The 60,948-nt window shown below is 42.7% G+C and overlaps 3 protein-coding genes and 1 pseudogene across 4 annotated transcripts; all 4 read left to right on the plus strand.

Moving 5' to 3' along the window:
- The first annotated feature begins 7,787 nt into the window (after positions 1 to 7,787).
- On the plus strand, positions 7,788 to 8,966 carry LOC135550314 (serum amyloid A-5 protein-like). The gene is made up of 4 exons (XM_064980994.1): positions 7,788 to 7,898; positions 8,017 to 8,122; positions 8,330 to 8,468; positions 8,636 to 8,966. Exons 2-4 carry the CDS (start codon positions 8,035 to 8,037, stop codon positions 8,772 to 8,774), a joined length of 366 nt encoding a protein of 121 aa, XP_064837066.1. The 5' UTR covers positions 7,788 to 7,898; positions 8,017 to 8,034; the 3' UTR covers positions 8,775 to 8,966.
- Positions 8,967 to 33,836: 24,870 nt separating this feature from the next.
- LOC135550330 (serum amyloid A-5 protein-like) lies at positions 33,837 to 35,065 on the plus strand (annotated as a pseudogene).
- A 5,323-nt stretch (positions 35,066 to 40,388) lies between these two features.
- On the plus strand, positions 40,389 to 44,644 carry LOC135550322 (serum amyloid A-5 protein-like). Its single transcript, XM_064981007.1, has 4 exons — positions 40,389 to 40,493; positions 40,612 to 40,717; positions 40,925 to 41,063; positions 44,311 to 44,644. Exons 2-4 carry the CDS (start codon positions 40,630 to 40,632, stop codon positions 44,447 to 44,449), a joined length of 366 nt encoding a protein of 121 aa, XP_064837079.1. The 5' UTR covers positions 40,389 to 40,493; positions 40,612 to 40,629; the 3' UTR covers positions 44,450 to 44,644.
- Positions 44,645 to 46,917: 2,273 nt separating this feature from the next.
- On the plus strand, positions 46,918 to 59,762 carry LOC135550301 (mitochondrial glutamate carrier 1-like). 2 transcript variants are annotated; one of them, XM_064980983.1, is made up of 11 exons: positions 46,918 to 46,971; positions 47,091 to 47,263; positions 47,469 to 47,594; positions 47,741 to 47,796; positions 47,926 to 48,016; positions 49,350 to 49,407; positions 49,901 to 49,961; positions 50,205 to 50,358; positions 50,452 to 50,606; positions 53,298 to 53,373; positions 58,267 to 59,762. In XM_064980983.1, the coding sequence occupies exons 2-11, from the start codon at positions 47,244 to 47,246 to the stop codon at positions 58,418 to 58,420; spliced, it is 951 nt and encodes a 316-aa protein (XP_064837055.1). In that variant the 5' UTR covers positions 46,918 to 46,971; positions 47,091 to 47,243; the 3' UTR covers positions 58,421 to 59,762. The 2 variants fall into 2 exon arrangements, with proteins under 2 accessions (XP_064837055.1, XP_064837046.1); XM_064980974.1 differs by having other exon boundaries at positions 46,941 to 46,971; positions 47,187 to 47,263.
- The last annotated feature ends 1,186 nt before the right edge of the window (positions 59,763 to 60,948 follow it).

Here is a 60,948-nt window from a genome sequence, read left to right on the forward strand (position 1 = left end):
GCAACGAGTATGACACGAGGTATAAGATGACATATTAAAACTGATCTGTTGATCACACAAGTACTTTATACACCAAATTTTCATGCGTATGGATATCTTTCCAGTAAAATGTTACTGTTCGAAGGTTTCCAGAAACCTTTCAATACATGTGAAGTACATGTCGGATAAAAAAATACTCGACCGTCCTGATGGGAACACCAGATTTGTAAACTTTGCAAATATTGAATAAACTAACCACTAGACAAGGTGGCCTCCATTTGTAAAATATTATTTACCTTAACTAGGCAAGTCGGTTAAGAACAAATTATTTTAAATGATGGTGTAGGAAGTGGGTTAACTGCCTTGTTCAGGGGGCAGAGCAACACATTTTTACCTTGACAGCCCGGGGATTCAGTCTCGCAACTAGACCAACGCGCTAACCACTAGGCTACTGCCCCCCCCCCGGAGAGATGGTGTCGGAAAGGCTTTTAAAGTGACCGTATTGATTTAACCATATCGAAGTAATCTTGCAGTCAGATGTGTGGTCCTCCCCTCCGACTTTGGAAAGTGAACAGTTTAGGCTACAAACTATGAACTTCACAGCATGGTGAAATTGCAAAGTGTTGAGCTTGATGCTCCTTTCCCCAAAATATTGAGGGTCTTATTCTGGTGACAAAATTAAAGGTTAAAAGGTTTTGTGGCAAAACGCTATATATCCATTATTTAGCTGGAATGGAATGTTTGTCCTGCAGATTAGAACGATATATTACTTAACTTTATATGTATTTTTTATATTGATGTCGTAGACATCACTAGACAGGAATTCTAATGATATCTAGTTTATGTAAGCTAGTGCGGACGGCTGGAATGGAGTAAATGGAATGGTACCAAACGTGGTTTCCATTGACTCCATTCCAACCATTATTGTGAGTCCCCCCCTCAGCAGCCTCCAATGAGTGTACAAAACATTAAGAACACCCCCCCCCCTTTTGCCCTCAGAACAGCCTCAATTCGTCGGGGCACGGACTCTACAAGGTGTTACAGGGATGCCGGCCCATGTTGACACCAATGCTTCCCTCAGTTGTTTAAAGTTGGTTGGATGTCCTTTGGGTGGTGGAGCATTTGTGATACACATGGGAAAGGGTTAAGCTTGAAAAACCCAGCAGTGTTGTAGTTCTTGATACAAAACTGTGTGCCTGGCACCTTTTTCATACCCTGTTAAAAGGCACTTAAATCTTTTGTCTTGTTTCAATTGTCTCAAGGCTTAAAAATACTTGTTTAATTAACCGGTTTCCTCGTATTCATCTACACTGATTGAGGTGGATTTAACAAGTGATATCAATGAGGGTTCATGTATTTTACCTGGTCAGTCTATGTCACGGAAAGAGCAGGTATTAATTTAAGTGATAATGCCCTCAACGGGTGTGATAGATTACATGTAATCTGTTACTACCCAACCCTACCCTTAGTGTAGTGGGTCTATGACATCATCCTATCTAGGGTTCTATATCTATGATCACCAATGTGTCATTTGTACAGTTCATATATATATACATATATACATACACGACAGTTCAAAAGTTTGGGGTCACTTAGAAACGTCCTTGTTTTTGAAAGAAAAGCAAATTTTTTGTCCATTAAAATAACATCAAATTGATCAGAAATACAGTCTAGACATTGTTAATGTTGTAAATGACTATTCTAGCTGGAAACGGCTGATCTTATTATGGAATATCTAGATAGGTGTACAGAGGCCCATTATCAGCAACCATCACTCCGGTGTTCCAATGGCATGTTGTGTTAACTAATCTAAGTTTATCAATTTAAAAGGCTAATTGATCATTAGAAAAACCTTTTGCAATTATGTTAGCACAGCAGAAAACTACTGTTGTTCTGATAAAAGTAGCAATAAAACTGGCCTTTGGACTAGTTGAGTATCTGGAGCATCAGCATTTGTGAGTTTGATTACAGGCTCAAAATGGCCAGAAACAATTAACTTTCTTCTGAAACTCGTCAGTCTATTCTTGTTCTGAGAAATTAAGGCTTTCCATGCAAGAAATTGCCAAGAAACTGAAGATCTCATACAACGCTGTATACTACCTTCACAGAACAGCGCAAACTGGTTCTAACCAGAATAGAATGAGTGGGAGGCCCCAGTGCAAAACTGAGCAAGAGGACAAGTACATTAGAGTGTCTAGTTTGAGAAACAGACACCAAACAAGTCCTCAACTGGCAGCTTCATTAAATAGTACCCGCAAAAACACCAGTCTCAACTTCAACAGTGAAGAGGCGACTCCGGGATGTTGGCCTTCTAGGCAGAGTACCTCCATCCAGTGTCTGTGTTCTTTTGCACATCTTGATCCTTTCTTTTTATTGGCCAGTCTGAGAATATGGCTTTTTCTCTGCAGCTTTGCAAAAAATGTAAAATTGGAGTCATGAGAAGGGCAAACCTAGCCTATGACCTGACTCATCACCTTATATATTACTGCCCCTAGTTATGACAAGTTCAGGGAGTGAGTGTTTTAATAAATCAAACAATGAACACTTAACACACCAACATGAAAACAGTCAATAACACCCGAGGAAAGAACCAAGGGGAGTGACAGATACAGGGAAGATAATCAAGGAGGTGATGGAGTCCAGGTGAGTGTCATGAGGCGCAGGTGCGCGAGACGATGGTGACAGGTGTGCGGGACACTCAGCAGCCTGATGACCTAGAGGCCAGAGAGGGAGTATATGTGACACCAATGTAAAATTGGAGTCATGAGAAGGGCTAACCTATCACCTTATATATTACTGCCCCCCAGTTGTGACATCCCAAAAAACACAAAAACTCTACAACCCATTTAACACTAAAACTGAAACTAAATAATATAAAAATGAAATGTATATATTTTATGCAACTTAAACTAAATAGAAACTAATACGGATGTACAAAACAAACATAAATAAAAACAAATATAGAAACACATAACCTTGCTGTGCTGTCTCCATAATGACATGTCATTATGCAACCGACATGACGTCATCATGATGGCACTGGCCATAAAAGTTTAAAACTAGTTAAAAATGTATTTTTTCTTTTTTTTGTTACCTTTAGAATTTCTAGTATTTGTTAGCACTTTACACTAAGGTACTATTTGAAGTGTGTTTTATGTACAGGTAACTGCCAAAATAAAGGAAACACTTGAGATTTGATTTGATTTTAGTAAAGGAGGGATACAAAGTATTTTGAAAGCAGGTGCTTCCACACAGGTGGGGTTCCTGAGTTAATTAAGCAGTTAACGTCCCATCATGCTTAGGGTCATGTATAAAAATGCTGGGCAGGTCATTATTTTGGCTATCATGGCTTTGGCACGCAGGATGACAATGCCCCCGTCCACAGGGAAGGAGTGGTCACTGATCTGGTTGGCTGAGCATGAAAATGATGTAAACCATATGCCATGGCTGTTTCAGTGACTAGATCTCAACCCAATTGAACACCTATGGGAGATTCTGGAGCAGTGCCTGAGACAGTTTTTTTACACCAAAATACAATGATTTGCAATTGAGGACAAAAGCTAAATAGGTTAGTACAGTAAAGCATTAAAATCTATAATTTGTTTTCTGATGTGTTGTTGCTGACTAGAAGAGGCAGTGTCAGTTAGTCGTTCTCAAGACGCCAGACAGGGGTTATATCCAGAAACTGGTAGGCCTCACGAGATGCTAAGAGGCCTATGTACTTTAAACTATCCATATACATTTTTGTTGTTGTTGCAGTATGCCCCATAAAAGCTCACTAGGTTTTCTAATGCCTTCTTTGTGAGGCATTGGAAAACCTCCCTGGTCTTTGTTATTGAATCTTTGCTATATGTAGTTTACTGTAGTCTAGTCAATGCCATCCAATTCAACTATTGCTGTATATATACTATTCTATCCCGTGGATTTTTTATTTGATTCATTTTATTTCACCTTTATTTAACCAGGTAGGCCAGTTGAGAACAAGTTCTCATTTACAACTGCGACCTGGCCAAGATAAAGCAAAGCAGTGCGACACAAACATCAACACAAATAAACAAATAAACAAATGTACAGTCAATAATAGAAAAGAAAAATCAATGTGCAGTGTGTGCAAATGTAGAAAATTAGGGAGGTAAGGCAATAAATAGGCCACAGAGGCAAAATAATTACAATTTAGCATTAACACTGGAGTGATTGATGTGCAGATGATGATGTGCAAGTAGTGATATTGGGGTTCAAAAGAGCAAAAAGATAAATAACAATATGGGGATGAGGTAGTTGGGTGTGCTATTTACAGATTGGCTGTGTACAGGTACAGTGATCGGTAAGCTGATCTGACAGCTGATGCTTAAAGTTAGAGAGGGAGATATGTCTCCAGCTTCAGTGATTTTTGCAATTTGTTCCAGTCATTGGCAGCAGAGAACTGTAAGGAAAGGCGGCCAAAGGAAGTCTTAGCTTTGGGGATGAACAGTAAAATATACCTGCTGGAGAGTGTGCTACGGTTGGGTGTTGCTATGGTGACCAGTGAGCTAAGGCAGGGCTTTACCGAGCAAAGACTTATCGATGACCTGGAGCCAGTGGGCCAACGAGAGCATACAGGTCACAGTGGTGGGTAGTATATGGGGCTTTGGTGACAAAATGGATGGCACTGTGATAGACTACATCCAATTTGCTGAGTAGAGTGTTGGCTATTTTAGAAATTACACATCGTGTAGTCAAGGATTGGTGGGATAGTCAGTTTTACGAGGGTATGTTTGGCAGCATGAATGAAGGAGGCTTTGTTGCGAAATAGTAAGCCAATTCTAGATGTAATTTTGGATTGGAGATGTTTGATGTGAGTCTGGAAGGAGAGTGAACCAGGCGAGGCAGTCATTTGAGAAACCAAGGCTATTGAATCTGCCGATAAGAATGCGGAGATTGACAGAGTCAAAAGCCTTGGCCAGGTCGATGAAGACGGCTGCACAGTACTGTCTTTTATCAATGGTGGTTATGCTATTGTTTAGGACGTTGAGCGTGGCTGAGGTGCACCCATGACTAGCTCGGAAACCAGATTGCATAGTGGCAAAGGTACGGTGGGATTTGAAATGGTTGGTGATCTGTTTGTTAACTTGGCTTTTGCAGGGCAGGATGGATATAGGTTTATAACAGTTTGGGTCTAGAGGGTCTCCCCCTTTGAAGAGGGGGATGACCGGGGCAGCTTTCCAATCTTTGGGGATCTCAGACAATACGAAAGAGAGGTTGAACAGGCTAGTAATAGGGGTTGCAACATTTTCAGCTGATAATTTTAGAGGGAGAGAGTCCAGATTTTCTAGCCCAGCTGATTTTAGGGATCCAGACTTTGCAGCTCTTTCAGAACATCTGTATTCTACAGATTTTCAAAATATTCTATCCACATACCGTCCAAAATGTCAATACATCCCATCACACACACATATATATATTTACACTATGGACTCATTGCTTGTCGTATCATTTTTATATTTCTTAATTCCATTCTTTTACTTTTAGATCTGTGTGTATTGTTGGAAATTGTTAGATATTACTGCACTGCTGGAGCTATTAACACAAGCATTTCGCTACACACGCAAAACATCTGCTAAATATGTGTATGCAACCAATAAAAATAGATTTTATTTGTAAACAAGAGTAATTGTGACCAGTAGCAGGATGAATAATGTTGAAGTCAAAAGTTTACATACACCTTAGCCAAATACATTTAAACTCAGTTTTTCACAATTCCTGACATTTAAGCCTAGTAAAAATGTCCTGTTTTAGGTCAGTTAGGAACACCACTTTATTTTAATAATGTGAAATGTCAGAATAATAGTAGAATTAATTATTTCAGCTTTTATTTCTTTCATCACATTCCCAGTGGGTCAGAAGTTTACATACACTCAATTAGTTTTTGGTAGCATTGCCTTTAAATTGATTCACTTGGGTCAAACATTCCAGGTAGCCTTCCACAAGCTTCCCACAATAAGTTGTGTGAATTTTGGCCCATTCCTCCTGACAGAGCTGGTGTAACTGAGTCAGGTTTGCAGGCCTCCTTGCTCGTGCATGCTTTTTCAGTTCTGCCCACACATTTTCTATGGGATTGAGGTCAGGGCTTTGTGATGGCCACTCCAATACCTTGACTTTGTTGTCCTTAAGCCATTTTGCCACAACTTTGGAAGTATGCTTGGGGTCATTTTCCATTTGGAAGACCCATTTGCGACCAAGCTTTAACTTCCTGATTGATGTCTTGAGATCTTCAAAATACCCACATAATTTTCCATCCTCATGATGCCAACTATTTTGTGAAATGCACCGTCCCTCCTGCAACAAAGCATTCCCACATCATGATGCTGCCACCCCTGTGCTTCACGTTTGGGATGGTGTTCTTCGGGCTTGCAAACCTTCCCCTTTTACCTCCAAACATAACGATGGTCATTACTGCCAAACTGTTCTATTTTTGATTCATCAGACCAGAGGACGTTTCTTCAAAAAGTACGATCTTTGTCCCCATGTGCAGTTACAAACCGTAGTCTGGCTTTTCTATGGCGGTTTTGGAGCAGTGGCTTCTTCCTTGCTGAGTGGCCTTTCAGGTTAGGTCGATATATGACTCGTTTTACTGTGGATAGAGATACTTTTGTACCTGTTTCCTCCAGCATCTTCACAAGGTCCTTTGCTGTTGTTCTGGGATTGATTTTCACTTTTCACAACAAAGTACGTTCATCTAGGAGACAGAACGCGTCTCCTTCCTGAGCGGTATGACAGCTACGTGGTCCCATGGTGTGTATACTTGTGTACTATTGTTTGTACAGATGAATGTGGTACCTTCAGGCATTTGGACATTACTCCCAAGGATGAACAAGACTTGTGGAGGTCTACAATTTGTTTTCTGAGGTCATGGCTGATTTCTTTTCATTTTCCCACGATGTCAAGCAAACAGGCACTGAGTTTGAAGTTAGACCTTGAAATACATCCACAGGTACACCTCCAATTGACTCAAATTATGTCAATTAGCCTATCAGAAGCTTCTAAAGCCATGACATCATTTACTGGAATTTTCCAAGTTGTTTAAAAGACACAGTCAACTTAGTGTATGGAAACTTCTGACCCACTGGAATTGTGCTACAGTTAATTATAAGTGAAATAATCTGTCTGTAAACAATTGTTGGAAAATTATGTCCTAATCAACTTGTCAAAACTATAGTTTATTAACAAGAAATTTGTGGAGTGGTTGAAAAACAAGTTTTAATGACTCCAACCTAAGTGTATGTAAACTTCCTTCTTCAACTGCAAATAGATACTAATGGTAATGGCAAGCAATAATAAATGAACAGCAGCATAGGTGTGAGGGGGAGCAGTAATTGTGTAACCCTTAAGATAAAGGTGCCAACTGTAAGATGTGGACATGCAAATTGCTTTTCATGTCTATGTCTATTAAATACCTGTATTCTACCCTATTATAGTAGTCTATAATGAATCATATCATAAGGAATAATTCTCTCATATTAGGTGAGAGGCAAACTTTTGGAACCTCAACCATCAAGACAATTACTACATTAAAAGCAGAAAAACAAACTGCTCCCCCATTAGTCTTATTAATACAGACACATCACATTTTGATGCCTTGTTCTTTTAAGCTGTAGGCCTAGTTACACAATTGAGGAGTATCCTCCTTATTGCCCAAGGCTTCAGAGCACGTCCTCTAATTCATCTTGTCATGTCCTGGAAATTTCTCATCTTGTGTTCCCGGCATACACTTCTGATCGTAATAGCTTGGGAGGACGAAGTTAGGGAATTCCAGCTTTTGGAAAAACAGAACTCCTCCCTGGTCTGAGTGGAATATAAGAACAAGCTGCAGACCACAAACCAACACAAAACACAAGGGAGTTCAAACTGCCTGACTGACTAACTAACTAAGGAGCTAGAAGGTAAGCGATAACTCTCTTATATGAGGCAGTCTGAGTTTAAGTTGAATAAATGATCTGTAAATATGTTAGCAATTCATATAGGGGCCTATGCTCTCTCTCACCCTCGTGTTTCCTTCAGTTTGTCGCATCTGCAAGTATGAAGCTGCTTCTCGCTGGACTTGTTCTGACCCTCGTTGTAGGAGCTCAAGCTCAGTGGTACCGCTTCCCTGGTGAAGCTGCTCGAGGTCCGTTTATACACTTTAATCATTGTTTCTTCATTGTTGACAGAAATAGATACAGAAACCAGTAGCAACAAATCTATCAAGAGCGACATGTATTGTATTTGAGAACTCCTTTAAAGTCATTGTTATTTCTTGAGGCAAGTGGTTTGAAAAGTTGTAAAGTTCATTGAAAGTGTCAAACTCAACATCTGTGTCCTCCTGACCCTGCAGGTGCTAGAGACATGTGGCGTGCATATGGCGACATGAAGGACGCCAACTGGAAAAACTCAGACAAGTACTTTCACGCTCGGGGCAACTATGATGCTGCCAGGAGAGGACCAGGGGGCAGGTGGGCAGCAGCAGTCATCAGGTGGGTGATTCATCAAATTATCTCATAAAAACATTCTCCTTTCTCTAATTAGATCTTTATGCCACTTTTTGTAAAAAAAAAAAAAATGTCTGGTCAGAAAGACAATTTTACCATTATTGGTTTACTGTGGTTGGCGAGTTACTTATGTAGTATTTCTCCTCTCTCAGTAATGGCCGGGAGATGGTTCAGGGTTCCTTTGGTCGAGGACACGAGGACTCAGCAGCTGACCAGAAGGCTAACCACTGGGGACGTAATGGAGGGGACCCCAACCGATTCAGACCCCAAGGACTCCCCAAGAACTACTGAACCTACAAAAAGGAGGTTACTAGCCAAACTGAAGGACCAAATTCCAAACAAACATATTGCACTTAATCACTGTGCAAAAAAACGTCATATTCTCAAAAATTATTTCTGCTAATAGACAGGTACATGGTACTGAAACTTAGTATACAATGTATTTCAAAAGTGTTGCGAAAATAAAGTGATTACACAACCAGAGACCGAATGTCTTTCTGTATTCAGTATGATATGACTGGGAAGGCTGGAAAGAAATGTTGAAATCCTGAAATGTACACTCAAATGATCTGGTGTTGGCATTTTCCCAGCCTTCAACTGGCAACGGGTCAGCCCTTTACAACTAGAAAGAGGAACTTTTGGACAGTGGTGTAGCCGTACATAGTACATGTTTTTCATAGGGTAGACATAGAAGAAGCTGAGAAAAACATAGGAGACATAGAAGAAGCTGAGAAAAACATAGGAGACAAGAGGCTAAGATTAAGGCAGATGACGAGGTGATGTGAACTTTGAGGGTGCAACAACAATTATTTTTCTCTGCCCATCCCTATGCCCATCCCTAAGCTCCCTCTCTCCAACACAACACACACCGTGTCCTCCCCTTCTCACTAACCAATAGATGCTGGTTTAACTGACCACCGATCCACCGGGCCAATTTGTTGAGTGTAACGATATAACATCGAATCCTGTTACTAGTGGTGCAGGGGAAGGCAGGGTAGCCTAGTGGTTAGAGCGTTGGATTAGTAACCGAAAGGTTGCAAGTTCAAATCCCCGAGTTGACGAGGTACAAATTTGTCGTTCTGCTCCTGAACAGACAGTTAACCCACTGTTCCTAGGTCGTCATTTAAAATAAGATTTTTTTCTTAACTGACTTGCCTAGTTAAATAAAGGTACCATATAGGCTTGAACAGCTGGTCCAGGAGAATAAAAAGTGGTAGGTCAGTTCATGATAAATTATAATATTGGTTTCTGTCACATCCATTTCAGTGTATTTGTTAATCATTGAGGGTCACTGATGAAATCTTTGTGAAAATAGAAACATGCTCTGGAACAAAGCTGGTGCCAGGCTATCCTTGTTGTGACATCACAAGAGGAGCATACAATGAGTAGGCTATGTATAAGTTAACACAGATAGATAATATGCATACAGCGAGGATTTTGAACATAACCACTCATTATTACAGAATGCAGAATTACAGGTGTACTGTAAAATATGCACAGACATACAATGTTTTGTTGAGCCTGACCACACCTCCACACAAGCAACCAATGAGAGTATGGTTCAAAGTACTGTACCAGCTTCTTGGTACAGACTTTGAACAGAGTGAGTGAGTGAGTGAGTGAGTGAGTGAGAGAGAGGTCAATAGCAATAGATTTTGTAATTTCAAATATCATAGATTTTGCTATATCATTATTAACTTTACCTGATATGTGTAATGGGTAGCAACAGGGTTCTGCTTGACCAAGTGGAAATAAGTAGCCTCAGCAGTTGCACTCAGCATCGATGTGATGAGCCCTGAAATGCAGCAAGGAAAACATAAGCATCATTGAATACCTGATCAGTGTATACATTTATGTGGAAGGTTCACCGGGTGAGCAATGATGTGTAGTTAACGGGGGTGAATTATGTTAAGTCAGGTTTACCTGACAATCATAACACTCAAATCTGAATGTGCAAGGCAGGTAGGTGGTGGAATGGGTATAGTGTTACGTGGAAGTATTTATTCATGATGTATTAACAAACTAGATGTGGTAAGTCTCTCCATTACCACATGTAATCCATTCCTGGCAATGAAAAATACATGAGCTCATACTGTACATATAAATGAAAAGCAGACATTGAGTAGACAGACCACTCCTGTGCCTTCTCTTAGGTACTATTCTATGACCAAGGTCCCCCCCCCACACACACACACACACACACACACACACACACACACACACACACACACACAGTAGATCCTTTTATAAAGACAACAAAGTGAAATATTCGGTCAAAGATATATTGTTACATGCCTGCAAAGAGAGAAGGAGTGCTGTGAGCTGACATAATAGACCTCAAACAGAAAAACACCCATATTTCTAATCACAGTATTGGATGTCCCATCTCCCTCTCTCTTTCTCTGCTTTTTCTTGCTCCATTCAAATACAATGCACACACACAAATCAGGAGAGATCTGGGAGGAGTAGGAGTAGAGGAAATAGAAGAGTTTGGGATAGAATTAGGGTTGAGAGAGGAGTGGAGGGGAAGGATTGATGTGATTGGTCCAGAAGGAGGGTGGCTGTACAGTCATATTCTTCTGAAAGCATGGCTCAATGAATGAACACTCTACATTTCAGGTAGCCAGCCAACACAACACTGAGGTAAATGCTACTATGCCCAGGGATAAGCCAAGTACTTTCCACACACAGATGTTTCTCAAAGCTAATTCCTCCACCATTTTCCAGCTCTCTCGTTCTTGTTCTTATCTTTTTTTATTGATTGGTCATTGTCACCTTTTTGATCCCTTCTCACCCTTCTCTCTTTCTCTCCCTCTCAGTTTACCTGCCAAATTGATCAACGGGGGAATTGCTGGACTGATTGGTGTGACATGTGTATTTCCTATTGACCTAGCCAAGACCCGTCTCCAGAACCAGCAAAATGGTTCCCGTCTCTACACCAGCATGTATGTACAATGTTGTTCAACACACACATTTAACCATTCTCATTTAGAAATTATAAAACAAACTTGCAGTTTGCTTGTAGTATCTGCTTACCTCTGGTTGATTCTCTGAGGTCTTTTCACACTAATCCTTTGTGTTCACAACACAGGTCAGATTGCCTTATCAAGACCATCCAATCAGAGGGGTACTTTGGCATGTACAGAGGTAGGACAAAGTTGTGTGCGTGTGTGTGTGTGTGTGTGTGCGTGCGTGCGTGCGTGTGTGCACACAGGTTTGAGCATGTTCTTTGTTTATGACTCTGTGTATCTCTATTTCTTTAACCATTAGGTGCTGCTGTGAACCTGACTCTGGTCACTCCAGAGAAGACCATCTAATTAGCTGCCAATGACTTCTTTAGACAGCACCTGTCCAAGGATGGGTGAGTAGTGCTCAGAGGCGTCTTTCAAACACCTACCTGTCAAATACAATCCTACACCAGTCGTAACTGACTGGTACACCAACCTCTTGCCCACTCTGATCTCTTTGAATAGATGTACTTGAAAGATGTATTTTATACTATATCAGCTTTAACTAACTTCTTGGTTGGATTTGATATACACATCACAAATAGGTTTGTAATAATATCTCACTATGTGCTGGGATCTAGTGGTAATACGTTATAGGTATAAATATTTTGTAAACACACAGCATGGTTGATAGGACCAATCCCACAGGCCCCTGCAGCATTATCCGCATGACATACCTGGGCTATCTTTAGCATCCCTCAACATTTCCATGGGGACCAACAACATGGCTGATAAATTATTGAGTGACCTGCGCCAGTGAACTGGTGAATTATTAACATGTTTCTAAGACTGTGTGAGTGCGTGTGTGTGTGTGTCCGTGCTTGTTTATGCATGTTTCTTTATGTGTATCACTAATGGTATGTGTATTGTTTTATGTGTGTTTATGGTCATGGCCTATGTGCATAGAAACTGAGAGTTTTATGTTGTATGCCTTTTGTTTAATGTATGGAAATCACTTGAGATAACACCAGAACATCCAGGGAAATGAGCAAAGTCATTGAACCAAAATAATTATGACATTTGTTCTCTCTCTCAGTCAGAAGCTTAGCCTGCTGAGGGAGATGCTGGCGGGTTGTGGTGCTGGGACATGTCAGGTAAGATCAGTTTGGGTATCAGCCTCAGACAGCTTTCTACTACCATCTTGTGGCTCAACAGTAATTATGCACAATAGTTTTGTGTCTGCCTGGGTATTTGAACTGCTTCTCTGTCCCTGGTTAATGATGTCACACTGATGATATTGATGATGTTTCGTGTGTTATGACACATGTAGAGGATCAGAGGAAGCTGATGTCCCAGGCTGCAGTTAATATAATACATCAATAAAATCAATTTATCCTCAAATAAAATTAAACATGTTCAATTTGGTTTAGATAATGCAAAAACAAAGTGTTGGAGAAGAAAGTAAAAGTGCAATTATGTGCCATGAAAAAAGCTAATGTTTAAGTTCTTTGCTCAGAACATGAGAACATATGAAAGCTGGTGGTTCTTTTTAACAGGAGTCTTCAATATTATTCACAGGTAAGAAGTTTTAGGTTGTAGTTATTATAGGAATTATAGGACTATTTCTCTCTATACGATTTGTATTTCATATACCTTTGACTATTGGATGTTCTTATAGGCACTTTAGTATTGCCAGTGTAACAGTATAGCTTCCGTCCCTCTTCTCGCTCCTACCTGGGCTCAAACCAAGAACACATCGACAACAACCACCCTTGAAGCAGCGTTACCCATCGCACCACAAAAGCTGCGGCAGAGCAAGGGGAACAACCACTCCAAGTCTCAGAGGGAGTGACGTTTGAAACGCTATTAGCGCGCACCCCGCTACCTAGCTAGCCATTTCACATCGGTTACACCAGCCTAATCTTGGGAGTTGATAGGCTTGAAGTCATAAACAGCAGAGCTGCTGGCAAAACGCACGAAAGTGCTGTTTGAATGAATGCTTACGAGCCTGCTGCTGCCTACCATCGCTCAGTCAGACTGCTCTATCAAATCATAGACTTAGTTGTAACATGATATCACACAGAAATACGAGCCGTAGGTCATTAATATGGTCGAATCCGGAAACTATCATCTCGAAAAACAAGACGTTTATTCTTCAGGTGAAATACGGAACCGTTCTGTATTTTATGTAACGGGTGGCATTCATAAGTCTAAATATTCCTGTTACATTGCACAGGAATATGTTGCACGGTTTTTCTGATGACTGCCTTGCCTGGTTCACCAACTACTTTGCAGACAGAGTTCAGTGTGTCAAATCGGAGGGCATGCTGTCCGGTCCTCTGGCAGTCTCTATGGGGTTGCCACAGGGTTCAATTCTCGGGCCGACTCTTTTCTCTGTATATATCAATGATGTTGCTCTTGCTGCGTGCGATTCCCTGATCCACCTCTACGCAGATGACACCTTTCTGTATACTTCCGGCCCTGTCCTTGGACACTGTGCTATCTAACCTCCAAACGAGCTTCAATGCCATACAACACTCCTTCCGTGGCCTCTTAAACGCTAGTAAAACCAAATGCATGCTTTTCAACCGTTCGCTGCCTGCACCCACATGCCCGACTAGAATCACCACCATGGATGGTTCCGACCTATAATATGTGGACATCTATAAGTACCTAGGTGTCTGGCTAGACTGTAAACTCTCCTTCCAGACTCATATCAAACATATCCAATCTAAAATCAAATCTAGAGTCGGCTTTCTATTCCGCAACAAAGCCTCCTTCAATCACGCCGCCAAACTGACTCTAGTAAAACTGACTATCCTACCGATCCTCAACTTCGGCGATGTCATCTACAAAATAGCTTCCAACACTCTACTCAGCAAACTGGATGCAGTTTATCACAGTGCAATCCGTTTTGTTACTGAAGCACCTTATACCACCCACCACTGCGACCTGTATGCTCTAGTCGGCTGGCCCTCGCTACATATTCGTCGCCAGACCCACTGGCTCCAGGTCATCTACAAGTCCATGCTCGGTAAAGTTCCGCCTTATCTCAGTTCACTGGTCACGATGGAAACACCCACCTGTAGCACGCGCTCCAGCAGGTGTATTTCACTGATCATCCCTAAAGCCAACACCTCATTTGGCCGCCTTTCGTTCCAGTTCTCTGCTGCCTGTGACTGGAACGAATTGCAAAAATCGCTGAAGTTGGAGACTTTTATCTCCCTCACCAACTTCAAACATCTGCTATCTGAGCAGCTAACCGATCGCTGCAGCTGTACATAGTCTATCGGTAAATAGCCCACCCAATTTTACCTACCTCATCCCCATACTGTTTTTATTTATTTACTTTTCTGCTCTTTTGCACACCAATATCTCTACCTGTACATGACCATCTGATAATTTATCACTCCAGTGTTAATCTGCAAAATTGTAACTATTTGCCTACCTCCTCATGCCTTTTGCACACAATGTATATAGACTCTTTTTTTCTACTGTGTTATTGACTTGTTAATTGTTTACTCCATGTGTAACTCTGTGTTGTCTGTTCACACTGCTATGCTTTATCTTGGCCAGGTCGCAGTTGCAAATGAGAACTTGTTCTCAACTAGCCTACCTGGTTAAATAAAGGTGAAATATATATTTTCTTAAATAAACAACCTTCAATGTTTTGTCATAATTATGTAAAAGTCTGGCAAATTAGGCGGCCCAAACTGTTATGCAGTTTGCACTGACTCTGCGTGCAATGAACGCAAGAGAAGTGACACAAATTCACCTGGTTAATATTGCCTGCTAACCTGGATTTATTTGAGCTAATGCAGGTTTAAAAATATATACTTCTGTGTATTGATTTTAAGAAAGGCATTGATGTTTATGGTTAGGTACAGTTGTGCAATGATTGTGCTTTTTTCGCAAATGCGCTTTTGTTAAATCATCCCGTTTGGCGAAGTTGGCTGTCTTTGTTAGGAAATAGTCTTTACAGAGTTCACAACGAGTCAGGTTAGCAGGCAATATTAACTAAATATGCAGGTTTAAAAATATACTTGTCTATTGATTTTAAGAGAGGCATTGATGTTTATGGTTAGGTACACATTGGAGCAAGACAGTCCTTTTTCGCGAATACGCACCGCATCGATTATATGCAACGCGCTTGACACGCTAGATAAACTAGTAATATCATCAACCATGTGCAGTTAACTAGTGATTATGATTGATTGATTGTTTTTTATAAGATAAGTTTAATGCTAGCTAGCAACTTACCTTGGCTTCTTACTGCATTCGCGTAACAGGCAGTCTCCTCGTGGAGTGCAATGTAATCAGGTGGTTCGAGCGTTGGGCTAGTTAACTGTAAGGTTGCAAGATTGAATTCCTGAGCTGACAAGGTAGAAATCTGTTATTCTGCCCCTGAACAAGGCAGTTAACCCACCGTTCCTAGGCCGTCATTGAAAATAAGAATGTGTTCTTAAACTGGCTTGCCTAGTTAAATAAAGGATAAATAAAAAAGTTTAAAAAAAATGCCAAAATCGGCATCCATAAATACCGATTCCCGATTGTTATGAAAACTTGAAATCGGCCCTAATTAATCGGCCATTCCGATGAATCGGTCAACCTCTAACGCAGATGCTAAGATACAGGACTATTTTGCTAGCAAATACTGGAATATGTTCCGTGACTCATCCGATTTCATTGAGGAGTATACCACATCAGTCACCTGCTTCATCAATAAGTGCATCAATGACTTTGTCCCACAGTGACCGTACGTACATACCCCAACCAGAAGCCATGGAATGCAGGCAACATCCGCACTGAGCTAAGCTGTTCCAGTGTGTTATCACGCTCGCCGCAGTCGATATGAGTAAGACCTTTAAAAAAAATGTAACCACCTTTTTAATCTTGTCTCATCGCTGCAACTCCCCAACTGGATAGGGAGGCGAAGGTCAAGTCATGCATCCTCCGAAACATGACCCACCAAACCGTGCTTCTTAACACCCGCCCGCTTAACCCGGAAGCCATTCACACCAATGTATTGGAGGAAACAGCACCAATTGTGCGCTGCCCTATGGGACTCCTGATCACGACCAGTTCTGATACAGCCCGGGATTGAACCCAGGTCTGTAGTGACAAATCTAGCACTGCGATGCAGTGCCTTAGACCACTGCGCCACTCGGGAGGCCCATGGGTAAGATCTTTAAACAGGTAAACATTCACAAGGCCGCAGGGCCAGAGGAATTACCAGGACGTGTACTCCGAGCATGCACTGACCTGCTGGCAAGTGTCTTCACTGACATTTTCAACCTGTCCGTGGCCAAGTCTGTAATACCTACGTGTTTCAAGCAGACCACCATAGTCCCTGTGCCCAAGAACACTAAGATAACCTGCCTAAATGACTACTGACCCATAGCACTCACGTCTGTAGCCATGAAGTGCTTTGTAAGGCTGGTCATGGCTCACATCAACACCATCATCCCAGAAACCCTAGACCCACTCCAATTCGCATACTGCCCCAACAGATCCACAGATGACACAATCTCTACTGCACTCAACACTGCCCTTTCCATCCTGTACAAAATGAACAATTGCGTGAGAATGCTGTTCATTAACTACAGCTCAGCGTTCAAAACCATAGTGACCTAAAATCTCATCACTACACCTCCCTCTGAAACTGGATCCTGGACTTCCTCACCAGCCGCCCCCAGGTGGTATGGGTAGGCAGCAACACATCTGCCACGCTGATCCTTAACACGGGGGCCCTTAGGGGTGCGTGCTTAGTCCCCTCCTGTACTACCTGCTCACCCATGACTGCGTGGCCAAGCATGACTCCAACACCATCATTAAGTTTGCAGACGACACAGCGGTGGTAGGCCTGATCACCGACAACGATGAGACAGCCTATAGGGAGGAGGTCAGAGACCTGAAAGTGTGGTGCCAGGACAACAAACTCTCCCTCAATGTGATCAAGACAAAGGAAAAGGAGGGTCGAGCATTCCCCATTCTCATCGACGGGGCTGTACTGGAGCAGGTTGTGAACTTCAAGTTCCATGGTGTCCACATCACCAACACACTATCATGGTCCACACACACCAAGACAGTCATGGGGAGAGCAGGACAATGCCTATTCCCCCAAAGATTTGGCATGTTCCTCAGATCCTTAAAAAGTTCTACAGCTGCACCATCGAGAGCATCCTGAATGGTTGCATCACCACCTGGTATGGCAACTGCTCGGGCTTCGATCGCAAGGGGCTACAGAGGGTAGTACGTACGGCCCAGTACATCACTGGGGCCAAGCTTTCTGCGACATATATAGGTCCTGACCTATATACCAGTCATTGTCATAGAAAGGCCCTTATTTTTCTTTAAACTACATTGTTGGTTAAGGGCTTGTAAGTAAGCATTTCACAGTAAGGTCTACCTGTTGTATTTGGCACATGTGACAAATAAAATGTGATTTGATTTGATTATGCCTGCCGTAAGCCAATTAATACAGTATGTGTATTACAGTGATTAAGACCAGAATTCAGACCATGACACGGGGATGTCAGGAGGACACCTACGGCGGAGTGACAGACTGCATCAGGTAACCTCTCCTTCTCACTCTAACTCTTCCACTGCTTCCCTCCTGGTTTTGACAGGCCCTTTCTGATCGATTATATCCATATTATCTGATGGTAGAACATTAAAACATCTACTGGTGCTATGAAATAAACTGAGAAGGCTTTTTAGACTAGAAAATTCAGTACATGTGGGATAAAAAATGTCACGACCGTCCTGATGGAAACACCAGATTTGTCGTAAACTTTCCAAATATTGAATAAACTAAATACAATAGACAAGGTGGGATCTTTTTGCTGTAAAATTAATTATGCGAGAGATGGTGGCGGAAAGGCTTTTAAGTGCAAATATTGATTTAATAAAGTAATCTTGCAGTCACAAGATGAAATGTGTGGTCCTCCCTCTAAAACTTTGGAAAGCATACAGTTTATTAGGCTACAGATGAAATAAACTATGATGAACTTCACAGCATGGTGAAATTGCAAAGTGATGAGCTTGATGCTCCTTTCCCAAAAATATTGAGGGTCTTATTCTGGTGACAAAATGAACAACAAGTGCTTGGCTGCCATTTTACGATTAAAAAGAATCTCGCTCTCATGTCCATGAACTCCTTCTGATTTGTTGTGGCCCCCACAATCATTTAAGTTGCCCATCCCTGATGTAGGCTATACCCACACTGTATCTACGAGCTGTCGGCTAGAGTGCATGTACCAACAACAGAGTGGGCACATCCGCTATATTAACTCAATATTTTTTTGTAACAAAACCATCAGTTGAAAATGTAATGGAAACCCTCCCTCCCTGACGAAGGCCATGCTGCCGAAATGCGTCGGGTTAAAAAAAAATGTTTCTATTGAACATGCCATACTAATAAAAGGCATTTCAATTAATTATATTAAGAATGCCTTGTTCCTCCTTTCTTTTTGATGACCAATTTACCCCTTTTACCAAAGAGCACCTTCTATCTACCAAAATGTACTATTGTGTACCTTAGTAGTGCTTCCCTTCCTCCTCTTTCTACTAGTAATAGAAACCAATTTAACATTTAACCAAGAAAGTTTTTTATGTGCACTACGTCCTCATACACAGAATTTTATCTGCAAAAACTTTATCTGATGGAAACACGTATCTGGTGGGAAAATGCTCAGATTTTATTCATGCGGATTTGAGAATATTCACATGAAAATCTGCCGCAAATTTGATGGAAACCTCGCTATAGATTAAGATTTGAGATGTATATTAAAAGGTTTTGTGGCAAAACGCTATATATCCATTATTTAGCTGGCATGGAATGTTAGTATCCTTCAGATTTGATATATAGATATATTACTTTATTGATAATTTTGTAAATATGTATTTAAAAAAAAATGATGTCACCAACAGACATATCAGTAGATAGAAATTCTAATGATATCTAGTTTATGTCCACCAGTGGAGACTGCTGAGCGGTGGACGGCTCAAAATAATGGCTGGAATGGAGTAAATGGAATGGTTCCTCACCAACCTCACTACTCACTGGACCCTTATGATCACTCGGCTAAGCATGCCTCTCCTTAATGTCAATATGCCTTGTCCATTGCTGTTCTGGTTAGTGTTCATTGGCTTATTTCACGGTAGAGCCTCTAGCCCTGCTCATTATACCTTCCACCACCCACACATGCGATGACATCAACAGGTTTCAATTATGATTCTAGAGACAATATCTCTCTCATCATCACTCAATGCCTAGGTTTACCTCCACTGTATTCGCATCCTACCATACCTTTGTCTGTACATTATACCTTCAAGCTATTTCATCGCCTCCAGAAACCTGTTCCTTTTACTCTCTGTTCTGGACGTCCTAGACGACCAATTATCATAGCTTTTAGCCGTACCCTTATCCTACTCCTCCTCTGTTCCTCTGGTGATGTAGAGGTGAATCCAGGCCCTGCAGTGCCTAGCTCCACTCCTATTCCCCAGGCGCTCTCTTTTGATGACTTCTGTAACCGTAATAGCCTTGGTTTCATGCATGTTGACATTAGAAGCCTCCTCCCTAAGTTTGTTTTATTCACTGCTTTAGCACACTCTGCCAACCGGATGTCCTAGCCATGTCTGAATCCTGGCTTAGGAAGACTACCAAAAACTCTGAAATCTCCACCCCTAACTAAAACATTTTTAGACAAGATAGAACGGACAAAGGGGGCGGTGTTGCACTCTACTGCAGAGATAGCCTGCAGAGTTCTGTCCTATACTATCCAGGTCTATACCCAAACTATTTGAACTTCTACTTTTAAAAATCCATCTCTCTAAAAACAAGTCTCTCACCGTTGCCGCCTGCTATAGACCTCCCTCTGCCCCCAGCTGTGCTCCGGACACCATATGTGAACTGATTGCCCCCATCTATCTTCAGAGCTTGTGCTGCTAGGTGACCTAAACTGGGACATGCTTAACACCCCAGCCATCCTACAATCTAAGCTTGATGCCCTCAATCTCACACAAATTATCAATGAACCTACCAGGTACCACACCAAAGCCGTAAACATGGGCACCCTCTTCACCCTCAAACAACGACCTCCACTCATCACTGTCAAACGCTCCCTGAAACACTTCAGCGAGCATGCCTATCTAATCGACCTGGCACGGGTATCCTGGAAGGATATTGACCTCATCCCGTCAGTAGAGGTTGCCTGGTTATTAAAAACAGATATAGCCCTTGGTTCTCTTCAGACCTGACTGCCCTTAATCAACACAAAAACATCCTATGGTGTTCTGCATTAGCATCGAACAGCCCCCGTGATATGCAACTTTTCAGGGAAGTTAGAAACCAATATACACAGGCAGTTAGAAAAGCCTAGCTTTTTCAAGCAGAAATTTGCTTCCTGCAACACAAACTCAAAAAAGTTCTGGGACACTGTAAAGTCCATGGAGAATAAGAACACCTCCTCCCAGCTGTCTACTGCACTGAGGATAGGAAACTCTGTCACCACCGAAAAATCCACTATAATTGAGAATTTCAATAAGCATTTTTCTACGGCTGGCCATGCTTTCCACCTGGCTATCCCTACCCCGGTCAACAGCACTGCACCCCCAACAGCAACTTGCCCAATCCTTCCCCATTTCTCCTTCTCCCAAATCCAGTCAGCTGATGTTCTGAAAGAGCTGCAAAATATGGACCCCTACAAATCAGCCGGGCTAGACAATCTGGACCCTTTCTTTCTAAAATTATCTGCCGAAATTGTTGCAACCCTTATTACTAGCCTGTTCAACCTCTCTTTCGTGTCGTCTTATATTCCCAAAGATTGGAAAGCAGCTGCGGTCATCCCCCTCTTCAAAGGGGGGGGGGACACACACTCTTGACCCAAACTGCTACAGACCTATATCTATCGGGTTAGACTGTAAACTCTCCTTCCAGACTCACATCAAACATCTCCAATCCAAAGTTAAATCTAGAATTGGCTTCCTATTTCACAATAAAGCATTCTTCACTCATGCTGCCAAATATACCCTCGTAAAACTGACCATCCTACCAATCCTCGACTTCGGCGATGTCATTTACAAAATAGCCTCCAATACCCTACTCAATAAATTGGATGCAGTCTATCACAGTGCAATCCGTTTTGTCACCAAAGCCCCCTATACTACCCACCAATGTGACCTGTACACTCTCGTTGGCTGGCCCTCGCTTCATACTCGTTGCCAAACCCACTGGCTCCAGGTCATCTACAAGACCCTGCTAGGTAAAGGCCCCCCTTATCTCAGCTCGCTGGCCACCATAGCAGTACCCACCTGTATTACACGCTCCAGCAGGTATATCTCTCTGGTCACCCCCAAAACCAATTCCTCCTTTGGCTGCCTCTCCTTCCAGTTCTCTGCTGCCAATGACTGGAACAAACTGCAAAAACCTCTGAAACTGGAAACACTTATCTCCCTCACTAGCTTTAAGCACCAGCTGTCAGAGCAGCCCACAGATTACTGTACCTGTACACAGCCCATCTATAATTTATCCCAAACAACTACCGCTTCCCCTACTGTATTTATTTATTTTGCTCCTTTGCACCCAATTATTTATATTTCTACCGTGCCAATATTTCAAACCGTGCCAATATATCCTCTAACCAACAGCTTTGAGGGATTGTCAATTTTATTCAACGGGTTACCAATATCTTCAACATATTTTAATAAAAATGTCATTTTGATGACATTTTTCTTACTATTAAATCCTTCACGAGATATATCCTGTCTTGTTTTGCACGCTTTGTAGAAAATAATAAAATGCAGTACTACAGGATATTTCTTAACATAGCTCTTTATTAGCTAGCTACAACTTGCATGTTCACGTATCTCCAACCATGATTAACTGACCATGACCTAACCATCTGGGTGGTCTTAACCAATCATAGCACAGTATGATACGGCGGTAAAATGCATCCAATTATAATTCAGTATGTTTACACATATGAATATTACATCCCACTTCTTTTAAAACAAGAACATGTTTACATATTCTAAGCATTTCTTTTGAAAACATGCTCTGCAGTTTGAACTCAAGGTAAGTAACCATTTATATTGCATACTACACCAACTGAATCAACATAGACTCTGAACAATGATCCAACATACTGTTACTTTTCAAACAAGGGATTCTCATCAACTCAGCTTTCACAGTATAAATTACATCTTAACATTTCAAACAAATATAATACCAAAGCATTTCAAGTGAACTTTCAAAAACAAGTTTACAGTCAAACTCTTTTAGGGCAGCGATCCGCCTACACCCTTTGACATTTCACAATTCTAGGACAGCTCTGGGCTTGACCTCTCTTCCTGACCTTGTGCGATATGATGCTGAGCATGCTTCTGTGTCAGTCAACAGATCTTGTGGTGTTGCAGGTAAGTATGGTGTATTTTGTGTGTGTGTTTATTCCATCACATTATCTTTCAGGGGAACAGTTCATCTCATCAGTGTATTGTTCTTTTGTGTTCAGTAGGTGACGACGATTGCGGCGGTACGCCGCTCCTTCTACGGCGCGGACGTAATATGAATGTTCAGTGTCAGCTGGCTGGATGACGACTGCTGGCTTCCAGAGGCCATGCTCCTGGATTCTAACTGACTCTCCGTCGATCAGTGATGACAGTGGTCAAGCTGACCTGTCATAGTATCGCTTTTGTTGTTGTTGTCTCATTTTTCATGCATTTCCTTGTAGCTGACCTCAGGTTGCAGCTGCTGGTTGGCGCTGGGAAGGATTGAGCGAAGTTTGCGGCTCATCAACAGCTGGGCTGGTGATTTGAAGTTGTCAATTGGAGTGTTGCGGTGTTCAAGGAGACTGAGGTAGGGGTCTCTCTTGTCTGCTTTTGCTTTGTCCATGAGTGATTTAGCAATCTGCACAGATTTTTCAGCAAGGCCATTACTTTGAGGGTAATGTGGGCTTGTGGTGACGTGTGAACTTCCATGCTTTTGTGAAGGATTCAAACTCATTTGATTTTGTAACAGGGCCCATTGTCAGATATTAAAGTCTCTACAATACCATGCCTGGCAAAGGCTGCTTTCAGCTTGTGTATCACAGCTGCAGATGTGGTGCTGTGAAGCTTGTCGAGTTCGAAGTATCTGCTGTAGTAGTCCACTGTTACGATGTAGTCCTCGTTGTTCCAGGTGAACAGATCGGTTGCCACGACCTGCCAGGGTCAGTCTGGGATACAGTGAGGTAACATTGGCTCTTTGGTGTTTGAGGGGCGTTGTTCAAGACATATGGCACATTTACCAACAATGTCCTCTATTTGTTTGCACATTCGGGCCAATACAAAATGTCCCGTGCTCTCCGTTTGCACTTTTCCATGCCCATGTGTCCGGCATGGCTCTTTGTCAAAATCTCTTCTCTGAGACTGGTAGGAATAATGATTTTCTCTCCTTTGAAAATTATTCCATTGATCTGTGATAGTTCATCACGATGGTTCCAGAATTCTGAGATGCTCTGAGGGCATTTTCTCCTCACCTCAGGCCATCCATCCTGTATGACTTTCCTCAGCTGTGCGAGTTGTGAGTCCTTTTCTGTTTCTGCTTCTGCTTGGATCTCCTTCAGTTTTGTGTCACTAACTGGTAAGTTGCTGTACACAGTGTGCACTTGCATGTCCATGCCTTCACTGAGGCTGCTGTCCTTATAGGTAAGAAACTTCCTGGAGAGTGTGTCTGCCACAGGGATGTCTTTGCCTGGACGGTGAGTGATTGTGAAGTCGTATTTCTGTAGTTGAAGGATCATTCTCTGTAGCCTTGGCGGGGCTGCGTCTTGTGGTGTCATGATTGACTCAAGGGGTTTGTGGTCGGATTCCACAATGACTTGTCGTCCATATATGTACTGATGGAAATGTTTACATCCGAACAGAATGGCGTAGAGATCCTTTTCGATTTGAGCGTAGTTGATTTCACAGTCCGTGAGAGATTTGGAAGCGTAGCCAATGGGATTTCCTTCTTGCAGTAGCACTGCACCTAGTCCATACTTCAACGTGTCCACTTGGAGTCTGAGCACTTTGTTGGGGTCGTAGTAGGCAAGGATTGGTCCTGGTTCTCTCGTGATCAAGTCTTTTACATTCTGGAAAGCAATGTGTTGCTTGTCCCAGATAAACCCACTGGACCTCTTTAGCAGTTGACGCAGGGGTGCATTAGCATTGGAGAGGCTGGGTGCGAACTTGGCTAAGTAGTTGACCATGCCAAGCACTGTTTCCAGCTCTGCACAGTTCTTTGGTGGCTCCATTTCCTTTATGGCTAAGATCTTCTGTGGATCTGTCTTGATTCCAGTCGCTGTGAGAAGATCTCTGAAGTAGCTGACCTCTGTAGCGCCGACTGTGCTCTTCTCTGGGTTGAGCCGGACTCCTCTCTCGCGGGACCTTTGCAGCATCGCGCTGAGGTTTCGGTCGTGCTCCTCTTTGTTTCGACCATAGACAAGGATGTTGTCCACAATTGCCACAACTCCGTCGAGACCTTCGTACACTTCGGCAATCTTTCGCTGAAACTTGTCTTGGGCTGAGATAATCCCAAAGGCAGGCGACGGAACCTGTAGCGTCCAAACGGTGTGTTGAATGTTGTGAACTTCGATGACTCTTCTGTGAGCTTGAAAGCCCAGTAGCCTGATCTAGTGTCCATGACACTGAAGTAGTGTGCTCCCGCTAGCTTGTGTGTGATGCCATCTAGCGTCGGTAAAGGATAATGTGGGCGTTTGATAGCCTTGTTCAAGTCTCTTGGGTCGAGACATACTCGGAGCTTGCCTGTGCGTGGTTTGCCTGTGTGTGGTCAGTCGGTTCTGTAACCTTGGTGACTATGTCAGATAGCTCCATTCTCTCCAACTCTTTCTTCAGACGGGCACGGAGAGCAAGGGGAATCTTTCTCAGTGGGTAGACCACAGGGGTTGCGTCTGGGTCAAGGTGAATGGTACATTTTCATGGGAATAATCCTATTCCTGTAAAAACATCAGCAAACTCCTCCAGTACATTGTCTGTCTCTACTGGTGCTGTCACTGATAAAACTAGCTTGATGAGGTCCATGTCTAAACATGCTATAAGACCTTTTACTCTGACACCCTGTCTTATTTTGCACGCTTTTGTACAAAATAATATAATGCAGTACTACAGGATATTTCCTAATGTATCTCTTTATTAGCTAGCTACAACTTGCATGTTCATGTATAATTCAGTATGTTTACACATATGAAAATGACATATCCCAACACAAATCTAAGGTTGCTCCCCAAGCCGGCTGCTCGGTCGTTCTATGGGTTCGGTTGCCAGTGACACGACTCCGTTGTTGTCTTTTTTTTTGTATCTATGGACGGTCCTAGTCGTTAGTATGGAAATGGAACATTTAGTATGAACTGGCAACATTCTTATCCCAAGCTTTCTAGCTAGCTAATTTACAGTCACATCAAACAGTGCAGCCAGAATAAAAGCAAACTAGCTGCATTTGCGTTTGTTTAAGCTGTTTTCTAGTGACATTTATTTGGATACATCCATAACAACAAGCAAATGATGCGCAATTTCCCCTGGCATAGCTCTCTCATCAGGGCACTGGATATTCAGAGGAGCTAGCCAACAACACAGCTAACACAATCACTTCAAACTGTAGCCTAAAAAAGCCTATTCCTGCTCTTTTCCCACGATGCATCAAACACATTTGGTGTGTTGTCATACTGGTCTCTGACTTGTAGTCAGACTTGCTCGTGTGGAACCACCTTAAATTTGCGCCTTTTTTCAAGGCTGATTTTAATGTCACTGAGAAAACAGCAAGTGTCAAAGATTTATTTTTCGCAAAAATCCTTTCTGAATTTAAAAGTAATCCTCAAAGTCATAATCTAGTTTTTCAAAAGTATCTGTAATCTGATTACAATATTTTTGCTGCTAACGAAATGGATTTACAGGTACCGTTTTTTTGTAATCCTTTACATGTAACGGGTTAGATGTAATCCGTTACTCCCCAACCCTGCCCTTAGTGTACGGGGGGGGTCTATGACATCATCCCATCTAGGGTTCTATATCTATGATCACCAATGTATCATTTGTACAGGTCAAATATATATATATTTGTCACATTTGACTGTAAATCCTTGCAGTGCTACTGTTTTCTCTGTGTGAGGTGGATATATGGCATTTTGCAACAACATGATAGTCTCTCTGAAATGAAACAATCTAATGGTAGATTTCAAACAAATACATTTAATATCCATGTGTAGCCGATGTGAAATGGCTAGCTAGTTAGCGGTGGTGCGCGCTAGTGGCGTTTCAATCGGTGACGTCACTTGCTCTGAGACCTTGAAGTAGTGGTTCCCCTTGCAATTTTTGTGGAGCGATGGGTAAAGATGCTTTGAGGGTGACTCTTGACGTGTGCAGAGCGTCCCTGGTTCGCGCCCAGGTCGGGGCAAGGGGACGGACTTAAGTCTATACTGTTACACATGCCCTGGTAAGATGGGGGAAAACACACCCATCTCTGTCGATATGTCAACTGTCTATTTGGGGCTACTGTTTGTTTTGGACAGGACCATAGTAACACTGTCAAAAGCAGGATGTGATGCTGAGGAAATTCCGAAGTTTCATTTCCAGTCAGAACTGTTTCTATTAGTCAGGAACGGCATCTGGCATCTCAGCTGGCTTTCACCACCAACAAAACATTACTGGTAATATGTCCATATGAATTATGTTCGGTTTTGTTTTAGTGTTTTTTTCCAAACTTTGGGCAAATGTCTCATGTGGTTTTCAAGCTTTTGGGAGGGTTTCAAGCTGCTGAATCTGGCAGGTAAATGCATCCAGGAGATGGGGGGGGGGGGCTAGATAGCTTACTTGTACTACTAAATTTGAAAAGCATTGGATTGGTGTAAACATGGGTGAAAGAGTTTACTTCCACCATATTTTTTACACCAGTCTGGACACTAATCCTTTTAATTCCAAGTCAGATTGAGATTGACTTCATAATTTAAACCTAACCTAACATTAGCTCTTGAGAACCCAAGGCCATCCAGCCATTGGTTCTCATTTGAACAATAACAGAGGGGTCAATGTTTTGTGTAACTGTTAATAATCACAATACAGTTTCAGAAACCTCAGGAATTCAGTGATTCTTTCTTTCAGATCACCCCAAAATGATTTTACAAATACAAAAAATACACAGTTTTCCACTGAGGTGTTTTGCATTGCACTTCCTGAACTAATGGAAACTCAGGAGGGAACAACAAAAAAACGTTGGCTTGAAGCTGTTACACAGAACACCTCAGTGGAGATCTGTGGTAAAATAGTAAATTTATCTTTTGTATTTGTAAAGTTATTTATGGATAAGTTGAGTATTCAAGGTTTCCAAAACCATATTGCAATCATGGATAAAATTATTTCTAGATAGAGGGTTTCATACTAGACCAAATAACTTCAGCTAATAAAAAGGGACATGGAATGACTTCAATTGTTACGAGTGTGACGAGAGTCATTAAGCAAGTTCAATGAATGAGTGATTTAATAAATAAAAGGAACAATGACCACGCAACACACAGACATGAAAACAGAGTCAATAACACCTGGGGAAAGAACAAAGGGGAGTGACAGATACAGGGAAGATAATCAAGGAGGTGATGGAGTCCAGGTGAATGTCATGAGGCGCAGGCGCGCGAGACGAAAGTGACGGGTGTGCGGGATACATTAGAGTGTCTAGTTTGAGAAACAGACACCTCACAAGTCCTCAACTGGCAGCTTCATTAAATAGTACCCGCAAAAACACCACTCTCAACTTCAACAGTGAAGAGGCGACTCCGGGATGTTGGCCTTCTAGGCAGAGTACCTCCATCCAGTGTCTGTGTTCTTTTGCACATCTTAATCTTTTCTTTTTATTGGCCAGTCTGAGAATATGGCTTTTTCTCTGCAGCTTTGCAAAAAAATTAAAATTGGAGTCATGAGAAGGGCAAACCTAGCCTATGACATGACTCATCACCTTATATATTACTGCTCCCTAGTTATGACAAGTTCAGGGAGTGAGTGTTTTAATAAATAAAACAATGAACACTTAACACACCAACATGAAAACAGTCAATAACACCTGAGGAAAGAACCAAGGGGAGTGACAGATACAGGGAAGATAATCAAGGAGGTGATGGAGTCCAGGTGAGTGTCATGAGGCGCAGGTGCGCGAGACGATGGTGACAGGTGTGCGGGACACTCAGCAGCCTGATGACCTAGAGGCCAGAGAGGGAGTATATGTGACACCAATGTAAAATTGGAGTCATGAGAAGGGCTAACCTATCACCTTATATATTACTGCCCCCCAGTTGTGACATCCCAAAAAACACAAAAACTCTACAACCCATTTAACACTAAAACTGAAACTAAATAATATAAAAATGAAATGTATATATTTTATGCAACTTAAACTAAATAGAAACTAATACGGATGTACAAAACAAACATAAATAAAAACAAATATAGAAACACATAACCTTGCTGTGCTGTCTCCATAATGACATGTCATTATGCAACCGACATGACGTCATCATGATGGCACTGGCCATAAAAGTTTAAAACTAGTTAAAAATGTATTTTTTCTTTTTTTTGTTACCTTTAGAATTTCTAGTATTTGTTAGCACTTTACACTAAGGTACTATTTGAAGTGTGTTTTATGTACAAGTAACTGCCAAAATAAAGGAAACACTTGAGATTTGATTTGATTTTAGTAAAGGAGGGATACAAAGTATTTTGAAAGCAGGTGCTTCCACACAGGTGGGGTTCCTGAGTTAATTAAGCAGTTAACGTCCCATCATGCTTAGGGTCATGTATAAAAATGCTGGGCAGGTCATTATTTTGGCTATCATGGCTTTGGCACGCAGGATGACATTGCCCCCGTCCACAGGGAAGGAGTGGTCACTGATCTGGTTGGCTGAGCATGAAAATGATGTAAACCATATGCCATGGCTGTTTCAGTGACTAGATCTCAACCCAATTGAACACCTATGGGAGATTCTGGAGCAGTGCCTGAGACAGTTTTTTTACACCAAAATACAATGATTTGCAATTGAGGACAAAAGCTAAATAGGTTAGTACAGTAAAGCATTAAAATCTATAATTTGTTTTCTGATGTGTTGTTGCTGACTAGAAGAGGCAGTGTCAGTTAGCCGTTCTCAAGACGCCAGACCGGGGTTATATCCAGAAACTGGTAGGCCTCACGAGATGCTAAGAGGCCTATGTACTTTAAACTATCCATATACATTTTTGTTGTTGTTGCAGTATGCCCCATAAAAGCTCACTAGGTTTTCTAATGCCTTCTTTGTGAGGCATTGGAAAACCTCCCTGGTCTTTGTTATTGAATCTTTGCTATATGTAGTTTACTGTAGTCTAGTCAATGCCATCCAATTCAACTATTGCTGTATATATACTATTCTATCCCGTGGATTTTTTATTTGATTCATTTTATTTCACCTTTATTTAACCAGGTAGGCCAGTTGAGAACAAGTTCTCATTTACATTTACATTACATTACATTTAAGTCATTTAGCAGACGCTCTTATCCAGAGCGACTTACAAATTGGTGAATTCACCTTCTGACATCCAGTGGAACAGCCACTTTACAATACAATTTACAACTGCGACCTGGCCAAGATAAGGCAAAGCAGTGCGACACAAACATCAACACAAATAAACAAATAAACAAATGTACAGTCAATAATAGAAAAGAAAAATCAATGTGCAGTGTGTGCAAATGTAGAAAATTAGGGAGGTAAGGCAATAAATAGGCCACAGAGGCAAAATAATTACAATTTAGCATTAACACTGGAGTGATTGATGTGCAGATGATGATGTGCAAGTAGAGATATTGGGGTTCAAAAGAGCAAAAAGATAAATAACAATATGGGGATGAGGTAGTTGGGTGTGCTACTTACAGATTGGCTGTGTACAGGTACAGTGATCGGTAAGCTGATCTGACAGCTGATGCTTAAAGTTAGAGAGGGAGATATGTCCCAAGCTTCAGTGATTTTTGCAATTTGTTCCAGTCATTGGCAGCAGAGAACTGTAAGGAAAGGCGGCCAAAGGAAGTCTTAGCTTTGGGGATGAACAGTAAAATATACCTGCTGGAGAGTGTGCTACGGTTGGGTGTTGCTATGGTGACCAGTGAGCAGGGCTTTACCGAGCAAAGACTTATCGATGACCTGGAGCCAGTGGGTTTGGCGACGAATATGGAGCGAGGGCCAGCCAACGAGAGCATACAGGTCGCAGTGGTGGGTAGTATATGGGGCTTTGGTGACAAAATGGATGGCACTGTGATAGACTACATCCAATTTGCTGAGTAGAGTGTTGGCTATTTTAGAAATTACATCGTGTAGTCAAGGATCGGTGGGATAGTCAGTTTTACGAGGGTATGTTTGGCAGCATGAATGAAGGAGGCTTTGTTGCGAAATAGTAAGCCAATTCTAGATGTAATTTTGGATTGGAGATGTTTGATGTGAGTCTGGAAGGAGAGTGAAACAGGCGAGGCAGTCATTTGAGAAACCAAGGCTATTGAATCTGCCGATAAGAATGCGGAGATTGACAGAGTCAAAAGCCTTGGCCAGGTCGATGAAGACGGCTGCACAGTACTGTCTTTTATCAATGGCGGTTATGCTAATGTTTAGGACGTTGAGCGTGGCTGAGGTGCACCCATGACTAGCTCGGAAACCAGATTGCATAGTGGCAAAGGTACGGTGGGATTTGAAATGGTTGGTGATCTGTTTGTTAACTTGGCTTTTGCAGGGCAGGATGGATATAGGTTTATAACAGTTTGGGTCTAGAGGGTCTCCCCCTTTGAAGAGGGGGATGACCGGGGCAGCTTTCCAATCTTTGGGGATCTCAGACAATACGAAAGAGAGGTTGAACAGGCTAGTAATAGGGGTTGCAACATTTTCAGCTGATAATTTTAGAGGGAGAGAGTCCAGATTTTCTAGCCCAGCTGATTTTAGGGATCCAGACTTTGCAGCTCTTTCAGAACATCTGTATTCTACAGATTTTCAAAATATTCTATCCACATACCGTCCAAAATGTCAATACATCCCATCACACACACATATATATATTTACACTGTGGACTCATTGCTTGTCGTATCATTTTTATATTTCTTAATTCCATTCTTTTACTTTTAGATCTGTGTGTATTGTTGGAAATTGTTAGATATTACTGCACTGCTGGAGCTATTAACACAAGCATTTCGCTACACACGCAAAACATCTGCTAAATATGTGTATGCAACCAATAAAAATAGATTTTATTTGTAAACAAGAGTAATTGTGACCAGTAGCAGGATGAATAATGTTGAAGTCAAAAGTTTACATACACCTTAGCCAAATACATTTAAACTCAGTTTTTCACAATTCCTGACATTTAAGCCTAGTAAAAATGTCCTGTTTTAGGTCAGTTAGGAACACCACTTTATTTTAATAATGTGAAATGTCAGAATAATAGTAGAATTAATTATTTCAGCTTTTATTTCTTTCATCACATTCCCAGTGGGTCAGAAGTTTACATACATTCAATTAGTTTTTGGTAGCATTGCCTTTAAATTGATTCACTTGGGTCAAACATTCCAGGTAGCCTTCCACAAGCTTCCCACAATAAGTTGTGTGAATTTTGGCCCATTCCTCCTGACAGAGCTGGTGTAACTGAGTCAGGTTTGCAGGCCTCCCTTGCTCGTGCATGCTTTTTCAGTTCTGCCCACACATTTTCTATGGGATTGAGGTCAGGGCTTTGTGATGGCCACTCCAATACCTTGACTTTGTTGTCCTTAAGCCATTTTGCCACAACTTTGGAAGTATGCTTGGGGTCATTTTCCATTTGGAAGACCCATTTGCGACCAAGCTTTAACTTCCTGATTGATGTCTTGAGATCTTCAAAATACCCACATAATTTTCCATCCTCATGATGCCAACTATTTTGTGAAATGCACCGTCCCTCCTGCAACAAAGCATTCCCACATCATGATGCTGCCACCCCTGTGCTTCACGTTTGGGATGGTGTTCTTCGGGCTTGCAAACCTTCCCCTTTTACCTCCAAACATAACGATGGTCATTACTGCCAAACTGTTCTATTTTTGATTCATCAGACCAGAGGACGTTTCTTCAAAAAGTACGATCTTTGTCCCCATGTGCAGTTACAAACCGTAGTCTGGCTTTTCTATGGCGGTTTTGGAGCAGTGGCTTCTTCCTTGCTGAGTGGCCTTTCAGGTTAGGTCGATATATGACTCGTTTTACTGTGGATAGAGATACTTTTGTACCTGTTTCCTCCAGCATCTTCACAAGGTCCTTTGCTGTTGTTCTGGGATTGATTTTCACTTTTCACAACAAAGTACGTTCATCTAGGAGACAGAACGCGTCTCCTTCCTGAGCGGTATGACAGCTACGTGGTCCCATGGTGTGTATACTTGTGTACTATTGTTTGTACAGATGAATGTGGTACCTTCAGGCATTTGGACATTCCTCCCAAGGATGAACAAGACTTGTGGAGGTCTACAATTTGTTTTCTGAGGTCATGGCTGATTTCTTTTCATTTTCCCACGATGTCAAGCAAACAGGCACTGAGTTTGAAGGTAGACCTTGAAATACATCCACAGGTACACCTCCAATTGACTCAAATTATGTCAATTAGCCTATCAGAAGCTTCTAAAGCCATGACATCATTTACTGGAATTTTCCAAGTTGTTTAAAAGACACAGTCAACTTAGTGTATGGAAACTTCTGACCCACTGGAATTGTGCTACAGTTAATTATAAGTGAAATAATCTGTCTGTAAACAATTGTTGGAAAAGTATGTCCTAATCAACTTGTCAAAACTATAGTTTATTAACAAGAAATTTGTGGAGTGGTTGAAAAACAAGTTTTAATGACTCCAACCTAAGTGTATGTAAACTTCCTTCTTCAACTGGAAATAGATACTAATGGTAATGGCAAGCAATAATAAATGAACAGCAGCATTGGTGTGTGGGGGAGCAGTAATTGTGTAACCCTTAAGATAAAGGTGCCAACTGTAAGATGTGGACATGCAAATTGCCTTTCATGTCTATGTCTATTAAATACCTGTATTCTACCCTATTATAGTAGTCTATAATGAATCATATCATAAGGAATAATTCTCTCATATTAGGTGAGAGGCAAACTTTTGGAACCTCAACCATCAAGACAATTACTACATTAAAAGCAGAAAAACAAACTGCTCCCCCATTAGTCTTATTAATACAGACACATCACATTTTGATGCCTTGTTCTTTTAAGCTGTAGGCCTAGTTACACAATTGAGGAGTATCCTCCTTATTGCCCAAGGCTTCAGAGCACGTCCTCTAATTCATCTTGTCATGACCTGGAAATTTCTCATCTTGTGTTCCCGGCATACACTTCTGATCGTAATAGCTTGGGAGGACGAAGTTAGGGAATTCCAGCTTTTGGAAAAACAGAACTCCTCCCTGGTCTGAGTGGAATATAAGAACAAGCTGCAGACCACAAACCAACACAAAACACAAGGGAGTTCAAACTGCCTGACTGACTAACTAACTAAGGAGCTAGAAGGTAAGCGATAACTCTCTTATATGAGGCAGTCTGAGTTTAAGTTGAATAAATGATCTGTAAATATGTTAGCAATTCATATAGTGGCCTATGCTCTCTCTCACCCTCGTGTTTCCTTCAGTTTGTCGCATCTGCAAGTATGAAGCTACTTCTCGCTGGACTTGTTCTGACCCTCGTTGTAGGAGCTCAAGCTCAGTGGTACCGCTTCCCTGGTGAAGCTGCTCGAGGTCCGTTTATACACTTTAATCATTGTTTCTTCATTGTTGACAGAAATAGATACAGAAACCAGTAGCAACAAATCTATCAAGAGCGACATGTATTGTATTTGAGAACTCCTTTAAAGTCATTGTTATTTCTTGAGGCAAGTGGTTTGAAAAGTTGTAAAGTTCATTGAAAGTGTCAAACTCAACATCTGTGTCCTCCTGACCCTGCAGGTGCTAGAGACATGTGGCGTGCATATGGCGACATGAAGGACGCCAACTGGAAAACTCAGACAAGTACTTTCACGCTCGGGCAACTATGATGCTGCCAGGAGAGGACCAGGGGCAGGTGGGCAGCAGCAGTCATCAGGTGGGTGATTCATCAAATTATCTCATAAAAACATTCTCCTTTCTCTAATTAGATCTTTATGCCACTTTTTGTAAAAAAAAAAAAAATGTCTGGTCAGAAAGACAATTTTACCATTATTGGTTTACTGTGGTTGGCGAGTTACTTATGTAGTATTTCTCCTCTCTCAGTAATGGCCGGGAGATGGTTCAGGGTTCCTTTGGTCGAGGACACGAGGACTCAGCAGCTGACCAGAAGGCTAACCACTGGGGACGTAATGGAGGGGACCCCAACCGATTCAGACCCCAAGGACTCCCCAAGAACTACTGAACCTACAAAAAGGAGGTTACTAGCCAAACTGAAGGACCAAATTCCAAACAAACATATTGCACTTAATCACTGCTTTTGGTAAAAATGTCATATTCTCAAAAATTATTTCTGCTAATAGACAGGTACATGGTACTGAAACTTAGTATACAATGTATTTCAAAAGTGTTGCGAAAATAAAGTGATTACACAACCAGAGACCGAATGTCTTTCTGTATTCAGTATGATATGACTGGGAAGGCTGGAAAGAAATGTTGAAATCCTGAAATGTACACTCAAATGATCTGGTGTTGGCATTTTCCCAGCCTTCAACTGGCAACGGGTCAGCCCTTTACAACTAGAAAGAGGAACTTTTGGACAGTGGTGTAGCCGTACATAGTACATGTTTTTCATAGGGTAGACATAGAAGAAGCTGAGAAAAACATAGGAGACATAGAAGAAGCTGAGAAAAACATAGGAGACAAGAGGCTAAGATTAAGGCAGATGACGAGGTGATGTGAACTTTGAGGGTGCAACAACAATTATTTTTCTCTGCCCATCCCTATGCCCATCCCTAAGCTCCCTCTCTCCAACACAACACACACCGTGTCCTCCCCTTCTCACTAACCAATAGATGCTGGTTTAACTGACCACCGATCCACCGGGCCAATTTCCACCGGGCCAAGCCTGACCACACCTCCACACAAGCAACCAATGAGAGTATGGTTCAAAGTACTGTACCAGCTTCTTGGTACAGACTTTGAACAGAGTGAGTGAGTGAGTGAGTGAGTGAGTGAGTGAGTGAGTGAGTGAGTGAGTGAGTGAGTGAGTGAGAGAGAGAGAAGTCAATAGCAATAGATTTTGTAATTTCAAATATCATAGATTTTGCTATATCATTATTAACTTTACCTGATATGTGTAATGGGTAGCAACAGGGTTCTGCTTGACCAAGTGGAAATAAGTAGCCTCAGCAGTTGCACTCAGCATCGATGTGATGAGCCCTGAAATGCAGCAAGGAAAACATAAGCATCATTGAATACCTGATCTGTGTATACATTTATGTGGAAGGTTCACTGGGTGAGCAATGATGTGTAGTTAACGGGGGTGAATTATGTTAAGTCAGGTTTACCTGACAATCATAACACTCAAATCTGAATGTGCAAGGCAGGTAGGTGGTGGAATGGGTATAGTGTTACGTGGAAGTATTTATTCATGATGTATTAACAAACTAGATGTGGTAAGTCTCTCCATTACCACATGTAATCCATTCCTGGCAATGAAAAATACATGAGCTCATACTGTACATATAAATGAAAAGCAGACATTGAGTAGACAGACCACTCCTGTGAAACTCTAGGGGCGCTATATCATTTTTGGATAAAAAGAAGTGCCCGTTTTAAAAGCAATATTTTGTCACAAAAAGATGCTCGACTATGCATATAATTGGTAGCTTTGGAAAGAAAACACTCTGACGTGTCCAGAACTGCAAAGATATTCTCTGTGCGTGCCCTAGAACGTGAGCTACAGGCAAAACCAAGATGAGACGGCATCCAGGAAATGAGCAGGATTTTTGAGGCTCCGTTTTCCATTGTCTCCCTATATGGCTGTGAATGCGAGAGGAATGAGTCTGCCCTTTCTGTCGTTTCCCCAAGGTGTCTGCAGCATTGTGACGTATTTGTAGGCATATCATTGGAAGATTGACCATAAGAGACCACATTTACCAGGTGTCCGCCCGGTGTCCTGCGCCGAAATTGGTGCGCAAAACTCAGCTGCAAGTATTTTTCCATGGAATTCAGAGAAGAAATCATGCTTCCACGAACGATATATCAATGAAGAGATATGTGAAAAAACACCTTGAGGATTGATTCCAAACAACAGCTAGCTTAGCATACTCTTACACAAATTAGTGAATTGCTATGGTTCAAAAGCATATTTTGAAAATCTGAGATGACAGTGTTGTTAAGAAAAGGCTAAGCTTGAGAGTAGGCGCATTATTTTCATTTTATTTGCGATTTTCAGAAATCGTTAATGTTGCGTTATGCTAATGAGCCTGAGGCTTTATTCACGATCCTGGATCCGGGATAGGGAGTTTCAAGAAGCAGTGGTTGGGTTGTGTATTGGAGGACGCATGACTTTCAGCTCTCGTCTCTCCCAAGCCCGTGCGGGAGTTGTAGCGATGAGACAAGATAGTAGCTACTAAACAATTACCACGAACTTGGGGATTGATACCAATCCCTAATTAATACCACGAAAATGGATACCACGAAATTGGGGAGAAAACGGGGTAAAAAAAAAAGAGGCAGTGTCAGTTAGCCATTCTCAAGACGCCAGACAGGGGTTATATCCAGAAACTGGTAGGCTTCACGAGATGCTAAGAAGCCTATGTACTTTAAACTATCCATATATTTTTTTGTTGTTGTTGCAGTATGCCCCTAATGTCTTCTTTGTGAGGCATTGGAAAACCTCCCTGGTCTTTGTTAATCTTTGTTTGAAATTCACTGCTTGACTAAGAGACCTTACAGATAATTGTATGTGTATGGTCCAGAGATTAAGTAGTCAAAAATCATGTTAAACAGTACTATTGAGTGAGCACCTGATGTCAAGGTCATCAACCACCCGAGCCACAGCCTGTTCGCTTTGCTATCATCCAGAAGGCAAGGTCAGTACAGGTGCATCAAAGCTGGGACCGAGAGACTGAAAAACAGCTTCGATCTCAAGGCCATCACACTGTTAAATAGCCATCACTTGCCAGCATCCATGCAGTACCCTTCCCTGAAATTAGTCATTGTCACTTGCCGGCTACCACTCGGTTACTCAACCCTACACCTTAGAGGCTGCTAACCTATGCACATAGACATGGAATCACTGATTACTTTAATAATGGAACACTGGTCACTTTAATAACATTGAAATACTGTTTTACTAATTTCATATGTACAGTATATATTGCATTCTTAATGCCATCTCATTCAACTATTGCTGTATATATACTATTCTATCCTACGTATTCTACAGATACCCTAAATATTCTATCCACATACCGTCCATAACGTCTATACATCCCATCACACACACACATATATATATATATATGTATATATATATATATATATATATATATATATATATATATATATATATATATATATGCATACAGTGCCTTGCGAAAGTATTCAGCCCCCTTGAACTTTGTGACCTTTGGCCACTTTTCAGGCTTCAAACATAAAGATATAAAACTGTATTTTTTTTGTGAAGAATCAACAACAAGTGGGACACAATCATGAAGTGGAACGACATTTATTGGATATTTCAAACTTTTTTAACAAATCAAAAACTGAACAATTGGGCGTGCAAAATTATTCAGCCCCTTTACTTTCAGTGCAGCAAACTCTCTCCAGAAGTTCAGTGAGGATCTCTGAATGATCCAATGTTGACCTAAATGACTAATGATGATAAATACAATCCGCCTGTGTGTTATCAAGTCTCCGTATAAATGCACCTGCACTGTGATAGTCTCAGAGGTCCATTAAAAGCGCAGAGAGCATCATGAAGAACAAGGAACACACCAGGCAGGTCCGAGATACTGTTGTGAAGAAGTTTAAAGCCGGATTTGGATACAAAAAGATTTCCCAAGCTTTAAACATCCCAAGGAGCACTGTGCAAGCGATAATATTGAAATGGAAGGAGTCTCAGACCACTGCAAATCTACCAAGACCTGGCCGTCCTTCTAAACTTTCAGCTCGTACAAGGAGAAGACTGATCAGAGATGCAGCCAAGAGGCCCATGATCACTCTGGATGAACTGCAGAGATCTACAGCTGAGGTGGGAGACTCTGTCCATAGGACAACAATCTGTTGTATATTGCACAAATCTGGCCTTTATGGAAGAGTGGCAAGAAGAAAGCCATTTCTTAAAAATATCCATAAAGAGTGTTGTTTAAAGTTTGCCACAAGCCACCTGGGAGACACACCAAACATGTGGAACAAGGTGCTCTGGTCAGATGAAACCAAAATTGAACTTTTTGGCAACAATGCAAAACGTTATGTCTGGCGTAAAAGCAACACAGCTCATCACCCTGAACACACCATACCCACTGTCAAACATGGTGGTGGCAGCATCATGGTTTGGGCCTGCTTTTCTTCAGCAGGGACAGGGAAGATGGTTAAAATTGATGGGAAGATGGATGGAGCCAAATACAGGACCATTCTGGAAGAACCTGATGGAGTCTGCAAAAGACCTGAGACTGGGACGAAGATTTGTCTTCCAACAAGACAATGATCCAAAACATAAAGCAAAATCTACAATGGAATGGTTCAAAAATAAACATATCCAGGTGTTAGAATGGCCAAGTCATAGTCCAGACCTGAATCCAATCGAGAATCTGTGGAAAGAAATGAAAACTGCTGTTCACAAATGCTCTCCATCCAACCTCACTGAGCTCGAGCTGTTTTGCAAGGAGGAATGGGGAAAAATGTCAGTTTCTCGATGTGCAAAACTGATAGACATACCCCAAGCGACTTACAGCTGTAATCGCAGCAAAAGGTGGCGCTACAAAGTATTAACTTAAGGGGGCTGAATAATTTTGCACACCCAATTGTTCAGTTTTGGATTTGTTAAAAAAGTTTGAAATATCCAATAAATGTTGTTCCACTTCATGATTGTGTCCCACTTGTTGTTGATTCTTCACAAAAAATACAGTTTTATATCTTTATGTTTGAAGCCTGAAATGTGGCAAAAGGTCGCAGAGTTCAAGGGGGCCGAATACTTTCACAAGGCACTGTATATACTTCAGTCTCTGACATTGCTTGTAAAATGTATATATTTCTTAATTCCATTCTTTTACTTTTAGATCTGTGTGTATTGTTGTAAATTGTTAGATATTACTGCACTGCTGGAGCTAAGAGAGCAAGCATTTCTCTACACCCGCAAAACATCTGCTAAATAGGTGTATGCGACCAATACATTTTGATTTGTAAAAAGGAGCAATTGTGACCAGTAGTAGGATAAAAAGATAGATACTAATGGAAATGGAAATCAATAATAAATGAATAGCAGCATAGGTGTGAGGTGGAGCAGTAATTGTGTAACCCTTAAGATAAAGGTGCCAACTGTAAGATGTGGACATGCAAATTGCCTTTCATTTCTATGTCTATTAAATACCTGTATTCTACCCTATTATAGTAGTCTATAATGAATCATATCATAAGGATTCATTCTCTCATATTAGATGAAAGGCAAACTTTTGGAACCTCAACCATCAAGACAATTACGACATTAAAAGCAGAAAAACAAACTGCTCCCCCATTAGTCTTATTAATACAGACACATCACATTTTGATGTCTTGTTTTTTTAAGCTTTAGGCCTAGTTACACAATTGAGGAGTATCCTCCTTAATGCCCAAGGCCTCAGAGCACATCCTCTAATTCATTTTGCCATGACCTGGAAATTTCTCATCTTGTATTCCCGGGCATACACTTCTGATCGTAATAGCTTGGGAGGACCAAGTTAGGGAATTCCAGCTTTTGGAAAAACAGAACTCCTCCCTGGTCTGAGTGGAATATAATAACAAGCTGCAGACCACAAACCAACACAAAACACAAGGGAGTTCAAACTGCCTGACTGACTAACTAACTAAGGAGCTAGAAGGTAAGCGATAACTCTCTTATATGAGGCAGTCTGAGTTTACGTTGAATAAATGATCTGTAAATATGTTAGCAATTCATATAGGGGCCTATGCTCTCTCTCACCCTCGTGTTTCCTTCAGTTTTTCGCATCTGCAAGTATGAAGCTGCTTCTAGCTGGACTTGTTCTGACCCTCGTTGTAGGAGCTCAAGCTCAGTGGTACCGCTTCCCTGGTGAAGCTGCTCGAGGTCCGTTTATACACTTTAATCATTGTTTCTTCATTGTTGACAGAAATAGATACAGAAACCAGTAGCAACAAATCTATCAAGAGCGACATGTACTGTATTTGAGAACTCCTTTAAAGTCATTGTTATTTCTTGAGGCAAGTGGTTTGAAAAGTTGTAAAGTTCATTGAAAGTGTCAAATTCAACATCTGTGTCCTCCTGACCCTGCAGGTGCTAGAGACATGTGGCGTGCATATGGCGACATGAAGGACGCCAACTGGAAAAACTCAGACAAGTACTTTCACGCTCGGGGCAACTATGATGCTGCCAGGAGAGGACCAGGGGGCAGGTGGGCAGCAACAGTCATCAGGTGGGTGATTCTCAAATATCAAATCAAATCAAATGTATTTATATAGCCCTTCGTACATCAGCTGATATCTCAAAGTGCTGTACAGAAACCCAGCCTAAAACCCCAAACAGCAAGCAATGCAGGTGTAGAAGCACGGTGGCTAGGAAAAACTCCATAGAAAGGCCAAAACCTAGGAAGAAACCTAGAGAGGAACCAGGCGATGTGGGGTGGCCAGTCCTCTTCTGGCTGTGCCGGGTGGAGATTATAGCAGAACATGGCCAAGATGTTCAAATGTTCATAAATGACCAGCATGGTCGAATAATAATGAGGCAGAACAGTTGAAACTGGAGCAGCAGCACGGCCAGGTGGACTGGGGACAGCAAGGAGTCATCATGTAGGTAGTCCTGGGGCATGATCCTAGGGCTCAGGTCCTCCGAGAGAGAGAAAGAAAGAGAGAATTAGAGAGAGCATATGTCGGGTGGCCAGTCCTCTTCTGACTGTGCCGGGTGGAGATTATAACAGAACATGGCCAAGATGTTCAAATGTTCATAAATGACCAGCATGGTCGACTAATAATAAGGCAGAACAATTGAAACTGGAGCAGCAGCACGGCCAGGTGGACTGGGGACAGCAAGGAGTCATCATGTCAGTCCTGGGGCATGGTCCTAGGGCTCAGGTCCTCCGAGAGAAAGAAAGAGAGAAGGAGAGAATTAGAGAACGCACACTTAGATTCACACAGGACACCGAATAGGACAGGAGAAGTACTCCAGATATAACAAACTGACCCTAGCCCCCCGACACATAAACTACTGCAGCATAAATACTGGAGGCTGAGACAGGAGGGGTCAGCAGACACTGTGGCCCCATCCGAGGACACCCCCAGACAGGGCCAAACAGGAAGGATATAATCCCACCCACTTTACCAAAGCACAGCCCCCACACCACTAGAGGGATATCTTCAACCACCAACTTGAGACAAGGCCGAGTATAGCTCACAAAGATCTCAGCCACGGCACAACCCAAGGGGGGGCGCCAACCCAGACAGGATGACCACATCAGTGAATCAACCCACTCAGGTGACGCACCACTTCCAGGGACGGCATGAGAGAGCCCCAGTAAGCCAGTGACTCAGCCCCTGTAATAGGGTTAGAGGCAGAGAATCACAGTGGAAAGAGGGGAACCGGCCAGGCAGAGACAGCAAGGGCGGTTTGTTGCTCCAGAGCCTTTCCGTTCACCTTCCCACTCTTGGGCCAGACTACACTCAATCATATGACCCGCTGAAGAGATGAGTCTTCAGTAAAGACTTAAAGGTTGAGACCGAGTTTGCGTCTCTGACATGGGTAGGCAGACCGTTCCATAAAAATGGAGCTCTATAGGAGAAAGCCCTGCCTCCAGCTGTTTGCTTAGAAATTCTAGGGACAATTAGGAGGCCTGCGTCTGGTGACCGTAGCGTACGTGTAGGTATGTACGGCAGGACCAAATCAGAGAGATAGGTAGGAGCAAGCCCATGTAATGCTTTGTAGGTTAGCAGTAAAACCTTGAAATCAGCCCTTGCTTTGACAGGAAGCCAGTGTAGAGAGGCTAGCACTGGAGTAATATGATCAATTTTTTTGGTTCTCGTCAGGATTCTAGCAGCTGTATTTAGCACTAACTGAAGTGTATTTAGTGCTTTATCCGGGTAGCCGGAAAGTAGAGCATTGCAGTAGTCTAACCTAGAAGTGACAAAAGCATGGATTAATTTTTCTGCATCATTTTTGGACAAAGTTTCTGATTTTTGCAATGTTACGTAGATGGAAAAAAGCTGTCTTTGAAATGGTCTTGATATGTTCTTCAAAAGAGAGATCAGGGTCCAGAGTAACGCCGAGGTCCTTCACAGTTTTATTTGAGACGACTGTACAACCATTAAGATTAATTGTCAGATTCAACAGAAGATCTCTTTGTTTCTTGGGACCTAGAACAAACATCTCTGTTTTGTCGGAGTTTAAAAGTAGAAAGTTTGCAGCCATCCACTTCCTTATATCGGAAACACATGCTTCGAGCAAGGGCAATTTCGGGGCTTCACCATGTTTCATTGAAATGTACAGCTGAGTGTCATCTGCATAGCAGTGAAAGTTAACATTATGTTTTCTAATAACATCCCCAAGATGTAAAATATATAGTGAAAACAATAGTGGTCCTAAAACGGAACCTTGAGGAACACCGAAATTTACAGTTGATTTGTCAGAGGACAAACCATTCACAGAAACAAACTGATATCTTTCCGACAGATAAGATCTAAACCAGGCCAGAACTTGTCCGTGTCGTCCAATTTGGGTTTCCAATCTCTCCAAAAGAATGTGGTGATCGATGGTATCAAAAGCAGCACTAAGGTCTAAGAGCACGAGGACAGATGCAGAGCCTCGGTCCGATGCCATTAAGATGTCATTTACCACCTTCACAAGTGCCGTCTCAGTGCAATGATGGGGTCTAAAACCAGACTGAAGCATTTCGTATACATTGTTTGTCTTCAGGAAGGCAGTGAGTTGCTGCGCAACAGCCTTTTCTAAAATTTTTGAGAGGAATGGAAGATTCGATATAGGCCGATAGTTTTTTATATTTTCTGGGTCAAGGTTTGGCTTTTTCAGGAGAGGCTTTATTACTGCCACTTTTAGTGAGTTTGGTACACATCCGGTGGATAGAGAGCAGTTTATTATGTTCAACATAGGAAGGCCAAGCACAGTAAGCAGCTCTTTCAGTAGTTTAGTTGGAATAGGGTCCAGTATGCAGCTTGAAGGTTTAGAGGCCATGATAATTTTCATCATTGTGTCAAGAGATATAGTACTAAAACACTTGAGCGTCTCTCTTGATCCTAGGTCCTGGCAGAGTTGTGCAGACTCAGGACAACTGAGCTTTGAAGGAATACGCAGATTTAAAGAGGAGTCCGTAATTTGCTTTCTAATAATCATGATATTTTCCTCAAAGAAGTTCATGAATTTATCACTGCTAAAGTGAAAGTCATCTTCTCTTGGGGAATGCTGCTTTTTAGTTAGCTTTGCGACAGTATCAAAAAGGAATTTCGGATTGTTCTTATTTTCCTCAATTAAGGTGTGATGCTTATGTGGTTCAGTTGGTCATCAAATTATCTCATAAAAACATTCTCCTTTCTTTAATTAGATCTTTATGCCACTTTTTGTAAAAAAAAAAGAAATGTCTGGTCAGAAAGACAATTTTACCAATATTGGTTTACTGTGGTTGGCGAGTTACTTATGTAGTATTTCTCCTCTCTCAGTAATGGCCGGGAGATGGTTCAGGGTTCCAGTGGTCGAGGACACGAGGACTCAGCAGCTGACCAGGAGGCTAACCGCTGGGGACGTAATGGAGGGGACCCCAACCGATTCAGACCCCAAGGACTCCCCAAGAACTACTGAACCTACAAAAAGGAAGTTACTAGCCAAACTGAAGGACCACATTACAAACAAACATATTGCACTTAATCACTGCTTTTGGTAAAAATGTCATATTCTCAAAAATTATTTCTGCTAATAGACAGGTACATGGTACTGAAACTTAGTATACAATGTATTTCAAAAGTGTTGCGAAAATAAAGTGATTACACAACCAGAGACCGAATGTCTTTCTGTATTCAGTATGATATGACTGGGAAGGCTGGAAAGAAATGTTGAAATCCTGAAATGTACACTCAAATGATCTGGTGTTGGCATTTTCCCAGCCTTCAACTGGCAACGGGTCAGCCCTTTACATTTACATTTAAGTCATTTGGCAGACGCTCTTTACAACTAGAAAGAGGAACTTTTGGACAGTGGGGTAGCCGTACATAGTACATGTTTTTCATAGGGTAGACATAGAAGAAGCTGAGAAAAACATAGGAGACAAGAGGCTAAGATTAAGGCAGATGACGAGGTGATGTGAACTTTGAGGGTGCAACAACAATTGTTTTTCTCTGCCCATCCCTATGCCCATCCCTAAGCTCCCTCTCTCCAACACAACACACACTGTGTCCTCACCTTCTCACTAACCAATAGATGCTGGTTAAACTGAACACCAATCCACCAAGCCAATTTGTGGAGTGTAACGATATAGCAGGGAATCCTGTTATTAGTGGTGCAGGGGAAGTAAGGAGGCCTGCATGTACCATATAGGCTTGAACAGCTGGTCCAGGAGGATAAAAAGTGGTAAGTCAGTTCATGATAAATTACAATTATAATATTTGTATCTGCCATGTCCATTTCAGTGTATTTGTTAATCATTGAGGGTCACTGATGAAATCTTTGTGAAAATAGAGACATGCTCTGGAACAAAGCTGGTGCCAGGCTATCCTTGTTGTGACATCACAAGAGAAGCATGGGGAGAGAGACCAAAGAGGAGAGGATGGATGCCCCTGCTGTTAATCAATGGAACATGACAGTTTGAATGAGGATTCAATTGAACATACTATGCAACTCTATTGAGACCGGAGGTGAGACGAGTAGGCTATGTATAAGTTGACACAGATAGATAATATGCATAAAATTAGCATACAGCTAGGCTTTTGAACATAACCACTCATTATTACAGAATGCAGAATTACAGGCGTACTGAAAAATATGCACAGACATACAATGTTTTGATGAGCCTGACCACACCTCCACACAAGCAACCAATGAGAGTATGGTTCAAAGTACTGTACCAGCTTCTTGGTACAGACTTTGAACAGAGTGAGTGAGACAGACAGACAGACAGACAGACAGACAGACAGACAGACAGACAGACAGACAGACAGACAGACAGACAGACAGACAGACAGACAGACAGACAGACAGACAGACAGACAGAAAAAGAGAGACAGAGAGATGAACTAAGAAATTGTAACAGAGGAATTGTAACTCAGGTATTTGAGTGATTTTGCTTTCCTAGATTTTCTCTTTTTTGGCACTCTTATTAATTTGAAAATATTAACTTTAGGCTCAAAGTGAGGTCAATAGCAATAGATTTTGTAATTTCAAATATCATAGATTTTGCTATATCATTATTAACTTTACCTGAGATGTGTAATGGGTAGCAACAGGGTTCTGCTTGACCAAGTAGAAATAAGTAGCCTCAGCAGTTGCACTCAGCATCGATGTGATGAGCCCTGAAATGCAGCAAGGAAAACATAAGCATCATTGAATACCTGATCTGTGTATACATTTATGTGGTAGGTTCACTGGGTGAGCAATGATGTGTAGTTAACGGGGGTGAATTATGTTAAGTCAGGTTTACCTGACAATCATAACACTCAAATCTGAATGTGCAAGGCAGGTAGGTGGTGGAATGGGTATAGTGTTACGTGGAAGTATTTATTCATGATGTATTAACAAACTAGATGTGGTAAGTCTCTCCATTACCACATGTAATCCATTCCTGGCAATGAAAAATACATGAGCTCATACTGTACATATAAATGAAAAGCAGACATTGAGTAGACAGACCACTCCTGTGCCTTCTCTTAGGTACTATTCTATGACCAAGGTCCCCCCCTCCCCCCCCACACACACACACAGTAGATCCTTTTATAAAGACAACAAAGTGAAATATTCGGTCAAAGATATATTGTTACATGCCTGCAAAGAGAGAAGGAGTGCTGTGAGCTGACATAATAGACCTCAAACAGAAAAACACCCATATTTCTAATCACAGTATTGGATGTCCCATCTCCCTCTCTCTTTCTCTGCTTTTTCTTGCTCCATTCAAATACAATGCACACACACACAAATCAGGAGAGATCTGGGAGGAGTAGGAGTAGAGGAAATAGAAGAGTTTGGGATAGAATTAGGGTTGAGAGAGGAGTGGAGGGGAAGGATTGATGTGATTGGTCCAGAAGGAGGGTGGCTGTACAGTCATATTCTTCTGAAAGCATGGCTCAATGAATGAACACTCTACATTTCAGGTAGCCAGCCAACACAACACTGAGGTAAATGCTACTATGCCCAGGGATAAGCCAAGTACTTTCCACGCACAGATGTTTCTCAAAGCTTTAACTGAGTGTCAGACTACTGTTCTGATATGGATTTGTACTCTGTTCTTTTCCAGTTCTCCTGAAGCTGACTGAAACTGACAGTTGAACATTGGCTGGTTGACTGAGGTATTCTCCATACATCTTCCACTAATCCATTGTTTTCCTTGCAGATCACGTTTACAGATACACAGACAGAGAAACTGCCAAGGTAACTGTGTCTCAGATAGATGGCTGACAAGCAGATCAGGTAAGTGCAGATAAGGATATTGATGGAAACAGATGAATCTGAGAATATTTTATCACATTTTTTAATTGATGTTCCAGTTTGAGTCTTGAACTAATTCCTCCACCATTTTCCAGCTCTCTCGTTCTTGTTTTTATATTTTTTTATTGATTGGTCATTGTCACCTTTTTGATCCCTTCTCACCCTTCTCTCTTTCTCTCCCTCTCAGTTTACCTGCCAAATTGATCAACGGGGGAATTGCTGGATTGATTGGTGTGACATGTGTATTTCCTATTGACCTAGCCAAGACCCGTCTCCAGAACCAGCAAAATGGTTCCCGTCTCTACACCAGCATGTATGTACAACATTGTTCAACACACACATTTAACCATTCTCATTTAGAAATTCTAAAACAAACTTGCAGTTTGCTTGTAGTATCTGCTTACCTCTGGTTGATTCTCTGAGGTCTTTTCACACTAATCCTTTGTGTTCACAACACAGGTCAGATTGCCTTATCAAGACCATCCAATCAGAGGGGTACTTTGGCATGTACAGAGGTAGGGCAAAATTGTGTGTGTGTGTGTGTGTGTGTGTGTGTGTGTGCGTGCGTGCATGCGTGTGTGCACACAGGTTTGAGCATGTTCTTTGTTTATGACTCTGTGTATCTCTATTTCTTTAACCATTAGGTGCTGCTGTGAACCTGACTCTGGTCACTCCAGAGAAGGCCATCAAACTAGCTGCCAATGACTTCTTTAGACAGCACCTGTCCAAGGATGGGTGAGTAGTGCTCAGAGGCGTCTTTCAAAACACCTACCTGTCAAATACAATCCTACACCAGTCGTAACTGACTGGTACACCAACCTCTTGCCCACTCTGATCTCTTTGAATAGATGTACTTGAAAGATGTATTATATACTATATCAGCTTTAACTAACTTCTTGTTTGGATTTGATATACATATCACAAATAGGATTCCAATAATATCTTCACTATGTGCTGGGATCTAGTGGTAATTTACATTTACATTTAAGTCATTTGGCAGACGCTCTTATCCAGAGCGACTTACAAATTGGTGAATTCACCTTATGACATCCAGTGGAACAGCCACTTTACAATAGTGCATCTAAATCATTTAAGGGGGGTGAGAAGGATTACTTTATCCTATCCTAGGTATTCCTTAAAGAGGTGGGGTTTCAGGAGTCTCCGGAAGGTGGTGATTGACTCCGCTGTCCTGGCGTCGTGAGGGAGTTTGTTCCACCATTGGGGGGCCAGAGCAGCGAACAGTTTTGACTGGGCTGAGCGGGAACTGTACTTCCTCAGTGGTAGGGAGGCGAGCAGGCCAGAGGTGGATGAACGCAGTGCCCTTGTTTGGGTGTAGGGCCTGATCAGAGCCTGGAGGTACTGCGGTGCCGTTCCCCTCACAGCTCCGTAGGCAAGCACCATGGTCTTGTAGCGGATGCGAGCTTCAACTGGAAGCCAGTGGAGAGAGCGGAGGAGCGGGGTGACGTGAGAGAACTTGGGAAGGTTGAACACCAGACGGGCTGCGGCGTTCTGGATGAGTTGTAGGGGTTTAATGGCACAGGCAGGGAGCCCAGCCAACAGCGAGTTGCAGTAATCCAGACGGGAGATGACAAGTGCCTGGATTAGGACCTGCGCCGTAGAAGTATAAATGTATGTAGAAGTATAAATATTTTGTAAACCCACAGTATGGTTGATAGGACCAATCCCACAGGCCCCTGCAGCATTATATGCATGACATATCTGGGCTATCTTTAGCATCCCTCAACATTTCCATGGGGACCAACAACATGGCTGATAAATTATTGAGTGACCTACGCTATTGAACTGGTGAATTATTAACATGTTTCTAAGACTGTGTGAGTGCGTGTGTGTGTGTGTCTGTGCTTGTTTCTTTATGTGTATCACTAATGGTATGTGTATTGTTTTATGTGTGTTTATGGTCATGGCCTATGTGTTTAGAAACAGAGAGTTTTATGTTGTATGCCTTTTGTTTAATGTAGGGAAATCACTTAAGATAACACCAGAACATCCAGGGAAATGAGCAAAGTCATTGAACCAAAATAATTATGACATTTGTTCTCTCTCTCAGTCAGAAGCTTAGCCTGCTGAGGGAGATGCTGGCGGGTTGTGGTGCTGGGACATGTCAGGTAAGATCAGTTTGGGTATCAGCCTCAGACAGCTTTCTACTACCATCTTGTGGCTCAACAGTAATTATGCACAATAGTTTTGTGTCTGCCTGGGTATTTGAACTCTTCTGAAACAGTCATACAGTCTCTCCATCTCTTTGTCTCCCCATCTCTCTGTCTCTCCATCTCTTTGTCTCTCCATCTCTCTGTCTATCCATCTCTTTGTCTCTCTATCTCTTTGTCTCTCCATCTCTCTGTCTCTCCATCTCTCTGTCTCTCCATCTCTTTGTCTCTCCATCTCTTTGTCTCTCCATCTCTCTGTCTCTCCATCTCTTTGTCTCTCCATCTCTCTCTCTCCATCTCTCTGTCTCTCCATCTCTTTGTCCCTCCATCTCTCTATCTCTCCATCTCTCTGTTTCCATCTCTTTGTCTCTCCATCTCTCTGTGTCTCCATCTCTCTGTCTCTCCATCTCTCTGTGTCTCCATCTCTTTGTCTCTCCATCTTTTGGTGCAGGTCATCATCACCACTCCCATGGAGATGCTAAAGATTCAGTTACAGGATGCAGGGCGGATAGGTGAGAGATGGGTAGAAGAAGGAGAGAGGAGGTTGTATGTTCCCCTGTTCCCAGTCAATGTTTCATGACTAACCAATATCTTGTCAGCCAAACAAACACAAACAGATCACAGAGATCTGATCAGTTAGAACCCGTAACAACCAGAATTGTTATTGTATCAATGTAAAATAGTTATTTTATTACTTGACTGATGATGTCACACTGATGATCCTGACGATGTTGTGTGTGTTATGACACATGTAGAGGCTCAGAGGAAGCTGATGTCTCAGGCTGCAGTTAGGGCCCCTGGGGGCCCAGTGGAGTTGAGGTCCCATACAGCAATGCAGCTCACCCGGGAGCTGCTGAGGAGCCAGGGCATTGCAGGGCTCTACAAGGGCCTGGGGGCCACACTCCTGAGGTACAACTGCAAGAAGACACAATGGAAACCTTGCAAGAACACACACAAATAAAGATGATTCACATTAGATGGCTCATTCTTCTGTTTTCTTAGGGACGTGCCATTCTCCATAATCTACTTCCCCCTGTTTGCCAATCTGAACAGTCTTGGTGGCCGTGGGGCTGATGGCCCCGCTCCCTTTTATGTGTCCTTTGCATCAGGCTGCATCGCTGGCAGTACAGCTGCTGTGGCAGTTAATCCTGTGGATGGTAAGGACAGTTGTGTGTGTGTATACAGGTATGAGTGTGTATACAGTTGTGTGATTTCTCCGTGCATCGGCAAGACAGTACAGCTGCCTCCGGTAAAGACAAGGGGTGGAGGTCTGTGTCTATTTGTCAATAACAGCTGGTGCACAAAATCAAATAATAAGGAAGTCTCAAGGTTTTGCTCACCTGAGGTAGAGTATCTCATGATAAGCTGTAGACCCCACTATTTTCCAAGAGAGTTTTCATCTATATTTTTTGTAGCCGTCTATTTACCACCACAAACCGATGCTGGCACTAAGACCACACTCAGTGAGCCGTATAAAGCCATAAGCAAACAAGAAAATGCTCATCCAGAGGCGGTGCTCCTAGTGACCGGGGACTTTAATGCAGAGAAACTAAAATCCGTTTTACCTGTTACATGTGCAAAAAGAGGGGAGAAAACTCTAGACTACCTTTACTCCAAACACAAAGACCGCATACAGAGCTCTCCCTCATCCTCCATTTGGCAAATCTGACTATAATTCTATCCTCCTGATTCCTGCTTACAAGCAAAAACTAAAGCAGGAAGTACCAGTGACTCTCTCAATACAGAGGTGGTCAGATGACACAGATGCTAAGCTACAGGACTATTTTGCTAGCAAAGACTGGAATATGTTCCGGGACTCATCCAGTTTCATTGAGGAATATTACGTACATACCCCAACCAGAAGCCATGGATTGCAGGCAACATCCACACTGAGCTAAAGGGTAGGGCTGCCGCTTTCAAGGAGCGAGACTCTAACCCGGACGCAAATAAGAAATCCTGCCACGCCCTCAGATGAACCATCAAACAGGCCATGTGTTAATACAGTACTACGATTGAGCCCTATTACACCGGCTCCAACGCTCGTTGGATGTGGCAAGGCTTGCATACTATTACGGACTTCAAAGGGAAGTCCAGCCGTGAGCTGACCAGTGACACAAGCCTACCAGAAGAACAAAATTACTTATATCTGTGCTTCAAGGCAAGCAACACTGAAGCATAGATGAGAGCACCAGCAGTCGATGTGACTAAGACCTTTAAAAAAAATTGTTTACCCCCTTTTTGATCTTGTCTCATCGGTGCAACTCCCCTACTGGCTCGGGAGGTGAAGGTCGAGTCATGCATCCTTTGAAACATGACCCACCAAACCGTGCTTCTTAACACCCACCCACTTAACCCGGAAGCCATCCGCACCAATGTGTTGGAGGAAACCTCACCAATTGTGCGCCGCCCTTTGGGATAAGCATGGCCAGTTCTGATACAGCCCGGGATTGAACATGGGTCCGTAATGATGACTCTGGCACTGCGATGCAGTGCCTTAGACCACTGTGCCACTCGGGAGGCCCATGAGTAGGATCTTTAAACAGGTAAACATTCACAAAGCCGCAGGGCCAGATGGTTACCAGGACGTGTACACCGGGCATGCACTGACCAACTGGCAAGTGCCTTCACTGATATTTTCAACCTGTCCCTGGCCGAGTCTGTAATACCTACATGTTTCAAGCAGACCACCATAGTGCCTGTGCCAAAGAACACCAAGGTAACCTGCCTAAAGGATTACCGACCCGTAGCACTCACGTCTGTAGCCATGAAGTGCTTTGAAAGGCTGGTCATGGCTCACATCAACACCATCAGCTCAGAAACCCCAGATCCACTACAATTTGCATACCGCCCCAACATATCCACAGATGATGCAATTTCTACTGCACTCAACACTGCCCTTTCCATCCTGTACAAAATGAACAATTACGTGAGAATGCTGTTCATTGACTACAGCTCAGCGTTCAACACCATAGTGCCCTCAAAGCTCATCACTAAGCTAAAGACCCTGGGACTAAACACCTCCCTCTGCAACTGGATCCTGGACTTCCTCACTAGCCGCCCCCAGGTGGTAAGGGTAGGCAACAACACATCTGCCACGCTGATTCTTAACACGGGACATATACTTAGTCCCCTCTGTACTCCCTGCTCACCCATGACTGTGTGGCCATGCACGACTCCAACACAATCATTAAGTTTTCAGACGACACAGCGGTGGTAGGCCTGATCACCGACAACGATGAGACAGCCTATAGGGAGGAGGTCAGAGATCTGAAAGTGTGGTGCCAGGGCAAAAGGGAAAAGGAGGGTCGAGCAGGAAAAGGAGGGTCGAGCATTCCCCATTCTCATCGACGGGGCTGTACTGGAGCAGACTGAGAGCTTCAAGTTCCATGGTGTCCACATCACCAACACACTATCATGGTCCAAACACACCAAGACAGCCGTGAAGAGGGCAGGACAATGCCTATTCCCCCAAAGATTTGGCATGGGTTCTCAGATCCTCAAAACGTTCTACAGCTTCACCATCGAGAGCATCTTGACTGGTTACATCACTGCTTGGTATTGCAACTACTCGGCCTCCGATTGCAAGGGGCTACAGAGGCTAGTGCGTACGGCCCAGTACATCACTGGGGCCAAGCTTCCTGTCATCCAGGACCTATGTACCAGTCAGTGTCAGAGAAAGACCCTAAGTCTTATTTTTCTTAAAACTACATTGTTGGTTAAGGGCTAGTAAGTAAGCATTTCACGGTAAGGTCTACCTGTTGTATTCAGCGCATGTGACAAATAAAATGTGATTTGATTATGCCTGCCATGTGCCCTGTAAGCCTATTGATACAGTATGTGTGTCATAGTGATTAAGACCAGAATTCAGACCATGACACGGGGAAGTCAGGAGGAGACCTACGGCGGAGTGACAGATTGCATCAGGTAACCTCTCCTTCTCACTCTAACTCTTCCACTGCTTCCCTCCTGATTTTGACAGGCCTTTTCTGATCGATTATATCCATATTATCTGATGGTAGAACATTACAACATCTACTGGTACTATGAAATAAACGGAGAAGGCCTTTTAGGCTAGAATATACAGTACCAGTCAAAAGTTTGGATACACCTACTCATTCAAGGTTTTTTCTTTATTTTTTACTCTTTTCTACATTATAGAATAGTGAAGACATCAAAACTATGAAATAACACTGTTTCACCTGTCCTTGTGATTGTCTCCTGCCTTTTGCCTGCCCCTGTTCGAATTAATAAACTGTTGTTACTTCGACGTTGTCTGCATCTGGGTGTAGCCTAAAACATGATACCTATGGAATCATGTAATAAACAAAAAAGTGTTAAACAAATTCAAATATGTTTTATATATTTGATTCTTCAAAGTAGCCACCCTTTGCCTGACCTCAACCCAATTGAGATGGTTTGGAATGAGTTGGACTGCAGAGTGAAGGAAAAGCAACCAACAGGTGCACAGTATATGTGGGAACTCCTTCAAAAAAAGCATTCCAGATGAAGCTGGTTGAGAAAATGCCAAGCGTGTGCAAAGCTGTCATAAAGGCAAAGGGTGGCTACTTTGAAGAATCTCAAATATATTCAGATTCCAAGAACACAGGATGAGATGTTACTATCCTTTGTGCAAGCACTTCCAAGAGTTAATGAACAGTGAGCGTGGTGAAATTTGGGGAGCGCATCGTCAGTAGTGTACCTTTGCTTCCTAGGGTGTTTCGGCCTTTCACACTATACACTCTCCCCAAAGGCGGCCAGCGACAGGGTGATCAATCCTACGCTTGCGTCCCATTCCCAATTAGTCATAGGAGTTGCCTTGTTGTTGATAGCCAACATCCCATGGGACTATGCATGGCAGGGGCGTCCTCCTCCCTGAGTCAAGCATTGTTGACCGCATACCTCCTGGCCCATACCTCCGCATACCTCTCACTTCGGGGCCCAGCTGGGGTCTTTCCTCTTCATCCAGAGCCACTGACTGCCGCCTCTGATACAGCTTTGATTGCCGAACGCTGGCTCTGGCCCTTAATTCCCAGGTCTCTAAGCAGTCTGGTTGTAGATGTTGCCACAAAACCTCTGCAGCCCACCTCCACTGGTCGGACTTCTGTGTTCCAGCCATGATGCCGTGCTTCGGCAGCTAGATCAGCATAGCGCAGATGTTTTCGCTCATAAGCCTCATCTACTGAGTTTTCCCAGGGTACTGTGAGCTCAATGATGAAGACCTTATTGAGTGAACTGGACCAGAGCACCATGTCAGGTCTTAGGGTGGTGGTTGCGATCTCCGGAGGAAACACAAGTTGCCGGCCAATGTTAGCTAGCATTTTCCAGTCGCGGGCCAAGCGCAGCTGGTCTCGCTCTAATGGTGTAGAGCCGCTCTTCGGTGGTTTAACCCCTTCGTGGACAAAGTTTGTCCGTAAGGAGTGTGATGCTGCTGTGGGTGGTAGGGAGTTGGTGGCAGCTCGCTTGTCCTCCAGGGCGGACGCAAGGTTTTTAAGGACTTGGTTGTGATGCCAAGTGTAGCGTCCTTGGGTGAGGCTTGTTTTACACCCTGTGAGAATGTGCCTGAGGTTGGCTGGCATGGAACAGAGGGCACAGTCTGGATCTTCACCATACCATTGGTGAAGATTAACTGGTGTTGGAAGGACGTCATATGTTGCTCTGATTGAAAAGCTCAACCGCCTCGCTTCCATGGCCCACAGATCCTTCCAGCTGATCTTCCTCTTCTCCACACTGTCCCATCGAGTCCACTGTCCCTGTTTGGCAAGAGAGACTGCCTTGGCCCTCCTTGCAGCCTCCTCCTGATGGCGTACTTCCTGCACTACCATCTTCCGCCGCTCTGGTGCAGTGGCCTTACTCCAAGCAGCACGGCTAGTTAGCCCAAGGCCTCCTCTCCCTTGCTGAACATGACCCACAATGTCAGCATGTCTGAGGGCTGCTGTTGCCTCCTGGACTGCTTTTCCTGGCCTCCATTTGCGCCCAGTTGCCAAGGTCGGCGCGTTGTTGCTCACCACTGGGTCTCGAGATTCATTCAGTATCATCTGGAGCCTGGTTTTTGCACACTTGAATTCCTCTGTTAGACTGGTGAGGGGCAGCTTGAGGACACCATCTCCATAGAGGCCTATGGTGGTAAGGCATCGTGGAACTCCGAGCCACTTCTTTAAGTAGCCTGTGACTCCTCTTTCCATTTTCTCCACTGTTGAGATTGGAACCTCATACAGTGCTAAGGGCCACAACACCCGGGGTAGGAGACCAAACTGCAGACACCAGGCCTTTAACTTTCCAGGTAGCTGGGTGTTGTCGATGGACTGTAGGCTACTACTGATGTCTTTGCACAGCTGTTGCACCTGGTCTTTGTCCTTCAGGCTTGCATCATACCACCTTCCAAGGCTTTTTACCGGCTGCTCAGACACTGTTGGGATTTGGTCATCTCCGATGAAGAATTTCAGGTCAGAGAGTACTCCCTTCACAATCGAGATGCTGCGTGACTTGGATGGTTTAATCTTCATACGGGCCCAGCTGATGTTCTCCTCGAGTTTTCTGAGCAGTCTCCTGGTGCATGGGACAGTGGTGGTCAATGTTGTAATGTCGTCCATGTAGGCTCTGAGTGGAGGGAGGCGGAAACCAGAGTCGACTCGCTGTCCACCAGCAACCCATTTTGAGGATCTGATGATAACCTCCATTGCCATTGTGAATCACAACGGAGAAATGGTACATCCCGCCATTATACCTACATTCAGGCACTGCCATGAGGTGGTGAACTCTGAGGTTGTGAAGCAGAACTGCAGATCCTGGAAGTACGACTTCACCAGGTTTGTGATGGTGTCCGGTATGTGGAAAAATCTGAAGGCAGACCACAGGAGTTCATAGGGCACAGAGCCAAATGCATTGGCGAGGTCGAGGAAGACTACATGGAGGTCCCTTTTCTCCACCTTGGCCATTTGGATCTGGTGCCAGATCATGCTGGAATGTTCCAAGCAGCCAGAGAACCCTGATATTCCTACCTTCTGTACAGATGTATCGACGTACGCATTCCTTTGCAGGTACTCGGCCATCCTCTGGGCAATGACCTTAAAGAAGATTTTACCCTCGACATTCAGTAAGGAGATTGGGCGGAATTGGCTGATGTTCACTGCATCCTTCTCCTTAGGGATCAGGACCCCGCCTGCCCTACGCCACACTTTGGGTATTATCTTCTTCTGCCAAGCTGTTCTCATAAGCCTCCAGTGGAACCTCAGGACGTCTGGTGCGTTCTTATACACTTTGTACGGGACTCCATTTGGCCCCGGGGCTGATGCTGTTCTTGCCCGTCGAACTGTGTTTTCCACCTCTTTCCATGTCGGAGGGCTGATCTCAATATGATGTTCCGGGGGTTCAATGGGTGGGATATCTGATGGGATGGCCAGATATTCATGTCGCTTTGAGTCAAAGTTTGTTGTTCTCAGGTGCTCCTCTAGGTCTTTCTTTGTTGTTTTTAGAGCTCCACTTTTTTCCTTTGTGAAGAGACTTTTAAGGAACTTGAAGGGATCTTTGTAGAATCGAGTTCTAGTTTGTTCTTTCTTCCTTCTACATTTCCGTAGGTTCTCTGCTCTACGGAGGGATGCCAACCGGGTTTTGATGTCAGCCTGAAGTGCCTCTATGCCCTCCTTTTCCACTTCCGAGGCCTTCTTCCACTGTTTCTTAAGCTGCCGCCTTTCTTGAACGAGGCGCTTGATTTCTTGTTGCCTCCTGGAAACTGGTGGGGTTGGAACCTTTCTCCCGCCTTTTGCCTCTTCCACTCCAAATCTTTCTGTCCCGTACTCATAGATGATGTCCCCCATCCTCTCCGACTTCTTCTCCACTGTGCCTCGAAGTCTCTCGAGGGTCAAGGTAAGGTCAGTATTCACTGTTTCCCACAACTTCTTGTCACTGGCGCCAGGCCACTTCACATACGGTCTGTGCCCTGGTAGTCTCCTCTCGACTGCAGGTCTGGGAGGCTGGGTGAGTTCCACTCCTGTTGTTGGTTCCACCTCAGTTGCTACTTCGGTGCTTGAGTTTATGTCCTCCATGACAGTGGTACTGATGCACTGCAAACTATGGTTTGCGTCCAGTTGCTGTGCTTCATTCGACTGATTTGATCGCTTTCGCAGAAAGTAATCAATGCGAGTTCTCTGTCTCTCTTTACCCAAACACCCCTTTTTCCCCTGGTGGATCCTCAGCCAATGGTGTGATGTAACTTTCCTCCAACCACAGACACATACCTGCATCTGTTTGTGGCCCACTGTTGCAGCAGAACTTGTGACAGTTGCTGTGGTGTTCTCTTGTGCTGTGCTCTCATTACTCGTAGTCGTTTCCAGTCCAGTCGTTACCATGTTGTCAGCCGATGAGTCATCTTCCGCCCCCGCTCTCGCAGACTCTAGGGGTATTCTCGTATGTTGACTTTCTGTAGCTAAAGCGGGTGTTTCCAACATACTGTGAAGCATGGGAAACTACAGAAATGGGAAGCTACCCCATGACTGTCCCAGTGGAGTCTATTCCCTCCTGTCAGCCGTCTCTCCGTGCCGCCACAAGGACTTTCCCCTGTTGTCAGCTGATCTTTCTCAGCAGTCACTGGACAAGTCCAGATATTCAGATTCCAAGAACACAGGATGAGATATATTTTCATTTGTTCACACTTTTCTGGATACTACATGATTACATGTGATATTTCATAGTTTTGATGTCTTCACTATTATTTTACAATTAAGAGTAAGAATAAAGAAAACCCTTGAATGAGTAGGTGTGTCCAAACTTTTGACTGGTACTGTAGATACACCCCTATATCACAACCCTCTTGTTTAACAGGAAGATTCTGCGCCAAGAGGGTCCCTCTGCTTTCCTGAAGGGAGCGTACTGCCGTGCTCTGGTCATTGCTCCCCTCTTTGGCATCGCACAGGTGGTCTACTTCCTGGGAGTGGGAGAGTTCCTTCTCAGCTTCCTGCCTCAACAGAACAACTAGTATTGCACTCTCACACACAGCCCACATTGGAGCCAGGTAATCTGTCACTTTCCTTTCAGACACAGCCCACATTAGCCTAAGCCCTAAGGAGTTAGTCAGAGAGAGACAGAACGGTGTGTATGTTCTAGACCAAAGTTTGTTCTCTGCACCTGTTGAGGGTGTTCTGATAGGTCATCATTTATTATATCCCCTACCTGAGATGAATTACAGTAAATATAAACATTTAGGTCTTTTTTAAAACTATATGATAATAATTCAATATCATTTCAAGTGTACTTTTAGTTGTGCTTTATCAAGGTTTAGTCATGGAATTCTCTTTATTGTTTTTACTAAGATCATGCAATCATGATATATAAATCTGTCAAACATGACTGTACTGTAATATCTTCTGTCTGTATTGATGCTATTTTTTGTTGTGGTTTTGTGGCTGTTTTGCACAGCTTCTGTACCTCTTTCCAAATGGTGTTTCCCTCTTCATCCATAAAGAAGCTTTAGAATTGCATTCTTCTTCCAAGAATGCATTGAGAAATTTCATCACAGTGATACTAAGATCTGATCTGAGGTGTATTCACTATTCAGGATTACCAAAGATAACATAAGATGTTGGCAGATGTTGGAAACGATGTACTCAAGCTGTGGGCCTTGAAAGAGTCAACATTGCCTGCAGAAAACGTCACTGGTTGGTGACATTGGTGACTACACACCAAACACAATTAGTTCCCCAGCCACCATGTTGGCACCATTTTGTAACTAGATGTCAGTTCAGGGACCTGCGTGAATTTGTCCAATAGAAACTCTCACTTTTGTGGGCAAAATGTTTGAAGTAAACGGTTTCTGTTAGAAAACATTTTGCAACAGACAAAACATTTTGCAACAGAATCTGCGTAATGAATACACCCCACGGTTCTGAGAGTGGCAATTCACTCACAGCACTCAGCCAGAGTCAAGTCATCAAATCAAAAGGATAAAAACTCACCCTTGACATTTGTGCAAGCCCATCGCCATTATCATTACTGAAAGGTACATTTGTAGACCCTGTATGACCCTGTATCATAGTAACCTAGATTCTATATTGTGCTGGTTCTTCCCTGGACCGTTATTCCCTCTTTTCAGGAGAACACATGCACGTCCAAGCACTTTTATGTCGCCACCCCTCTTCCCTCCCCTGTAGATATGGTGGGTGTTGGGTTATCAGTTTGGAGTTGTGAATATGGATGTGCACTGAAGGTGTAAAACAGACTGACAGCTATTGTATTATTCATTTGAGGTAAAAATAAGAACAGATCAAATGTATTCCTCTCGTGTATATTGCTGTCTGAAAAAAATGAATGGGATTGTGCTACCTGTGTTGCCTTATGATTCTTTCTCTGTATTTGTGTGACTGCCTTTGGTGTGTGGTTTGTCCTCATTCTACCGTAACAAGTCTCAAGGAAATCTGAAGATTTCCCCTACTGTGGTAACCAAGGAAACAATGGAGGGATTGTTTGATGCATTTGCTTCACCAAATTAATCTATCTCAGTATCTCGCTGTCTCTGTCAGCCTGTCTCATTCCTAAGGAACCATTGTCATGTGTCCATCCAATAGCCAGATTCTCTAGTTCACATGGGCATGGCTATCCTTGTGTTCTGTTGCTTTCTTGGCAATATCTCATTTGGAGGAGATCCATTTCCCACTTGCAGTGTTTGTCTTTCTCCACTCCCATGGATACCACTCAGATCCCATTTGAAAACAAGCAAGCAGAGACACTGTGTACAGAGGACACATTATTTACACCTTCCGTTGTTATGTGGTTATTACGGTGTTAGCATCTGTCCAGTAGATGGAGCAGCTGCAAGCCGGCATGCATTTAATGTATACTACATTTCATAGAATTTAATACAATTACAAGAAGGAGATGTTATGTTTGTACTATGATTATTATTGATATGATTAATTATTATTATCTAATATGTTATTATTATGTACTTTGTATGCTGCACAGGAGAATATGGCTAATACAGGGTGGAGTCAAGGAACAGGGTACACCGATAAGAAATGGGAAGAAGGGAAGGGAGGGGAAGAGGGAGAGATGAGAGATGGGGAGATCGAGGCACTCAACCAAATCAGGGCATTGATTACAAAAGAAGTGAGTGCCTGGAGGGTGAGAATCTACTGCCAAGGCCTGTCAAACACACACAGACCAGAGGGGATGGAGATGCCCCACCATCATTTAGATCAATTTCATCATATCAATCTAGATCCAATTTATCGTAGGCCTACTGTCACAGGCAGTGCCATACATTTCACTTTCATAAGACTTAAATTGCCTTCATAGTGATCAATTAGCTTATTTACTCTGACATTTCATATGTTGAAAAATTACATTCTCAAGGGGCATTGCAATAGCTATATTATTCACTCTGTTCCAGGGGAATTTTATTTATTTATTTATCCGTTATTTTACCAGGTAAGTTGACTGAGAACACGTTCTCATTTGCAGCAACAACCTGGGGAATAGTTACAGGGGAGAGGAGGGAGATGAATGAGC

The sequence above is a fragment of the Oncorhynchus masou genome, chromosome 1 (genome assembly GCF_036934945.1).
Source record: "Oncorhynchus masou masou isolate Uvic2021 chromosome 1, UVic_Omas_1.1, whole genome shotgun sequence".
NCBI classification, from domain to species: domain Eukaryota; kingdom Metazoa; phylum Chordata; class Actinopteri; order Salmoniformes; family Salmonidae; genus Oncorhynchus; species Oncorhynchus masou.

Coding starts and splice junctions, on each gene's coding strand:
- LOC135550314 (XM_064980994.1), top strand. CDS start 8,035: ATGAAGCTGCTTCTCGCTGGACTTGTTCTGACCCTCGTTGTAGGAGCT. Junction 8,123..8,329: donor CCCTGGTGAAGCTGCTCGAG/GTCCGTTTATAC, acceptor CTGACCCTGCAG/GTGCTAGAGACATGTGGCGT. Junction 8,469..8,635: donor TGGGCAGCAGCAGTCATCAG/GTGGGTGATTCA, acceptor CTCCTCTCTCAG/TAATGGCCGGGAGATGGTTC.
- LOC135550322 (XM_064981007.1), top strand. CDS start 40,630: ATGAAGCTGCTTCTAGCTGGACTTGTTCTGACCCTCGTTGTAGGAGCT. Junction 40,718..40,924: donor CCCTGGTGAAGCTGCTCGAG/GTCCGTTTATAC, acceptor CTGACCCTGCAG/GTGCTAGAGACATGTGGCGT. Junction 41,064..44,310: donor TGGGCAGCAACAGTCATCAG/GTGGGTGATTCT, acceptor CTCCTCTCTCAG/TAATGGCCGGGAGATGGTTC.
- LOC135550301 (XM_064980983.1), top strand. CDS start 47,244: ATGGCTGACAAGCAGATCAG. Junction 49,408..49,900: donor GTGGTGCTGGGACATGTCAG/GTAAGATCAGTT, acceptor CTTTTGGTGCAG/GTCATCATCACCACTCCCAT. Junction 50,359..50,451: donor CTGGGGGCCACACTCCTGAG/GTACAACTGCAA, acceptor CTGTTTTCTTAG/GGACGTGCCATTCTCCATAA.